Source organism: Glycine max, chromosome 2, assembly GCF_000004515.6.
Source record: "Glycine max cultivar Williams 82 chromosome 2, Glycine_max_v4.0, whole genome shotgun sequence".
NCBI lineage: Eukaryota > Viridiplantae > Streptophyta > Magnoliopsida > Fabales > Fabaceae > Glycine > Glycine max.
In genome coordinates, this window is record NC_016089.4 from 25,276,813 (window position 1) to 25,348,901 (window position 72,089).

General features: G+C 38.3%; 3 protein-coding genes and 2 non-coding genes across 6 annotated transcripts; 2 read left to right on the forward strand and 3 right to left on the reverse strand.

Moving 5' to 3' along the window:
* Window positions 1-14,264: 14,264 nt before the first annotated feature.
* Window positions 14,265-16,531, reverse strand: LOC100789645 (uncharacterized). Its single transcript, XM_003518948.4, has one exon. It carries the CDS (start codon window positions 16,216-16,218, stop codon window positions 14,449-14,451), a length of 1,770 nt encoding a protein of 589 aa, XP_003518996.1. The 5' UTR covers window positions 16,219-16,531; the 3' UTR covers window positions 14,265-14,448.
* A 9,392-nt stretch (window positions 16,532-25,923) lies between these two features.
* Window positions 25,924-26,030, forward strand: LOC113001071 (small nucleolar RNA R71). The gene has a single exon (XR_003266401.1). It is a non-coding gene; the product is annotated as a small nucleolar RNA R71 (small nucleolar RNA).
* A 6,710-nt stretch (window positions 26,031-32,740) lies between these two features.
* On the reverse strand, window positions 32,741-34,707 carry LOC102667191 (uncharacterized). The gene is made up of 4 exons (XM_014773104.2): window positions 34,544-34,707; window positions 34,367-34,471; window positions 34,240-34,288; window positions 32,741-32,851 (listed from the first exon to the last, which is right to left on the reverse strand). The coding sequence occupies exons 1-4, from the start codon at window positions 34,705-34,707 to the stop codon at window positions 32,741-32,743; spliced, it is 429 nt and encodes a 142-aa protein (XP_014628590.2).
* Window positions 34,708-44,184: 9,477 nt separating this feature from the next.
* LOC100801118 (methyltransferase-like protein 23) lies at window positions 44,185-45,619 on the forward strand. 2 transcript variants are annotated; one of them, XM_026127532.1, is made up of 6 exons: window positions 44,185-44,292; window positions 44,367-44,471; window positions 44,555-44,722; window positions 45,137-45,230; window positions 45,315-45,399; window positions 45,517-45,619. In XM_026127532.1, the coding sequence occupies exons 1-6, from the start codon at window positions 44,185-44,187 to the stop codon at window positions 45,617-45,619; spliced, it is 663 nt and encodes a 220-aa protein (XP_025983317.1). The 2 variants fall into 2 exon arrangements, with proteins under 2 accessions (XP_025983317.1, XP_014628592.1); XM_014773106.1 differs by lacking the exon at window positions 45,315-45,399 and having other exon boundaries at window positions 45,513-45,619.
* A 5,326-nt stretch (window positions 45,620-50,945) lies between these two features.
* On the reverse strand, window positions 50,946-51,052 carry LOC113001023 (small nucleolar RNA R71). The gene has a single exon (XR_003266353.1). It is a non-coding gene; the product is annotated as a small nucleolar RNA R71 (small nucleolar RNA).
* Window positions 51,053-72,089: the final 21,037 nt, after the last annotated feature.

Sequence of the window (72,089 nt, forward strand, 5' to 3'; positions counted from 1 at the left end):
CGGGGGGCGTAAATACACGACCGCTGCAGGTCACACCGCTCAGCCCCGTGATATTGGTTACTTTGGCCAACAACGAACTGATGTCGCTGGTTTCTTCTTCCTCTTTGTTCGGATGTGTGTACCTCCGTGGGACTACGTGGCTATTTTGGTATGGGAAAGGGACAGGCTTAGGTGCCGAGGGGTGTCGGGGTTTTTGCGAAGCTGCGCCCTTGGTGAAATATATCACCAAAGGTTTAGGCCTTCCAAAACTTCTCTCATCCACGGACTGCATACATATATGTTGTTCTTCTCCTCCCTCATCACCGACTTCTAGTTGGCCTTGATCTATCATTCGCTGCAACAATTCCTCTACTGCCAAACATGTTTCCATGCTATGTAGCTCGCCGAGATGCAACAAACAAGAGTCCTCTTTATGCCCACCGTGGGGAATCACACCTCCCTTTTGTAGGGCCTCAAAGATAAACCTCCTAGGGGTTGCCACATCCTTTAAAGGTTTAGACCTGCGCGGCCTATCTGACCCAATGGCGTTAACCGCCCCCCCTCCATCATTGGCGAGCAGGTTGGTTTTCACGTTGGGCCGATCCTCTTGGAATGTCAGCCATCCAACATCTATCAAATGTTGGACCTTGTATTTAAGGGCCAAGAATTTTTCAATGGAATGCCCCGGGGTATTCCCATGGTACTTGCAAGTTGCGTTAGGATCATACCACTTTAGGAAAGGGGGTTGGAAGATCTTCCCGAGAGTTATTACGGTCAGTTGGTTGGCGATGAGGGATGGCAAGAGGTCTTCATACGTCATTGGGAGTGGGGTGAATTCTTGAATTGGCCTCGGGGGAAAGTTCCTCGTTGCGTTGGAATTGCCGGCCGGGCGAGTCGTGGTTGGAGTTGGAACCTGGGGGGCCTCCCTCTCAATGGGTGCCTTAGGCTGCATGGGTGCTGAATTAGAGGAGTCCCCAGCGTGAGCTGAGAAGCTCGGATGATGTTGAGGGTACTGATGCGTACCATGAGATGTCTGTGGGGGTTTAACCCATGCGGGCATCGAAGTGACGACGTGGGCATCTCCCTCCTTCCTTTTTGCCCCAGTTGTTCTGACCCTTTTAGCATTGGCACTTGTAGAGGAAACATAATCGAACTTCCCTCTCTTCAATTCTTTCCCCGGCGAACACTAGGTCCGCGAAGCTGGATGGCATGTAACCTACCAACTTCTCATAGTAAAACACTGGCAATGTGTCTACCATCATGGTGATCATCTCCCTTTCAACCATGGGAGGTTCCACTTGTGCTGCCAGGTCTCTCCACCGCTGCGCGTATTCTTTAAAGGTCTCACCTTCCTTCTTGAACATATTTTGTAGCTGAGTGCGATCGGGAGCCATATCGGAATTATACTAATATTGCCTTAGGAAAGCAGTAATCAGGTCCTTCCAAGTACGGATGTGGGAAGCTTCTAGATTAGTGTACCAAACAACCGCGACTCCGACCAAGCTATCTTGGAAAAAGTGTATTAATAGCTTCTCATCCCTAGAGTGCGCGGCCATCTTACGACAATACATCTTGAGATGGTTCTTGGGATAGGTCATCCCTTTATACTTGTCGAAGTCAGGCATTTTGAATTTTGGGGGGATAACAACATCTGATACCAAGCAAAGATCCGTCATGTCCGTGAACGGATAGTCACCAAAGCCTTCAATAGCCCTCAATCTCTCCTCGAGGAGATCGAGTTTCCTTCTTTCTTCGGTCGCCGGGGGTGGTCCTTCTGTGGACAAGATTATTGGTTGTGCAGTGAGGTTGGGCTGAGGCAAAGTGTTGGGTGCTGGTCCCTCGACGGGAATCAGGGGGTAGAACTTGACATCCCCTTGGGCATACTCTTGATGATCTTCGTGGACCTCGTCGGGCTGTCGAGGAGGATCCCCTTCAAAGATGGGAGAAGAGATATGACCCACATCATCTTGCATGACTGGCAGCGTGTAATTAGGCGGCAATCCATAAGGGTAAGCCGCTCGGTTGTATCCCAAATGGGGGTTGTTGTTGTGCCCCAATGTGTTCCTTCCTCGTCCTAGCGTATTTGGGGGAGGATGGTGCGCGGTAGCTAGGAGAATCGGATCTGCTTCGGCAGCCGAACTGACAGCGGCAGTGGTGGCCACGTTCTTCTCCATGAGTTGCCTCATTCCTAGCATGGCCTCCATCATAGAAGTCATTTGTTCTTTCAAAGCCGACATGTCAGCTTTCATCTGTTCCTGTGCCTCCTCTTGGTCACCCATCGTCCTAGATTTGGATCTGGTGCGATAGGGATGCCTTGTGGCGCATTTAGTTATGGTGTTTTTCCTAGAAAAACCAAACGTGAGGAGTAGGCAAAAATTATGAATGCATGTTTAGAGATAAAATACAGGAGTGATTTGATTCGCACTGACTTTTTGGAGTAGAAACATGGGATAAACTCATTTTATTCAAAAAGGTTTATAACTAGTCAAGATCTGAGTGACAATACAAGTTCCCTAGCGGTTCCTAATTATATGGGCCATTAAATCTATCATATGCTGACAATAGTCGAGAAGTCCGTGGATCTCCTCGGGGGCGGAGTAGGTGTCCGCCATTGCTTTGGCCTTGGCTAGTAATCGGGGAAGTTCTTGACTCCCGTTCAAGGTAAGAGCAAATCGGTCCATCCACATGGTTGCCCCTTGGTGTAACGAGTTGATCACCCTTCCTCTAGCCTCCTTTTCTGCATACACTTGGGCATACTCGTCTGCCACCCTATGCTCGTGGGTTGTGGCTAGGCTTAGTTCTTCTTGATACTTGGTGATGATAGCTAACATGTTGGTCTCTATCTCGCACAAATGCTGAGTCAAGTTCCTTTTGGACCTTGAGCAAGCGGCTAACTCTTCTTTTAAGACAATGCTATGTGCTCGTGATCGGTCTCTCTCTTCCCTTCGAAGCTTGAGCTCACTGTTGCTGCCCCACAATGCTCCACGGAATTTGTCATGACCATGCTCTTCCTTGCGAGCCCTCTTGGTTTCTTGTTCAAGGGATTTTGCGGTAGCTGCATTTTCTTCTCGTAACTCGACACACTCTTTTCGGACGTCTGTAGCAACCAACTTGAATTTTTCTTTGGCGAGTCTCGCTTTTCCTAGTTCGGTTTTCAGAGCCCAGACTTCTTCATCTTCTTCCGGAGCTTCAAAATTCTCTTCGTTGATAATCTTTAACTTGGCGAGCCAATCTAAACCCCGTGTACGAACTTTCAGCCATTCATGATAACCACCAATGATGCCATTACGAATGCCCCTAAGTTCTTTATATTTCCTTAACGGGCTCTCCCACGCCTTATGGACTCTTTGTATAACCTTGAAATTTTGCACGCCAAAATCTCTCACAAGGAAAGGAGACAGGCTTTCTTCCGTCGTTGCTCCCCTCATGGGGTACCCTAACTGTCTTATAGCAAGTGAGGGATTGTAATTAATGCAACCCCTCGTTCCTATCAACAGGATGTTTGGGTAGCCCCCACATGAGAAGAGAACACCCTCATTTCCTTCTTTCCATCGTGGAAACCAATTGACTATTCTGCCTCCTACCCCAGCCAAGTGTTGGTCCCAATCTACTCTTCTTTTCTCGACACACGAGCGATGGCTTCGGAGTGGACATGGATGCCTTACGTCTTGTTGGAATAAATGTGAAACCAACCATACACAAAGAGCGGGTAAACAACAGATGATCCGTGCACTACGTTTTTCGCACCTTCGGTCAAATGTGTCAAATAAGTCTGTCAAGACAGCTACCACTGGGCTTTCTTTGCTATGATGATATGCAAGGAAAGCATCAATTGCAGCTAGGTCCACCAAACCATCCACGTTTGGAAAGAGGACAACCCCAAAGATTAATAATGCTAATACATCCATGAATGGGACCCACTCATCTAGATTCGCCATATCCCTCGCCTTGCCTTCTAAGTACTTCCGTGGTAGGCCCACTATGCCGTTTCGAGTTTGCTTCACACGGTCCAATCCTCTCGCTGAATCTCTGACCACAATTGCAATTTTGCTCAAGGAGGGAAGGAACCCGGAGAAAAGATACGGTTTCCTTCCCCCAAGAGGACATCCTAGAATCTCCTCAAATTCTTCAACGGTCGGTACTAATTGGAAGTCTCCAAACGTGAAGCATCTCAAAGGCTGGTCATAGTATTGGGCGAGTGATGCAATGGCTTCTACGGATATCTCTGCTATGGTCAAATCTAAGATCTTTCCGTACGCCTTGCGGAAGGCTTGCATTTCGAGAGGTCCCATCAACCGCCCCAATTCCTTAATGCTGGTGATACTAGGCCCTTAATCTTGACTTGATAAAACCTTTTGCTAGTTTGATTTGTCCCCATGTTTACTAAAGTGAAACAAAAATTCGGTGTGAATCAAAACTCCGACATCTATCATGGGTGGAATGGATGAATGCATGAAGAAATGCACATGAGACAGATGCAATTTATGAATACAAGAGCCCGGGGAAATTGTCTCCTTTTAAATATAGCGTCTTGGGGTAGCACAGTGCCCGACGTATGTATTTAAAAAAGTACAACACGGGAGTGTACAGTATGACAATATTTACAAAATATATAAGCGAAAAGGGTTATGCATGGCAGTGTGAAAAAAATGGCACGCAGCGTGTCCGCTTCGTGCCCCTATTCAAGGGACCTATATGGGAGGGAGCTAAAAGGGCTTTTTTAGTGATAATCCCCAAGGTGGTCATATCTCTCTTGATGGTTTCTAGAGGTATCATCCCCTTCGAAGAACATATTGCAGCAGTAGGGACTACTAGCAACAATATGTTTTCAAAGAGAAAAACTCTAGACGAGGGTTCAGTGTAATCAAGCAAGTCGGAGACCTAGCATGATCACAGATTCACCTCCACTCCTTATGTTCCCATGAACCCGGGTATAGGGCCCTTTTTCAACTCACCGTGTGTGCAAATAGTGTTGGTGTTTGTGTGCATCAAATGAATAAATATTTACCTCATGCAAACATTTTAGAACACACTAAAAGCAAGAAATAGTTATATACACAAGAACATAAGACAAATAAAGGGAAACCAACAAAGGAGAAAGTCATGATAAAACATCGCACAAGATTAAATGGCCTAACTCTCTAAAAAAATAGTCCCCAGTGGAGTCGCCAACTGTCGTAACCTACCCTTCGGCGGGAGGGCGACGCGTGACTCACGGGTGTGTGTTCCAAGAAAGGAATACGCGCAGAATCGCCACCAATATTTATTTGAGGAAAACGTCGGAAAAATCGGAAAATACATGATCTACGAACTTTAAGTGAAAGGTTCAAGAGTTGTATTTATGCACGAGGAAGGTATTAGCACCCCACGCATCTGTCACAAGAGATGGCAGCCTTTAATTAAATGTGCAAACATGACTTCAATTTTTAGGTTCCCTTTTAATCTTTATTCCTTTTTATACCTTTTATATTTTTTTATCTTTTTGCGGTTGACGAGGGTGTTTCCCTTATTCCTACGTATTCCTTAATTGCGATAAGGAACTCAGACCTACGTAGTTCTTTATAAACAAAGTGTTTGGTTGAGTTGTTTTTATCCTTTTTGCAAGATATGTTTTTGTTGAATGAAAGGTCATTTAAGGTGTTGGACCATTAAACAAACTGTTGATTCTTTTGAAAAAGAGAGAAAACATTAAGGTATTGGACCATTAATGATCTCTTTGTTTTTTGAAAGAGGTAATAACGTTACATGTTGATTTTAGGCCTTTTTGGAAACCTATACTTAACTAATAAAAGCGGAAAAGATCATTTCAAGGCGTTGGACCTTTAAAAATGGCTTTTTTAGGCGATGATAAAAGTTTGGTTTATGATTTGATTTTAGCCTTAGTTTCACTTTGGTTATTTAGTCGATTCGATTAAGAAAGAAAAATTCCAAAGAGAAACGTCTGATTGATTTTTTTGTTTTATTTTATTAAAAGATTTTTTATTATTATATTATTATTTTACCTCTTTTTGGTTTCTAACGTAGTTACGACATGACTGAACGGTCGGATTTCATTTTAAATGAAATTAACGGATATTACAATTCAAACGATCGGTGGAAATTTATTTTATTTTTGATTTAGGCGAGAAAATGACTTAAGCAAATGACTAAAGCACGTCAAAAGGGGGTACGGAAAGTAAATGAAATGAAGACAAATGAGGACCACTAAGGGTACATAGAATGAATTGAAGAGTTCGGTTTCGAGAACTTACTGTTTGATGACCGAAGAACGATGAAGAACGTCGAAGAACGGCTGAAAATCTTCGTGAAAATCCCCATGGAAACGTTACAGAAACGTTACAGAAGCACCTCGGCTCGGATTTTCTTCACGGAACCAATTTTTTTTCACTAATTTCAACTACTTCTTGAATTACCAGGAGGGCTGAACAATTTTCCTCTTCACCTCTCCCCCTATTTATAGGAAAATGGGGGAGATGCTTGCCACCCAGCTCACCCAAGCGAGCTCAGCTCGCCCAAGCAAGCTCAGCTCGCCCAAGCAAGCTCAGCTCGCCCAGGCGAGCTAGGTTGCTTCCTCCAGAAGCAACCGCCTTCTAGAGGAATTTTCTGGAAGGCCCAAGTGGGCCTGGTTGCTATTTGTACCCCCATTTTTACTAAGTACACCCCTCCCTTTTTTGGTGATTCTTTTTCCATAACGTTACGAAACTTTACGAATTTCGTAACGATGCTTGTTTTCTTTCTGTAATGTTACGAAACCTTACGAATTACGTAATCATCCCCTTTTTGCCTTCCAGAATGTTACGGAACTTTACGGATTACGCACTAGCACTTCCTTTTAACTTCCGGCATGTCACAGAATTTCACGGATTGTGCGACAATGCTTTCTCTTGACTTCCGGCATGTCATGGAACTTCACAAATCGCCTAACGATGGGTGCCAAGTACCTCGAAGTGGTCAAACGAGGGTCGCATCCCAACAACGGATGGTCCCCGGACGAAATTAGGGTATGACACCTATATGTTCAATATCTTTGTCATGCTCATTCTTGATAACACATTTTTCAGAATCAAAAGATACTTTATATCCTCTATCACATAATTGAATAACTCTTAATAGGCTATGCCTTAAACCTTCTACAAGTAACACATTCTCAATAGGAGTAGAGGAACTCGTACCTATTTTACCGACTCCAATGATTTTACCTTTGTTGTTGTCGCCATATGTAACATGTCCACTTTTCTTGGGGGAAATGGTTGTAAATTTTGATACATCTCCTGTCATATGCTTGGAACATCCATTGTTGATGTACCACTTCTTCCTTACAGATTCTTCTTTGTCGTTTTCATGAGATTTTGTCATGAGACAAAAGTTGACTTGGTCTTCATCATGATCTTGGAATAACCTATTCCTGAAAATACTTTTGAAAAACAAAGAATTTAAAGAGGCCATGAATCTTGAAGTTTCTAAACTTCTACAAGATACCTGCTCTGATACCACTTGTTGGATCAAGTGGCCTCATAATAATTAAGAAGGGGGGGGGGGTTGAATTAATTATTAATGAACCTTTACTAATTAAAAATTTATCCTTCTTAATGTTACTAAGATCAATTAGGCTTTTACTATAATGTTAAGAAAGTAAAGAACATAAAAAGAAACTTAACCAAAAGTAAAAGCGATAATTAAAGTGAACAGCATAAATTAAAGAGTGTAGGGAAGAAGACAAACACAAGAGTTTTATACTGGTTCGACAAAATCCCGTGCCTACATCCAGTCCCCAAGCGACCTGCGGTCCTTGAGATTTCTTTTCAACCTTGTAAAATCCTTTAAAAGCAAAGATCCACAAGGGATGTACCCTCCCTTGTTCTCTTTGAACAACCAAGTGGATGTACCCTCCACTTGAACTGATCCACAAGAGATGTATCCTCTCTTGTTCTCAGTCACAACAACCCAAGTAGATGTACCCTCTACTTGTACCACAAAGGATGTACCCTCCAATGTGTTAAGACAAAGTTCTCAGGCGGTTAGTCCTTTGAAATCTTTTGTATAAGGGAAAGGGAGGAATCAAAAGAATTCTCAGACTGTGTCGTTTTGAATTCTTTGACAAGGGAGAAGGGAGACACAAAAGAATTCAGGCGGTTAATCCTTCGTTCTTTTGGAAAAGGGAGAAGAGAGACACAAAAAGAATTCAGGCGGTTAGTCCTTGGCGAATTCTTTTTGGCAAAGGGAAAAGAGAATAAAACATATAACACACTTTTGTTTTCAAGGTTTGGAAAACCAGAAAACTTTAGAAAGTTTTTGCAAAGGAAGAAGAAGAAGAAGAAGTTCAAGAAGATGTTCAAAGAGATTCAAAGGTTGTAAAAGAATATGTGGAAAAGTTGTTTTTAAAGGTTGTAAGTGTTGTTCAAATGAAAATCAAGGTCTTGCTTTTATAGACTCTTCAAGTCTCGTCAAGAAAACCATTGGAAGAGTTATAACCTTTAGAAAAACCTGAAAACCATTGGAAGAGTTACATCTTTTGATTTTTGTTCAAAACTTGTCACTAGTAATCGATTACGAAATCCTTGTAATCGATTACACAAAGCTTTTTATGAAAGGATGTGACTCTTCACAATTGAATTTGAATTCCAACGTTCAGATGCACTGGTAATCGATTACCAATATCTTGTAATCGATTACACCATTTTGAAATCAATTGGAACGTTGCAAATTCAGTTGAAAACTTTTGAAATCAAACTTTGACATTGGTAATCGATTACAGGAAATTGGTAATCGATTACCAGAGAGTAAAAAACTCTGGTAACTTAGAAAATTTTGAGAAAAACTCTTTTGAAAAACAAAATTGTGCTATGTTGTTTTTGAAAAATCTTTTCAATACTTCCCTTGTGAAGTCTTCTTGATTTCTTCTCTTGAATCTTGAATTAATCTTCTCTTGAATCTTGAAATCAATCTTCTCTTGATTCATGAATCTTCTTGTTATGAAACTTGAAATTAAACTTGATCTTGAACTTTTGACTCATTCTTGAAATCATTCTTTGGGATTTTTGTCATCATCTTTGTCATTGTCAAAACTACTTCAATCAACTTGATTCATCATCATGAAGCTTGCTTCTACAAATTTGTATTCAAATTTCACTTGAAATTGAAATTGAATTTGTGGAGCCAAATTTTGGAGCCAAAATTTCACTAATTATGATTACTGAACTTTAGCTATGGTTCAGCCCACTAATTCAAGATCAATTCCAAGATTCTCCACTAACTATGCTTAGGTGGCATGAGGCATGTAAAGCATGAAGAACATGCACAAAGTGTGACTATATGATGTGGCAACGGGGTGTAGCAAACAAATGCTCACCTCCCCCTCTAAAATTTAATTGGATTGGGCTTCTCCCAATTCAATTAAATTTATTTTCCAACACACACATCAAATATTCACTTAATGCATGTGAAATTACAAAACTACCCCTAATACAAAAACTAGTCTAGGTGCCCTAAAATACAAGGGCTGAAAAATCCTACATTTCTAGGGTACCTTACCTACATTATGGAGCCCTAAATACAAGGCCCAAAAATAATGAAACCTTAATCTAATATGTACAAAGATAAGTGGGCTCATACTTAGTCCATGGGCCCGAAATCTACCCTAAGGTTCATGAAAACCTTAGGGCCTTCTCTTGCATCTCTGGCCCAATCTTCTTGGAGTCTTTTGTCCAATGCCCTTGGGGGGTAGGATTGCATCAACTTCCCCAGGCATCCATGACATACTCCCAAGCATTTTTTTGATCAATTAGGGATTTACATTTTGCCTTGACATTATTGTCGATGTGAAACCTACATAACAAGTTTGTACACTTAGGGAATACAGTTTTCACTGCATTCATCAATGCTAGGTCTCTGTCAGTCCCAATAATTCCAGGGAGGGCATCATGTCTTAGAAATAAACCTCGAAACCGTTCTAAAGCCCACACCACATTATTAACACGTTCACCCTCCAAGTATGCAAAACCAGCAGAGAATGTCATCCCCGTTGGTGTCCCACCAACAAAGTCAAGTAGTGGGAGTCTGTACCTATTTGTTTTGTAGGTACTATCTATCAAAAACACCAAATTACATGCATTTCAGAACTTCACTGCATCAGGGTGATACCAAAAGATATCACGTACCACATCTTCATCGTTTAATCTATGCCAACAAATATATTGATCCCGTTTAAGAAGCTTCATTAGATGTTGCATTTCAGTATCACTTCCTCTAATGGAAGAATGATATGCACTTCTTGCATTGTATATTTGTTTGATTGTTGTACAACTATTGACATTGTGCTCCTTCAACGTTAGCAGAATGTTTCTTGGTTTGACCATTGACTTTGTCAGATCAGCAATAATTATCTTTTCATCCTTAGTCAATCACTCAGCATATGGATGTCCAACTAATGACTTCGCAATTCATGATTATGACTCCCGCACATCAACTTCACCATCCAACCTTGCCCTTCAACCACTGGTTTCCCATGAAGCTTGAAGGGACACCCACATTTCCTACCTATACTGATCACTCCTTTCACAACCAATTAACGCAAATGAAGTCCTTCCTCTAATACCGGTGTTTGTGTTAGACCTCATAATCACCGCCACAAATTCGTTTTCCTGAGCAACTGATTGAGCCCACTGCAAAACATCATCTCGGGTAGCAAACACCTACAACGCAACTCAGACAATTTTAGTCTTCAAAGGGACATTCATTTTATCAATTTAATAACAATAATTAACATTATTACCTGAGAAGTATTGAACGCATTCGAACAATTAACATGTTGTTGTTAGTCGATGAATACGACTAACTTTTGTGTATAAAATATGTGTATTTTGTATCAAACATTCCCAATTTAAAGTTGTTTTGTAATATTATAAGTACTTTTTGTTAAATATAGGTAATAGATAATTTATACTTTTGTTTTGTGTGTTTAATAATCAATTGCTCTCAATTTCAGGTTAATTAGGCAAATTGGCAAAAGTGTTTTTTTCACCTTCTCGTTAAGCCAATATGCTGGCTTAGCGAGCATTCGCTAAGTGTGATACTAAGTGGCTAAGTGCGAGGAAGAATCCAGAAGAAGATGAGTTGTTAGGTTCGCTGTGCACACCACTCTAGGTCATGAAGCGCACCTCTTCAGCTTATCTGCTAAGCGAGAGAAGCGTGCTGAGCGAAAAATCACTAACATGTGCTAAGGGGTCCATACGTGTGCTAAGCGTATGAGCACGAACAAGGCCACCTATTTAAGCCTGAAATCAAATTTGCCATGGGAGTTTGAAGTTCTTTTGAAGAAGCCTCTGCATGCACGAGAGTCTAGCCCTGGCTTGAAGCTTTTGCATGTTTAGGAAGTTCTAGAGAGAGAAAGGTCCAAGTTCCAAAGAGTTCTGAGAGATTTTGCTGTGTGAAGATCTGTAGAGATGTGAGTTTGAAGCAGAAGCCGTTCTGAGAACTTGAGTTGAGTTTGTGAGTGATTGTGAGATCCTAGAGATGAAGGAGACATCCTCACCAGTTGTGTTTTTGCAGTCTTTCATCTTGTTCTTCTCGTTGTTGTAACAGAGGTTTTCGGACAATGGAAAGCTAAATCCTCTGTTGGATCTTCCCTGTAGGTACCTAATGTAAATGTATTTCTATCTATGTAATGATGTTTTGTGTGTTCTTTGTGTTATCTGCTTTCATTCCAGTGTGCTTTTACCTTTATCACATAGATGCATGCTTTGTTAGGGTCATTCAACAGTAGAAACTGGTCTGATTCTAAAGTCCTTGGTAGTATGTGTGTCTTAATACGGTCTAGGTTGAGTTTAGTCTTACAAGAGGGATCTACAGACGAGGCTTGATCAGGACTAGGCTAGGCTATCATGAGGAATCGGGGTCTAGCAGTCCAGGAGACAACATAGGAACGCATGAGCATTGTTAAATGGAGAACATCCTTTTTAGCATCAGGAACCTATGAGGAAGACCAATGCTTACTCTACTTGTTTTTACACAGTATTTCTCTTGCGTGATTTTCTTTCTTTTTGCCTAGATAGTTTAAATACCTGTCCATAACCATAGTTATATTTTCATACCAGACGCCTATTTATCGAAATAGCTTGCCAGATAACACAAGTTCCCCGATAGTTTAAATACCTGTCCATAACCATAGTTATATTTTCTTTCTTTTTCATACCGTTTTGCACTACTTGTGCGATCCGGTGCACTTGCCGACCGTGAACAGTTGTTCATTCACATCACATTCTTGTTCATTTTCATCATCCATATCAACTTCTTCAGACATTATATTGTCATACATCCATTGATCTTCATCCATCTTAACAACAAATCAAAAATTTGCACATGACAAACATACAACACCTAACCGCACTATACATATAATATCATACAAAACTCTACATAATCTTTTACTGCACACCATTTTATAAACACTACAATTCATAATCATATATATTAAAAACCAAAAACCATATATCAATCTACATATGAATTATTTCAAATACACATATAAACAAATAATTTCTTTTTACAAATTTACATACAAACATATTAATAATTTTAAAAAATTAAACTTTAAATAATTTTTACAAAATTCAAAATTTGTAAACCATATGGATCAACTTGATCCGTATGTTGAAATTACACATACGACATACGAATTAACTCACTCACCCAGCAACAGCGCGTACCTAGTGTACCTCCGACGATGAACCAACCACCGCAACAATCACCACCGACCCGTAACACTTTCACCTCCACCGAAGCGGCACCTCTCTCAACAATGAAAAACTAACACCAAAAGGAGAAAGCAAAGAAGAAAGCGAACCAAGCGAACTGTAAATAAAAAAAGAAGCTTAAACAACAACTTAAAAATGAAGAAGAAGACGTAGGGGCATTTATGAAATTCTAAAAAGTTGTTGGGTAAGCAATAACGCTGGTGCACCTAGCAACACCCTTTTGATACTCGTACAAGTTCCAATTAAGCGGGTACTCGGGATTTTTTTTTTTAAAAATATTATTTGGTACACGTGGATATTTTAAAAAATAAAAAATATTTTAAAATATTGAAAAACACTTCTAGTATCATTTTATTTGTTTTAATATTTTATTTTTAAAATAATTTTAATAGTTACAAATAAAATTATTCAAAAATTCTACACAATTAAAAATATTCATGTATGATTCTTTTATTTTTATAGAAATCCACAAACAATTCTTAAAAAATAAATGAATGAATAAATTAAATTTATCTTGTGAGCGCAAACAAAATTATGTAAAAATTACTCTCTAAAAGTATAACTCGAATAAAACTATACTATAATTTAAGTTTAAATAAAATTATACTCCAATATATATATATATATATATATATATATATATATATATATATATATAATATTCACTTATTTTAATATGAGCAAGTAAAAGATATCTCGAGGTAAGAGTATCCTGATACAAATATTCAAGTATTATATTAAAGACAGTTATTGAATGAGACGATCAACACACATGTTTCACTCTTTTTTTTCAAAGTTTAAATTTGTGATAATAAAAGAAGGATAATATTTTTTATTCATGCCTATTACTCCCTCCATCTCTGAATATAATATTATTTTTCTATTTTTTTTTTTCCTTTTTATAAGACTATTGTGAACTTGTATTTAGCATTAATTATTTTTAACCCAAATACCCTTAATTACTTTACAATAATGTTATGAACTAAAAGAGTCTTATATATAAGACTTGAGGGAGTATATAAATTGACCCCTCCAAATTATGAAATTAATAAAAAATTAATATAATTTTTTATATAATCCTAAGAATTTATTCCTTCAAATTTATCAATGCATCTTACAAGTACTATCTACTCCCTTCATTTCAAGTTATATGATATTTTTAGAGAAAAAATGTGCTCTGAAATATGTCATTTTATAAAATCAATGTTGTATTAAGTACTTTTTTCCAAGACTATCCTAATCAATACTTAGTGTGAGTAGTGTATATGAAGAATAAAAGAGTCATTAATTAGAAAGATAAAACATATATTACGAAGTTACCTAGTGTTTTAATAGAAATTCAACAAATTAATTGTATATAATACATGTGCCAAAATCTTAAAACGTCGTATAATCTAGAAGAAACTATTTTTCAATTGAATGATAAGTTACTATAACAATCTTAAATTAAATTGATTACTACAAAGAGATTCATAGGTCTTTTTTTCTTCAAATTTTCTTTGCTAAAATAAAGGTTGCTGATCACAATATTGATTTGTTACAAGCTGATATATTTTTTTACTTCATTGAAAAGAAAACATAACATCACTAGAACCTAACATGACATCAACTACAAACTAATGGAAATTTAATTGCATTTGTTATTGCTTAAGCTCCCTGGTTCTAATTTCATTTTGATATCTATGTCAATCATTTATCAATTCCATGCCAATGATATCTAGCCTTCATATGCAGCAGTTTGTCCATTCTTGTTCTGAGTTGGACAAAATTCAGCTTCAGCAGTTCTAGCTTCCTCTCTGAACTTCTTGTATATATCACCTTTATAGAACTCTCTAGTCCTTAACACCAGGATGAGAGACACAAGTGCCCCAAACAAGCTAACTGCAGTGATTATAATGAAAGCCATTTTGTAACACTCACTCCCATTGCAATTCAACTCCTCCCCAGGCCTCCTCTTTAGTCCTAATGCTGCCATTTGCCTAGTGGCTTCCTTGTCATACAAATACCCTGCAAGCCTTACACTGAAAAGGTATGACCCAATTGGACTTGCCACTGACCCAACATTGTACAAAGTTGAGTAAAATTTAAGACCAAAAAGTTCAGATATGATGGTAAATAGTAGTGGCCAGTTAGCCCCAAAGCAGAACCCAATTATAATTGAGGCCGCATAGAGACCATTTGGGACATCGAAAGCAATTAGAAGGTAACCAGCACAAGGTAATACAAGAATTAATGTGAATATCATAGGCCTAGGGACTTTGAATTTTGCTATGATAATTTCTGAGACCACTCCCTGTACAATCTTACCCATATAGATCCAAATGGCCATAAGGGACACAAATGTGGTTATACTATGTGCCGAATACCCTAAAGATGTGCCAATCTGGCTTAAGTTATTTGACACAGTGAGGGTACCACCAAGTCCACAAATTGTGGCTAAGAAAAGAATCACCATGTCAAGGCTGAAAAGGGCTTGAAGTATTGTGTAATCATCACCTCTACTTGGTGGCCTGAACATGCTTTTCCAACAGGAAGCTTGCTTTTGTGGAGCCTGTGTAGACTTCTCCAGATTTGGCATCTCTGTGGTTATATTCAAAGCCTTAAGAGGGTTTTCACTGTTGATATGTTCTTGTTTCCTCTTCCATATCTTTTTTTCTTCAACCATAACAACAGCAAGTGGCAGGATGAGCAAGAGAAGCATAAGACTAGTAGTGATATAATACTCACTCTTTGTAAAGGTGAAACTTTTTTGCAATATGATCACCACCATGAGGAACCCTGCAAGGACAAGAGTGGTGTAGAGGAAATTATAGAAAGCCTTGGAATCATTTGGCTGTTGAACTCCCCTGTGGTGCCTGATAACTGGTAAGAAAACGAAAGTTACAGCAGTTGGTAGCCATGCCATGAGCAAAATTAGAAACTTGGAATCATTTCCATAGAAGGCATAGTATATCTGAGTGATGATAGCTGCACTCAAGCCAAGATACCCACTCAAGAGGCCAATTACAATGCCCCTTGTGCCAGGGAAGTTCTTTACACTGGTGACAATGACTCCAGTGTTGGTGGAACAGTGAGAATTGGCTCCAATGAAGATGTACAAGCACATGTTCCAAACTTGGGGCTTAGCAATTTTTCTGGCCACTGCAAGCCAAATTATGAAATACCCAAAAAAATTGAGAACCCCACCAATTGTTAGGACCACCCAAGGGGGTGTTACCTCGTTGATTAGGCCTGAAATGATGCCTATGTTGGACCCCAAGTCTTTGAAGAAGCTTAAGAAATTGAGGGTGGATTGGTCATACCCCAAAACTGACTTGATATCCCTTGAGTAAAGACTAAACATGTAGCTTGCTCCTGACACTGACATGATCATGAATGAGGAGAACTCCATGAACCAACAACCGGTAAGGACTTGGAGGGTGAAGCCTTTGGTGTTTCTCAAACAACTTCCAACGTTTTCTACACCATGCGGTTTTGAAGATGCCATCTTTCTCACTCCTAGTTTTCAGCAAATAGCTAATGAGCTGAAAATTAAAATTGAGTGTTTCTCTGGTGGTTGGAGCAAAAGAAGAAAAGAGATGGCTGGATTTTGGATAATTGTGGGTGAGAATATATATACACGAGTTTGAAATTATAAGAATTTTCCAAATTTTTTTGCTTAAGAAAATTTTGAGGCTGAAAAGTTCATCATCTCCAAAAAAAAATTCTTACACTGGTACTAACATAACATAGTACTAATGTTGGGGGTTACCCCAAAAATTGTGGTAGCCACCAAAATGTGTGTTTCTTTCTTCCTTGCTCAAACAGTGGGGTCTAAGCTGAAAATTATGTGGTGTTGGAATGGCTTCTACAATATCAAGTTTTCACCACGGTAATAATATTAGTAAAATATTTATATATATTTTTTGGTATAAAGGAAAAAAAAATAAACAAAGAGCACACTTCATGCTTATCACCTGTGCAGTCCCAGTGTCTTATCTGTCAAAAAATGGTGCAACTTGGTCCATTCAGATGGTTTATTACATAATTGTCAGTCGAGGTCAAAATAATTTAAAAAAACTAAAAATTATTGCAATGATTATCAACATTTAAAATTTAATTAAATTTTATTGAAGGCCGGTATTAAAAATATAAAAAAAATTGTACCTAAATTTTAACTTCTTTACTGAAAAAAATTCTAACTTGTTCTCTAATCAAGCATTAATTGTGTTAGGATTGGTAATAGAGATAAAGCATCCAAAAACCACTAATTGGCTCTTTGATATGAATTTTCCAACCACTGCAAACGCTCTTTGAAAACGTTAATTGATGTTGAAAGGCATTTTGTTTTATACACAAACAAACATTTTTTCATTTCACTGGAAATCTAGCAAGACATTATGGAACTTGGTAAGAAATAAGGGGACTAAACATATATGAAGCCACCCTACCTAAACAGCATATCATCAACTCCATTAGTTTGTCTTGTAGCAAACTCACACTAAAACCATAATTTATTAGTCCCAAGCTTGTATACTACTAAAATAATAGGTTTTAACAACGCTCTCTTAACATTGGTTATGATGCAAATCAATGTTACAAAATACGCAGTGGCATTTTTGTAAATACAATGTCATTGTTAACATCGGTTTTAGAAAAATTGATGTTAACAGGGCAATGTTAACATTGGTTATTTAAAAATCGATGTTGTCAAAGCACTCACAACATTGGTTTTTAAAAAAATCGATGTTAACATGACGATTTTAAGATCGATTATTTAAAAACCGATATTGCCTAAGCACTCGCAACATCATTTTTTTTAAAAATCAATCTTTCTTTTGTTATTCATTGTTCACCAAAATCAGTTTTTAAGAACTGGTGATGTTTATTTCTATATTAAAATCACTATCACCCTCCCTCTCTCTCCACTTTTCTCCTCTATTCTTCTTCTCATCCTCCTGAAACACATTCCCCTTTTCTCTTCTTCTCGCCATGCACCAAAAATGTCATTCAACAGCAAACTGGCGGAACAACTTCTTAGATCCGAGGATGTTCTTGGAGTGTACAAGGACACAATGTATCAGTTGCACACCACGTGCATTCCTAAGTTTCCAGTGTTAGAAAAGGAAACAGGGCTTTGGCAGGGTCACATCGCACAGGATCTCAACTAGGCATCCAATGGCGTCATTGTGGTCCTCGACACCTTAGTGTAGCCAGAATTGTCGAGTTTCGACGATGTTCGAATGCCGAAGATTCCAACTCAGTCGCATAGTGAGTGCAAGACAGGTCCACATTTCTCCCCCAAAATGTGTAACAAGAAACTCATCGACACTCTCAAGAGCATGGGTGAATGACGAGGTTTTAGTGTTGACGTCGCCACTCTCAAGGTAGAGCTGGAGGTGGTTGTGGAGTCACCCTAGAGGCACGCTCTGAATGAGCCTTCCACGAGAGGTAGAAAGGTTGTGTACACAATCTTGTTTTGGTTTTTTTCATTATCTAACTTGAAGTGGGACCCATCTTTGGTTTCCACCAATAAAAATTGGTTTTCCAATGTGATCGAGGCCATACCCGAATCAAATAAACATGAAAATGCAGTAACTAGGAAGTGATCCTAGGTCGTTTCCCAACGAGCAGTGACAAGCCAAATGTTCATAATATACTTGCAGTAACAGTAACGATGGGGGGGGGGGGTTGGTTGTTTGGTAATTAAAGAGCAGAACAAATAAAATGGAATACGAAACTACTAATATTAAAAACGGGTTGTTTCCTCTGATTCAGAAGCCACTCTCTTATCCTGGGTTATGGAGAATTCGTCCCTAACAGTCAACCACTTAATCCAACCCTATTTCAATTTACTAAGCGAAAATCAACTTAGGGTTTTCAATACGTGATTAGGCACCACATACACCAGTTAGCCCTTCGTCCATTAAGCATGAACGCAAGTTAGGCTCAGAGGCAATTAATCGAACACGAAGCGTGCACTGATTAATATTCACGAAATTTGGGATAACTGGTGAAGGGAAAACTGCCAGGAAACCACATTACAAACGAAACCTCAAAGAGAGTTGGGCTTCGTCCTCAAAAGGAAACAACACCAGAAAATCTAGCCTTCCATGGATTTAAACAGAAAACGCAAATGAAACATGAAGCAGAAACGTAAATGAACAAGAACGTAAATGAACAGAAACGTAAATGAACAGAAACGTAAATGAAAGTAGATGAAGAAGCAAGAATGAACTCGTAATTAGAAACAGAAAACGGAAATTTGCATTAAGAACGAAAACTGTAACAAGGGAACAGAAAAACGTGAAAACCTAAAACCAAAGCTCTGAATAATGAAAATAGCATAGCAGAATAGAATGCCCTGCACGAATCCCAAGGCAGCTATTTAAAAAGAGTCACTCAAAGTCACTGGGCCCTATTACAATACTCTGGCCCAAAACGAAATAAACATTGAACAACATAAAATAAAATTGCGAAATTTCCTAATTAGAAATTAACTAAGGTAAGCGCTGCTTTATTTGCCCTCTTCAAGTCCACAACCAAAATCCGGATTAAGCCCAATGTTTCATTAATTCCTGAAATTAGATTAAAAACATCAAATTAGCTAAATGAGCCCAAATAATAAAACTGCCTAATTAATTGACAATTAAGACCAATCAATAATTAAAATGGTGCAAAAAGGGTTTAGAAAATAGAAGAAAATGATGGCACATCAAAACCCCCCATACTTAGCCTTTTGCACTCCTGGGCAAAATGAAACAAAGAACAAAATCCAAGGATATCAAAGGAAGACAAACAAAAACATTCACATATTTCTCAATGAACATCAAGGAATGAAAGGAATGGGTAACATCTAACATAAGGAGATCCAAAAAGTCAAGACATTCATGAAAATCATCCAAGCAACCCAATCATGGCAAAATAGTAAATCAGCTCAAGAATGAAAAGTGATAAAGCCTCACAAGATATACACTCTATCTCTCAAGTGTCTAGGCTACTATTTACCCTCAAAGCACCCATGAAAGCAAACACCACATAAACTTGGCAAGATTCTAAAATTGACAATCAACCCATAAACACAAGCACATGAGGATCAAAAGGTCTTTTAAGGTTGTAATGGGGCCAAGGACAAGGTATGGAGAAATATGGAATAAGTGGCTAAATCCCAAAGGAATAGAGGAGCAAAGGGGAATAAGTGCATATTAAGAAAAAAATAAGAAAATAAAAAGAAGTAAAGATAAAAATTAAACATGAAGAGTAGAACCAAGAGTTTCATCATTCTTGTGCCATTTAAGATCTTATTCACTCAACTTTATTGCTTTTCTTTTTCTTTTTTCGATTTTTTTTTTCGAATTTTTTTTTTTTTTTACTCTTTAGCCTTTGAGAAACAACATTTCATTCAGCATGTCCAACATTTAACCAATACACAATGTACATCAAGTATGGCCCAAAATACATCATGAAGCATAGCCAACAAAACAAGTTGTCCAATGAAACAAAAACCCCCCACACTTATTCCCAAAACAATTCCAAAGCTCCAAAATTCCTTAAGGATATGGTAATATCATGGTTTTTTCACTTAAGGCTTGTAGTGAGCTTCAAAACAAGGAAAGGGAAACAAGGCTCAAAAGGGCTATCAAAGGAATTAATTCAAGGTAAGTCCATTTGGCTAGAAGCTTATAAGAACAAAATTGCCTTAATCATTTCCAAATATGTATGTGAATTAGGACGCATCAACAAGAATCAAGCCAAGGCTATTGTGCAAGCAATCAATGGGGCAAAACACACCAAATGATTATAATGATGGATGGCTCAAATTCTCACAAAGGTAAAATCATCACTTTCAAATTGAGCTTTCAAAACTATCATGACATGTAGAGAAGAATCAAGGATTTCAAGTCACAAAATGTCAAGAACTTTTATTTTCAAAACAATTACCCATTTCTTGAACATATCCTATAATTCAAAGAAAAACATGCAAAGTCGTACGTGCACACGAAATTGACCCAAAATATTAAACTGAAAATCCGACGAAACTAACAACATTAACAAATTAACACAACTAACAAATTAACAAAACCAACAAAACTAGCAAAACCAAAGAACACTCCCCCACCATACTTAAACAACACATTGTCCTCAATGTAGCACAATTAAAAGATTAAAAACAATTAAATCATCAAAGAGAATCGGACAAGTGTAATAAAAGCAAAGAAGGAGATAGGAAAAGAAAAACTCCCTAAGTCATGGTGGAGGAAGAGTAGGGTGGAGTAAGGAAGTCTCTTCCACCACTACGTCCACTAAAGAAGGGTTCGTGAGGAATGGCTTAAGTCGATGTCCGTTGACTTTGAAGCTCTTGTTTGTGGAGTCGCTTTTGATCTCAACTGTACCATAAGGAAAAACATTAGTAACAACAAAAGGACCAATCCACTTAGACCTCAACTTACCACTCATGAGTCCAAGCCTAGAATTATACAATAACACTTTTTGCCCAACCACGAAGTCTTTTTTAACTATCATGCTATCATGGAACTTCTTGGTCTTTTCTTTGTAGAACTTGGCATTCTCGTAGGCTTCTAGGCGGATTTCATCTAACTCACTCAGTTGCAACTTCCTTTCCTCGTCAGCTTGATCCATAGAGAAGTTGCAAGTCTTCACTGCCCAGTATGCTTTGTGCTCAATTTCCACTAGAAGATGACATGCCTTTCCAAAGACAACCCAATAAGGAGACATTCCTATGGGTGCTTTGTAGGCAGTCCGATGTGCCCAGAGAGCATCATCAAGCCTGGTACTCCAATCTTTCCTGCTTGGCTGCACAATCTTCTCTAGAATTCTCTTGATTTCCCTGTTAGAAATTTCTGTCTGACCATTGGTCTGGGGGTGGTATGGTGTGGATACCCTGTGTACCACCCCGTACTTTTTAAGCAGGGAATGCATTGTCCTGTTGCAAAAATGGGTTCCTTGATCACTAACAATTGCTTTAGGTACTCCAAACCTGCAAAACAGATTAGACCTGACAAAGTCTGCGACAACTTTAGCATCATTAGTTCTAGTGGGCTTGGCTTCCACCCATTTTGAAACATAGTCAACTGCAAGGAGAATGTAAACATAACCAAAAAAGACAGGAAAAGGACCCATGAAATCTATACCCCAGACATCAAACACCTCACAGAATAGCATAGGTTGCTGAGGCATTTGTTGTCGCCATGTAAGTGTATTTCCTGCTCTCTGACACTGCTCACAAGTGCTGCAGATCTTCCACGCATCTTTAAAGATTGTGGGCCAATAAAAACCACAATCAAACACTTTGCGAGCTGTCCTTTGAACACCCAGATGACCTCCCGGTGCGGAAGAATGACAGAACTGCAGGACTGAGTCAGTCTCATGATCTGGAATGCACCGTCTAATGACCTGATCACTGCACAATTTCCACAAGTAGGGGTCATCCCAAATAAAATGCTTAGCATCACTTTTAATCTTATCTTTTTGGGCCTTAGATGCTAAGGGAGGAAAAACAGAGGCAACTAAATAATTGACAATGTTAGCAAACCAGGGAGTAGAAAGAGAGTCAGAAATACTATACAATATATACAAATGATCATCCGGGAAATCATCCCGAATAGGTGAATCTGCATCAGAGACACGTTCGATCCGACTCAAATGATCAGCAACTAGATTTTGTGCTCCGCTCCTATCACGGATCTCCAAGTCAAACTCTTGGAGCCAGAGCATCCATCGGATCAACCTAGGCTTAGAATCAGCCTTCTTCAACAAGTACTTTAGAGCTGCATGGTCAGTATAAACAATAATGCGAGTACCAAGCAAATAAGATTGAAATTTTTCAAGAGCAAAAACTATGGCTAGAAGCTCTTTCTCAGTAGTAGTATAATTTGCTTGGGCAGCATCTAAAGTCCTAGAAGCATAATATATCACCCTGGGAAATTTATCAATTTTCTGAGCAAGGACAGCCCCCAATGCATAATTTGATGCATCACACATAAGCTCAAAAGGGGCTATCCAATCGGGTGCCTGGATGATGGGGGTGGTAGTCAACGCTCTTTTGAGGCAATCAAAAGCCTCTTTGCATCTGTCATTAAAGTCAAACTCCACCTCCTTTTGCAACAAGTTGGACAGTGGAAGGGCTACTTTGCTAAAATCTCTTATAAAGTGTCTGTAGAATCCTGCATGACCAAGAAAAGATCGCACCTCTCGCACACAAGAGGGGTAAGGCAATTGTGAAATAACAGAAATTTTTGCAGGATCTACTTCAATACCCTTATTGGAAATAATGTGGCCTAAAACTATACCTTGCTCAACCATAAAATGACATTTTTCAAAATTTAGAACAAGGTTAGTTTCAATGCATCTATTCAAAACTTTTTCCAAACTATTCAAACAACCATCAAAAGAGGATCCATATACAGTGAAATCATCCATAAACACCTCTATGCAATTTTCTAAAAAATCACTGAAAATACTAATCATGCACCGCTGGAAGGTGCCTGGGGCATTGCACAGGCCGAAAGGCATCCTCCTATAAGCAAAAGTGTCGAAGGGGCAGGTGAATGTGGTCTTTTCCTGATCCTCAGGAGCAATAGTAATTTGCATATAACCAGAAAAACCATCAAGGTAACAGTAGTGGGATTTACCTGCCAGGCGTTCAAGCATCTGGTCAATGAATGGCAGGGGAAAATGGTCCTTTTTGGTAACCTGGTTCAGCCTCCTATAGTCAATGCAGACTCTCCAACTGTTCTGCACCCGAGTAGGAATCAGCTGCTCCTTCTCATTTCTGATCACTGTGAGGCCAGTCTTTTTCGGGACTACCTGGACGGGACTCACCCATTGGTTGTCAGAGATAGGATAAATGATTCCAGCTTGCAAAAGCTTGGTTATCTCCTTCTTCACTACATCAAGAATCACCGAGTTGAGTCTTCTCTGTGGCTGTCTTACTGGTTTAGCTCCATCCTCTAAATTTATTCGATGCATACATGTGGATGGGCTAATACTAGGAATGTCCGCCAGGGTCCAGCCTATAGCCTTCTTATGCTTCTTGAGAACTGACAACAACTTCTCCTCTTGCTCATCAGCAAGGGAGGCAGATATAATCACTGGAAAACTCTTGCTATCATCCAAGTAAGCATATTTTAAATTTGATGGCAGAGGCTTCAATTCTGGTGTGGTCGGCTGGACAGTGGTAGAAGGAGATGGTTTCTCAGCCTTTACCTCATAAAGAAAGTCAGAGGTATGTGTACTTCCTAAAGCATGGTTAGTCCTATCTGACTCTATAAAATCAATCTCAAGAGGTAAAACACCACCACCAGGCATGCAATCAATATCACTCTCAGATTCACTCTCAGCATCAAATTTAGACATATGATCAAGTACAATTTCAGACTCAATGCATGAAGAGTGAGAGGCATGCAGATTAGAATAAAGATCAGTCATGTATTCATCAACAACATGGTCAATTATTTCAGCACGAAATATAGAAAGATCTTCAGATGGGTATTTCATAGCATCCAGAATATTAAAATGAACAGTTATATCACCAAACTCCATGGACAGTGTGCCTGTATAAACATCTATCTTAGTTCTAGCAGTTTTCATAAAGGGTCTGCCTAGAATGATGAGAACTGATCCTTGAGAAAATCCATCTTCCATATTCAAGATATAAAAATCAACAGGGAAAATCAGTTCACCAACTCTAACTAAGACATCTTCTATGAAACCAACAGGGTAGGCAACACTTCTATTAGCTAAATGAATTACCACATCAGTTGACTGCAAGGGACCTAGAGATAGAGAATTAAAAATAGACAGAGGCATAACACTAACAGAAGCTCCTAAATCTAGCATGGCATTGTCAAACTTACTATTCCCTATAATACAAGGTATGCTGAATGTACCTGGATCTTTGCATTTTTCAGGAATTTGAGGAACAGATTTACCAATCAATGCGGAGACATTTCTGCCCATGCTAATCCGTTCACTTCCTTTAAGCTTCCGCTTATTTGTGCACAGCTCCTTCAAGAATTTGGCATATCTTGGAATTTGCTTTATTGCATCCAACAGAGGTATGTTTACCTCTACTTTTCTAAACGTTTCCAAGATCTCTTTCTCTGCCTCTTCCATTTTTTTGTTGGAAACTGTTCTTGGAGGGAATGGAAGAGGGGAAATGTGCTGCTTCTGCAAATCAGAATTACCTGTGGAAGAAGATTCACCTGCACATAAATTGTTAGGTAGATTTTTGTCATCACCTTTTTCTGGAATAGAGTGAAGTTTGGCAGGTTCATTTGTAGATGAGGAAGGTGCTACGGGTTGAGGTCCTTGACACTGCTTTCCCGACCTCAATGAAATGGCACTGACATTTTTGGGATTTTGGACAGCTTGAGAAGGCAGCTTGTCAGAATTCTAGGACTGTTGTTGATTCAATTGGGTAGCTAATTGTCCCATCTGATTGGTTAAGCTCTGAATGGAGGCTCTGATCTCTTGTTGAAACTGCATGTTCTGCATAGTCATTTGCCTCACAAGTTCTTCGAGGGAAGGTTGTGGAGGGGCCTCAACTGTTGGCTGTTTCTGGAGTTGTTGCTATTGTTGGATTGGTGGAGGAATGTATGGTCTGCTTGGGCCAGCAGCATTTTGGAAGGAAGGAGCAGGCTGCTGTTGTTGTTGCCGAGGGCTGGACCATCTGAGGTTAGGGTGATTCCTCCATCCAGGGTTGTATCTGTTGCTGGAAAGGTCATAATTGCTCTGCTGTGGTTGATTTTGCTGCTGAGGTTGAGGAGGTCTATTGTAAATATTTGCAGCATAAGCTTAAGGCTGCTCAATTGCTCCAGGTTGCTGCATGGAAGGGCAAAGGTCTGTATGGTGGTCAGCAGAGGAGCACAAACCACAAACCCTTGCGACAGGTACAGATTTCTGATTCAAGGCCATCTGGGTTACCAAGTTAACCAATGCATCCAGTTTGCCTTCAAGCTTCTTAGTTTCAGATGATGCAGATGGGTTTGTAGCTACCTCATGCACTCTTCTAATGACTATGGCATCATTTCTGGCGCTAAACTGCTGAGAGTTGGAAGCCATCTTCTCAATTAAATTTCTGGCTTCAGCAGGAGTCATGTCTCCAAGGGCTCCACCACTGGCAGCATCTATCATACTTCTCTCCATATTACTGAGTCCTTCATAAAAATATTGGAGAAGAAGTTGTTTTGAAATCTGATGGTGGGGGCAACTGGCACATAGTTTCTTAAATCTCTCCCAGTACTCATACAGGCTCTCTCCACTGAGTTGTCTAATACCTGAGATATCCTTCTTGATGGCTGTAGTCCTGGAAGCAGGGAAAATTTTTTCTAAGAATACTCTCTTAAGGTCATCCCAACTCGTGATGGACCTTGGAGCAAGGTAATACAGCCAGTCCTTTGCCACTCCCTCTAATGAATGAGGAAAAGCCTTCAGAAATATGTGATCTTCTTGGACATCTGGGGGTTTCATGGTGGAGCAGACAATGTGAAATTCTTTCAAATGTTTGTGCGGGTCTTCACCTGCAAGGCCATGAAACTTTGGAAGCAAATGAATCAGTCCAGTTTTAAGAACATATGGGACATCCTCATCAGGGTATTGGATGCACAAGCTTTCGTAGGTGAAATCAGGTGCAGCCATTTCCCTTAGAGTCCTCTCACGGGGTGGAGGTTGTGCCATGTTCTCAGAATGTGCAAAATCAGAATGCTCAGAATCAGAATGCTCAAAATTATAATGCTCAAGATCAGGATGTTCAAAATCACCAATAACAGAATGCACAGATTCACCAGTAATGGAATGCTCAGAATGATCAAAAGGTATAAAATGATGCCTAACTAATCTATGAAATGTCCTATCTATCTCAGGATCAAAGGGTTGTAAGTCAGATGGATTGCCTCTAGTCATACACTACATTCAGCATGCACACAACTAGTTGCCTTGTCATGTAAATAAAGGTGTAGGTTTGAACTACAGCTACCCTCAAATGATATCCAAATGACTTGAAATTTTGTGAGCAACCTTATAAAATGATGAGAAGATAGCACAAAAAATTTCAGGCAAAAATTCAAAGTCTAACTCTGAAAGCTAAAATTGGTAGGTTAAGAAAAATAAGTGAATAAAACTTGAAAAATTAAAAACTTTTGACAGAATCGCTTTTTTTGGACGATGGAGACCTCAGCCGGCCTATGGCTGGGCTGCCACGGCGTAGGAAATTTTTTTCTACCCCAAATGCATATATAATAATTGCGATTCTGATAACCGGAGCAAAAGTTATGGCCGTTTGAAGTTTTGACAAACACAAAATTTGCTAGTTTTTTGGAACTTTCAAATCTGACCAAACTAAAGGCTCTAGCTATTTTTCCCACAAAATATGGATTAAAAGAAGTTACCACAAAAAAATTCAGCCAAAAATAACAACCCTAGCTACTAAAACAAAAAATCCCAAATAATTCAGCATGGGTGGTCGCTAAAATCCGTCTCTAATTGATTTCTACTACTACTCTGTTTTTCCGCAAGCTGATTTCTACTACTACTCTGTTTTCAAGCACAATCTTCACAGCAAAACACTCAAGACTGAAACAAGGGAAACGCTTAATGGGAAAACTGAAACAGAACACACATTAAACAAAATATCAGGACACTAAACAACACTAACACACATACTAACACAATACTAACAATTAAACATAAAACACGAAAGGATTAAACACACAACACTAGCTAGCTATTATGAACCTTTGGACACTGCTCCCCGGCAACGGCACCAAATTTGATCGAGGCTGTACCCGAATCAAATAAACATGAAAATGCAGTAACTAGGAAGTGATCCTAGGTCGTTTCCCAACGAGCAGTGACAAGCCAAATGTTCATAATATACTTGCAGTAACAGTAACGATGGGGGGGGGGGGGTTGGTTGTTTGGTAATTAAAGAGCAGAACAAATAAAATGGAATACGAAACTACTAATATTAAAAACGGGTTGTTTCGTCTGATTTAGAAGCCACTCTCTTATCCTGGGTTATGGAGAATTCGTCTCTATTGTCGTTAGCAAAACAAAAGATAAAAAAGATAAGTGAAAACATAATTATAAGAAGATAGATGGACAATATGTACCAGGAATTGAGAGTTACTTCTTATCGGGTAATCTTAGATGGATGCTTGAAATGAAGGTGTGAGCATGGAGAGAAAGAAATTGGGATTTGGTATTTATATCTGTTAGCAAATCCAGGGAAGAGTTCTTGTGATGCAAAGGATTGGTAAAACTCTAAAAATTTCTCCTTTGATTTATATCCTGACGGGATTTCTTATCCCAGAAATCATAATCACGCAAGGAGCCAAAGTCACCTCTGACCATTTTTGAATCTTGGGAACTGATTTTGGTAAAATATGAATCATATCTCTGCCAACAACACACAAGGAAAAGAAAGTGAGAGTCTAGGAAATTAATAATTAAGCACTAATATTAAAGAAACTATCACTCATCCTAAGCTTGTAAGTTGTAATATTTGACGAATCTTTACTGCCTAAATGTCCTACTAAGTTTATTATATTCAGATTGAGTTGTGCTTGATTTTATTATGAGGTCAAAGAAGTTAAAAAAAATATATTCTAGACTCAATGATTTTATTATGGTGGTCCATAATTCTTTTTTGTTATCAACATACAAGTGAGTATGACCTCAATTCTAAAAAAAATTATGGAACTTAATAAACCAAGAGAGGGGTGAATTGGTTTTCAAATTAAAACACTCTTTTAAAACCAGAGTTACAATTTTTTTTGTATGAATCGTATCACAAAACTTTTCATGAACCGAACTCAATCAATACTTAATCAATCCACCCTTGTACAAGATCCTTCATTAACTTTATTTCTTTCACAAATATATTCCTTGAACCATTTTGAAAACTGATTAATACTTGAATGAAAGATAAAGATCAGATCAAGAGAAGAGATACACAACCTTTTTATAGTGGTTCACTCTCTATCACTAGAAAAGCTAATCCAATTATCTAATCCAAAACTACAATTAGATTTTCACTATGCATTAAGAATCCTTACCAGAAATCATAGCCAACCTACCATTCCCATCCTGGAAAAAGAGACTTAGCCACCCAACACCAGGGTTCTTTGTGAATAAGAGCCTAAGAGAACTTTACTCTTAGGCCAAACTAGAAACACCTATTCTATTCATGCACAAAAAAAAGATGTGTAAAACCATACACGAAAACCAAGAGTAAAGATAGATACAACCTGATCAATCTTTTCCGCAAAACCTTGCTTGACTGAAAAGGTGTTCTTCTTGAACTCAAGGAAGTAAGACAACTCACTTATCACAAAAGATCTTCACAATCAAAAGATTTGAAGTTGTGAGTTACTTCTTATAAGCACTTTTCATCTCTTCTTTCTTTTATACTAATAACAGCATGCGATCTTTGCTCATTCAGAGCCATATTATGTTATTTTCGAGACCTTCCAATTCTTTTTTAAGTGAACAAAAGCTAGTTATTTATAGAAAACACTGTTATAACCGCCTGCAATCGATTAAATCTACAAGGTAATCGATTAATTCAATGAAGTAATTGATTAAATTATCTTTTTAATCGATTTAAGTATTCTTCCCAAAATCTGGAAACAACTCAAGAACAATGTAATTGATTAAATACTGAAAGTAATCGATTAAAGTGTTTTTGTCCACATCTGAATTACTTAAAGAAAGAGAAATAATTGATTATATCACATGGTAATCGATTAAAGCAGAGACACCTGAATAAATTAGTCATTGCCTTGAAAACAATTGTGTAATCGATTACGATAAGGTTGTAATCGATTAAATAGATACGAGACATAACTCTGCAAGCTTCAGACAACTTGTGTAATCAATTACGATAGAATTGTAATCGATTAAAATAGAGAGTTTTTCCTCCTGAAGAAACTTTTCTAACTTAGAAACTCTTCTTTTCACTTACTCATGATGATGCATGATGCATAAAAGATATGATATGTACTAAAGATGCAACATCCAATATAACAACCATTACAAATGCCACTCAAGGGAGTTAGGAATGTAAAAGACAAAACATCTTCAAGCTTTTCTCCAAGCTTCAAGCTTTAGCTTTCTTGTTGTTCATGTTGCTCCCCTTATCTCTAAAAAATTCATTGTTACATACATCCATCATCCTTAGAGTATGTGACCGGTTAACGTATTCTATTATTCATGGATTAGATGCCCAGAAGTCCTATGTATTCCCTTGCACTCTATTACATGTTGAAAAATCCTTTGGAAGACAATCCCTTATTGCAGAGCTTTGTGGATGGAGATGATGCTTATAAGAACCTAGGATTTAAGTTGATACCATATATTTCTAAGGTTCATTTATACTAAAATGTGACATGTAATAAACACCAACAAAAAAAATGCAGGATCAGGATAATAAGCGTATCTAAGGGTTTTTGCTCCCACGTGACTTGTTTCTCTCAAGGATCATGGATAGTAAAGAAAAGTGTTTGAAAGAAAGCATGTTTAGTGGGACAAGCACTAGAAATGCTTTATATCCATGTGAAGAACTATCTATAGCTAACAAACATGGCCTAATTTCGTAATCCTTGAAAAGCACTAGTGATTTTGCTATATCCTTTTTGCTTGTGTAATTTACAAACTTATAGTTGACTTTTCACACAAAATTTTCCTTATTATCTTAAATTATGTTTACATTATTAGATTGATATCGATGTTAGATATTCAACCGTGGTAAGAGGGGTGGCTAGCCTAGTTTTTGGATACTTGAACAATTTGGTGGTAGAAATGACATTTCTGGTTGTCATACCCTAATTTCATTTGGGGATGATCATTTGCAAACATTTAGATTCTCGCCAGCCGAATTAAGCTGTTTAACACCTGTTTCCCTATAATCCGCAAGGTTTGGTGACGTTTCAGAATGAAATGAGCAAGAAACTCAAAGTAGGGGCAAAATGGTCCATTTTGGAACATTCTTCAGCCCCTAGGCCAACCTAGGCCCACTAGGTGACTTAGAGGAGAAGCAACCAGCTCACCTGGGTGAGCAAGTTGCTTATGGAGTAAGTCACCAGCTCAGCTGGGCGGCAAGCTCCTCCCCCTATTTATCTTTTTCATTCCCTTCTCCCTTTGCCAAAAAGAATTCGCCAAGGACTACCCGCCTGAATTCTTTTTGTGTCTTTCTTCTCCCTTTTCCAAAAGAACGAAGGACTAACCTCCTGAATTCTTTTGTGTCTCCCTTCTCCCTTGTTAAAGAATTCAAAACGACACAGTATGAGAATTCTTTTGATTCTTCCCTTTCCCATAAACAAAAGATTTCAAAGGACTAATCGCCTGAGAATTCTTTTGTTTCCCCATTCACAAAGTTTAATAGGACTAACCGCCTGAGAACTTTGTCTTAACACATTGGAGGGTACATCCTTTGTGGTACAATTAGAGGGTACATCTACTTGGGTTGTTGTGACTGAGAACAAGAGAGGGTACATCTCTTGTGGATCAGTTCTAGTGGAGGGTACATCCACTAGGTTGTTCAAAGAGAACAAGGGAGGGTACATCCCTTGTGGATCTTTGCTTATAAAGGACTTTACAAGGTTGAAAAGAAATTTCAAAGACCGCAGGTCACTTGGGGACTGGATGTAGGCACGGGTTGTTGCTGAACCAGTATAAAACTCTTGTGTTTGTCTTCTTCTTCCCTACACTCTTTAATTTCCGTTGTGCACTTTAATTATTGCTTTTACTTTTGGTAACATTGAAAAGGATAGATTTTTAATTAGTAAAGGTTCGTTAATAATTAATTCAACCCCCCCTTCTTAATTATTCCGAGGCCACTTGATCCAACACGAGACGCTTTCGTCACATTTCCGTGATCAATTTTGTAAACATTCTGTGTCGTTCTTCGTCCATTCTTCATTGTTCATCGTTCTTCGACCGGTTAGTTTTCGATTTTGAAGCTTTGAATTCATTCTATGAACCCTTAGGGGTCCATTCTTGCCTTGTATGTGTTCATCTTCATTCTTCTACTGTTGGCATTCTTTTTCTTTGTTTTTAGCGAGCTTTGACCAATCGTTTAAGCCGTAATCTCAATTAATCACTATTTAAATGAATTTCAACCGATCGTTTGCATTGTAATCTCACTTAATCACCATTTAAATATGTTTCGACCAATCGTTTGTGTCGTAAACTCTTTTCATTAATGTAAAATATGTTTTAACCGGTCATTAGTGCTTCAAGTTATCTCTAAAAATGATTGAAGATTAATGAACCAAAACCAAATAAAACCAACTCATAAACTTCTTCATTTCATCAAAAAATCAAGATATCATTCAAAGGTCTAACGCCTTAGCGATTCTTGCATTTCAAACTTGAGAAGATCATTTCAAGGTCCAATGCCTAAACGACTCTTTCTCCCCTTTTCAAAAATCAAGAAATCATTCAAAGGTCCAACACCTTAATGATTCTCGCCTTTCAAACTTGAGAAGAAAGTTTCAAGGTCCAACGCCTTAACGATTCTTTCCTTTCAAAAAATCAAGAGATCGTTTCAAGGTTCAATTCCTTAAACGACTTTTGTTCGGTTAAAATCAATCTTTCAAAAAAGATAAAAAAAAAACAATTTAACCAACGTTTAGTTCTTAAAGAACTATGTAGGTCTGATTTCCTTATTGCACCTGACGATATGTAGGAGCGAGGGAAGCACCCTTATCGACCCCAAAAAAGTAAAAAACATAAAACCCAAGAAAGTAAAAAACATAAAAAACCCAAAAAAGTAAAAAACATAAAAAGCCCAAAAAGGTAAAAGAACATAAAAAGGGAAAATACATAGTTTTGAAGTCATGATTTGCACACTCGATTAGAGGCTACCGTCCCTTGTGATGGGCGCGTGGGGTGCTAATACCTTCCCCGGGCATAAATAACTCCTGAACCCTCATTTTCAAAATCCGTAGACCATCGTCTTTTTTTTTGTTTTTTCTTACATTTCCCTCAAATAAACATTGGTGTCGAATTCACGCATTTTTCTTCAAAGGAAGATGAACCTTTGGCCCAACCGAGAGGCCTTTTTCGCGCCCTTGCCGGAGGGCAGGTTGCGACACTGGTGAATTCATAATTTTTACTACCTAAATGTATTAATAAATCATATAAGTGCATCCAAAGAATTTTTGGTGAATTAATAATTTTTTACCTGTTAAATTCATAGTGTCTTTGAGAAGTAGAAGTGGATAGTACTACACCATCAAAAGTTAAGGATGTTGTTGTATTCAAGTTGCTGCCCTGCATGCTTCATGATGGTGGTAGTAGTTTTCCTATGATTTTTTTGGTGTGGCCGGTCAATTTGCAAAAGCACTTGTTCCTCACTTTTCTCTCGAAACTAAACATATGTTGCACAAAACTAATTCCTTGGCCCACACAAATTAATATAATTATCAATTATCAATCATCATCTTTTGTTTGTCTGTTCTAATTAATTTCTAATAATGTTAGGTATACACTATTAGAAAATATGCTTTTTACATCGGTTATTTAGGACTTTCAACATCGGTTATTAACCGATGTTGAAAGTACAGACGTTAAAAGTATTATCGTTAACATCGGTTTTTGAAAATTGATGTTAACGTAAAAATGACAACATTGGTTATTTAAATAACTAATGTTATATAATAAGAATTACACCAAAAAAGGTATCAATGTTCATACCAGCGTTGGTAGTTAACATCGGTTTTCATAAAAAAACCGATGTTAACGTTGTCAATTAACATCGGTTTTTGAGAAAACTGATGTTGTTTGTGTAGGCTAACATCGCTTTTTAAAAAAAAACCGATGTTGTTATTAGGAATTTTTTAATGCACTGTCTATTTTTTCAATAAACCCAAAAATTAACCTGCAAATTTGAAATTAGACCACACAACATAACATATATCATTTGCATTCTGTTTTGAAACAATTTTTAGCAGAAAGCTAGCTAGTAAACTATCAATTGTAAAAAATCAATTGATAACTATCAATAAAGAATTTATTAATAACTATCAATAAAGAATATTCAATGTTAAAAGGAAACATCAATTGTAAAAAATGTAAAGCAAGCTAGTAAATTAATTAAGTAAACTAAAATTACAAAGGTCCCTAACATCCTAAGTTTGATTTCTAACTTTGAGATAATACTTTGCCCACTGGATGCGAAGCGCCTTCAATCTATATGCTTCCAATGATCTAACATCATTAAAATACTGCATGATAAAATAAAACATAAGTTAATAATATAATACCAATCATAAAAAAATCAAATTTGTTTGAAATAAACAATTACCGTTTCCCAATTGTTCTTGAAACTTCCTAAGATTATAGTTGACATACAGTGCATCACATAATAGCCACACTCAGTGCTTCCTTTTTTTCTTAATGAAATTTAGATATTCAACGTTAACTACAAATTAGTGTACCCAGACATAAAATATATATAAGTAAAAGCAGTATTTAAATCACTTACTTTAACAACAATCCACCTAGCACCAGCCTTGGATTTAGGTTCTGGAGTATCGTCAAGTCCTTTCAAAGCACTGTTGAATACAAGGAACATTAAAATATTGATGTTGCTGACTAATGCTAATGCAAATGTATTGAAAAACAACGCTGACCTATTAATTATTCCTTTCAGGTAGTTGTCTAGCCTATTATGCAAGGAACAAAACCAGACGACAAGATTTTCCTTAGGCAAAATGACGACCATTTGCCAATGTGCACTGCAGTGGAAAGCAATATAGGTTATTGTAGTATTATACATTATTTAAATTCACTTTTTCAGTTTAACTTACCCATTCAGGTAGGCTCCTAGGTAGACATCCCGTTTTAAATTCTGCATCCAGTTCTTCATGTAACTTTCTAATTCAAATTGCGATTGCCCATATCTCTGGATGGACTGTGGCTCAAGGAATCCATACACATCAGAATTCCCCTCTTGCATACTTGTCTCAGTCATATGCCTATTGTTGTTAAGACAAAGTAAATTATGTATGAATTTAAAATAATAACTTAGGTAATTAACAATAATCTAAATTGACTTACAGAATCCACAACTATATAACAAAGATGCTGAGACATTGACCACCGTGTGCTATTTCAGACAGATCTTCATGCTTTATGTACAAGGGGAAGTCTTCATTAAACACCCCGAACACTGTAGCATCCCACATAACCTGCAATAGCTTCAAAAAAAGCTATGGGATGGTCAATGTCATCAATTATAGGGGATCATCGACCTCATGATCCGGCCTATCTGTAGGTTTTATTGTTCCCACAGCTCCCTATTTATCCAACATAGCTAATTAACATAATTAAATTACAGTGAACAATTCAATTGAAAAAAGAACCATTTAATGACACTAAAATACCTATTCTGATAAACACTTGATGAGATGTGTCAGTCAAGCAAGGAAGGTGTTAAGTGTCTGCCCCACTAACTTAACCTCTTCAGTGGGTACATGAATAAGAGCATTTGTATCTCTAACCTCCTCAACACCGACCTTCACTTGATCATGCAACAAAGGGATGTTGTCAACGGTTGTCGATCCCTCGTAAACTTTTCATAGGGCAACTGGCGGTGAAGATTTTCTTTGATGTACAACTCGCATTTGTCTGAGTCACCCGTTTCTGGATCGTTCCCTGAGGGATCAACACAACTCTCCTTTATGCTGACATGAGCAACTGAAGGAACAACGTTAGGCTCCGGAGGCAGTGCAAGTCCCTGTGATTGCATTTGTGATTGAAACTGGGACTGCATCTAGCTAAAGGATAACATCAGTTGTCGATTCACTTTTTCTATGATCGACTCCTCCAACTGGTCCCTGAAGTGTGAGAGGCCCGTGGAGCTGGTCCAAAGTATTGCTTGATCGTCACACTGGCCCGGCTCCAGCAGCATGCACACGACAAAGGTGTTCTGGTCGCCTAATGGCAGCAGTCTGGACATCCTGACGTCCATGGGGGACAACGGAACCCCGTGACGCTTGCTCCTCCAATGAATCCTATACATAACACATTTATTTGTTTAGTGAATCACTCAATAAACATAAATAATTACAATGTTTAATTGAAAGTGACTTACAATCTTCTCAGCAATTTCCTTTGCTGCCTCAAACGTCATCTGTCCAGTTTTCTTGGTGCGGGCCATCTTCCACTTCACGTGTCGTATGATGGGAGATGGAGGATCAATCACGGCCTCAATGCTTCCGGATTGAGCAGCTTCCTCCAATTTTTTCTTTGTCTTCTCATCCATCAGCTTCTTTTCTAAATATTCATAACCCCCATGAGACAACACGTGGGGGGCAGTGTTTTGCTTCTGGATGGCGTGTGCCTTTTTTCGTACGTCTTGCAAAAATTGAACATTAATGAAACTCATGATTACAATGTATTATAATAAGTGAATTTAAACTTGAAAACAATGAAAATCACAAAGTACATACCTCCCACGAGGGGTCTCTGCGGCTCTAACAAAATTGGGTCCATTTCTCCATGCTAATGCCGTTTTTTTCGCAAATAGTGTCATCGACACTGTCCTTGTCGGCTGTAAGTGCCCATTTTGACGTCAAATCAGACTTAAACTATCTCCACCACTCCCCTATAGTTTGAAGTATTTTTTTGTCCTAACGTCAAATGATTCAGGGATATCAAATTCAGCCTGACAAACAATAAATTAGGTTTTATAGTTAGTAAATTAAAAATTTTGGCTAATAAACAATATGCAAGATGAAAACTAAAATACCTGAATATCCTCCCATATCAAATTCTTTTGAGCAGTAGAGACTTGCTTCCAATTCTCGTATGTCACGTTGACCTTATCACGAGCGGCAATCCCCAAATGTGTTCTTAATTTCTTCTTGTGGGGACAGTCGACCTTCCTGGTCACAGGATCAACGTGGACCACCGGTCTCTCTGCCCCTGCTGGTTTAGTCGCCAATGATCTTAGTCGTGTGGCTTTTCTTGTCCGCTTCAAGGTAGACGGCGACTGTGATGCTGCTTCAGTAGGAAGAGGATGAGGAGAGCTGGGTGGAGTAGTCATCTGCCTGTAAAGAAAAAAAACATTAGTTAATTAACATTATCAAAAAACTTAGTTAGTTATGTTAATGAATGGACTAAAATGAAATACATAATAAGAAAATTACATTAGACGATGTTAATTAATTATCCTTCATCATGATCATTACGATTAGCATGAGTCATCAACTTCTTCTTCTTCGACGATGTTAGGCGACATTTGTGTGGACAAAGGACTAACATAAGTATCAATGTATGAATCATCAATCTTCTACATTAACACTAATTGTTTTCCCATGTAGAACCACTGACAACTTTCATCACAAGGGTCTTGAACATAAAATACCTATTTAGCTCATTCTGCCATGATGAAAGGGTCATTCTGATAAGGTAGTTTCTTTAGATCTACCAACGTAAATCCTACATCATCAGTCCGCATGCCGATGTTGTTCTCAACCCATTTACATTTGAAAACACAAATAGTAAATTTGACATAGTTAAGCTCCCAAATTTCTTCAATGAACCCAAAGTAAAGGATGGAAGCTACACAAGGATTGTCATCATGTACACTGGCGAAGTGTTGAGATTCAGCCCTTAGGGTGACCCCACTGTTTTGCATTGTACTTTTCTCATCTTGTGCTTTTGTATAAAAGGAATTCTTGTTTATGTCATATCCTTGCCAAGTTATAACATTTCTTTTAGGTCTGTCTGCTAGCTTTCTTAACGTTTCAGAAGCATTTTCATCAGCAAAGGTTGTATCTTTAAACCAATCAAGGAAAGTCTTGTTATGCTTTTTCAAGACCCAGTTCTTTGACATTTTTGGATTACTTTCTTTCACTAAACCTTCATGTTGAAGTATGTATGGCAAAACTTCATTACTGTTATTCAACACATACAAGTGAGCTTGTAAAAAATCTTCTACACTTGGAGTGATAACATGCAGTCCTCTTGAACCCTTACCACCCACTCTGTCGTCATGCCAAGACTCGGGAAGCCCAAAGTTCGACGGCCGATAAGTGCACCGGATTATGCAAGTAGTATAAAATGGTAAGTGAATACCGAGTATCGAACTCTTGAGGAACTTGTTTTACTTGGTAAAGCTGTGGTTCAATAAATAAGTGTCTTGGAATGAAAGTTTGGTGTGTGGTATGGACAATTATGTAAACTAAGCTATTCAAAAGCAAATCACGTGATTAGTGTGTGTGAAGATAGATAGACAATGTGTTGGTCTTCCTACTGGGTGACTAATGTTATTAAGGATGTTCTCTACCTCACAACATTCATGTGTTCTATGTCGTCTCCTAGACTGCCAAACCCTGATGTCTCATGCATGTTTAGCCTAATCCTAATCAAGCGTCGCCCTTAGATCCCTCTTATTGGACTAAACTTAACCAGGACTACATTAAGACATAAGATAACAAAAACTAGGTTACCGTACCCCGATGTGTCATGAAAATACGACAAGCTAGCCCTGTCCTATCAGGTTCAAAGGATCAAACAATTTCCCAATGTTAACTGACCCTAACTAAGCATGCAGTTACGTGATCAAGGCAAAGGCACACTAGAATTAAGTACTGATAACACAATGAACACATGAAACATCATTAGATAGATATGAAAGTATTTACATCAAGTACCCCATAGGAAGAACCAACTGAGGATTTAGCTCTCCATAGCAGGGAAGCTTCCTTTACAACAATGAAAAGAGAAGATGAAAGATATAAGTAATACAAGTAGGGGGGATGTCTCCTCCACCTCTAGAAACCTCACAAACTCTCAAAATCTCATTCAAAGCTCTGCATTATGGCTTCCTCTTCAAGCTCAGTTCTCTCTTAGTCTATCCACAACCAAAAACTCTAAAAAAACTCCACTCTCACTCAGAAATCATGATTTCATCTTAAATAGGCAATCCTTTCGGTGGGCGCGCGCATAGTGCAAGATGAGCTCGCTTCGCGCGCATTAGTGACTTCTGGCTTAGCGCCAGTCACACACGCTCAGGCTGGAGGTGAAGACGGTGCGCTTAGCGAGTTACGCTCGCTCAGCGCCTCTATATAGCTCATTCTTCTTCTATAATTTTCCCCGTGCTTAGCCATCAGATGGTGCACTTAGCAAATGACGCACTTAGCCAGATGATGAGTGGCTTAACGAGTTCATGAAATCTGCACTTCACCAATCTTGCCTATTTCACCTGAAATTGAAGTGGAATGATCATTAAATACTCAAAAATAGGATACAAAGTACCTATTACCTAAATTATCAAAAAGTAATTACAATACTACCAAAAATAACTATACATGGGAGGAGTTGTATACAATTTACAACTGCTTTTTACATAAAAGTTAGTCGTATTGACCAACTAACACCGAACGGGTTTTACCTTTTCAATATACTTTGAACAAAATTCAATGGCTTCTTCTGCAATGTACCTTTCAACAAAGATGCTTCCGGACGATGTAGATTCTTCATATACCCTTTTAAGATATTCATGTATCGCTCAACCGAGTGTATCCACTGCAAAAAAAATAGGACCACAACATTTGATTTCTCTGACCAGATGAACAATTAAGTGAACAATGATGTCATTTGATTTCTCAAAGAAAGCAGGAGGAAAATACATCTCCAACTGGCACAGTATAATAACAGCCTCGTTTTCTAGCTCATCTAACTTCACAGGATCAGACTTTGCTACATATGGCATTGAAGAAAAAGCACAGGCGAGTTATGGCTAACCTGACTTTGTTAGGCAAAATGTCTCATATGGCCACGACTAACAATTGTTGCATCAAGACATGACAATCGTGAGACTTTAACCCTACCAACTTAAGATCCTTTAACTGCACAAGGCTCTTAATATTTGAAGAGTATCCTTGTGGGACTTTGACCTGGCACAGACTCTGACAAAAATTGATCTTCTCCTTTCTGGACAAAGTATGACAAGCTGGAGGCAAGTATATTTTTTATCATCAGACCTTGGATGTAACTACAATCGTATACCCATCTCAGCTAGATCTTAATGAGTATTCAAACCATCTTTCATCTTGCCTTGAATGTTAAGGAGCGTCCCAATAACACTATCACATACATTTTTCTCCACATGTATAACATCAATACAATGTCTAATATCTAGATTAGACTAGTACGAAAGATCAAAGAAAATCGACCTCTTCTTCCATATACAAGTCTTACTGTTTTCCTTCTTTTGGGTCTTTCCAAATATAGTATTCAAGTGTTAAATTCGCTGGAAGAGCAGCTCACCAGTCAACGGTATCGGCGAAGTTTCGTGCTCTTGACTTCCATTAAATGCTTTTTTCAATCGCCTGTAAGGGTGATGAGGTTTTAGAAAACGCCGATGCCTAGTGTTAACTATTTTTCTACCACGTTTCAGTTGTATGTAGCTTGTGTCTTCTTCACAGATGGGGCATGCATGATGACCCTTAACACTGTAACCGCTCAAATTCCCATATGCTGGAAATTCATTAATGGTACAAAAAAGCATTGCACGCATTTGAAAAGTCTCATTCTGAAACCCATCAAACACTAAAACCCCCTCGTCCCACAACTTTGTCAGATCTTCAATCAACAGACTTAGATAAACATCAATGTCATTTCCTGGCTATCTTGGGCCCGATATCCTCATAGACAACATCATGTATTTTCGCTTCATGCACAACCAAGGAGGAAAATTGTAAATTACCAGTAGAAATAGCCATGAACTGTGTTGAGTGCTTAAATTGCCATATGGATTCATTCTATCACTGGCTAGTCCAAGTCTAAGATTTCTTGCCTCTTTGTTGAAATCTGGAAACAAACGGTCTATCTTCTTCCACTAGGAGCAATCATCCGAATGACGAACCATTCCATTGCAGTTTCTCCCATTTGCATGCCATGTAAGGTCTTTAGCATCGTCTTCATTAGAAAAAAGACGCTTAAACCTTGAAATGATCAGCAGATACAACAACACCTTCTCTGGGGGGGCCTTCTTTGATTTTTCATCACTACTACGCTCCTCATCATCCTTGACTTTGTACTGTCATACCCCACACCTAGGGCATTTGGACATTTCTTCAAATTCATGTTTGTATAGTATGCAATCATTCGGGCAAGCATGAATCTTCTGATGCTCCATACCCATCAAACACAATATCTTCTTCGCCTGATAGTAACTTTTAGGAAACGTGTTTTCCTCTAGAAGCATATCGTGTACTACTTGAAGCAGTGAACTAAAGCTTTTGTCACTCCACCCATATCTAGCCTTGACATTAACCAGACTTAATACCCTCGACAACAGTGTCAAGGAATTCTTGCACCCCGGATACAAAGGCTTCTTTGAATCACTTTGCAATGTATCATACATAGGGGCATGTGCTTGCTAAAAAGACTCTTGTCCAAGGTCACGAATCATATCCTCCAAGCGATCTCCCATTTCTTCATCAAACGGTTCAGATTGGGACTCACTGTACATGTCTGTCAATTCACCATGCCATATCCACGTGGTGTAATTCTTCTTAATCCCATCACACAATAGATGCTCCCGTATGTTGTCCAGTATTTGTCATCTTCCGTTCAAACAATTGATGCAAGGACAATAATATTTTCCATCCTCATCCGGTTGACTTCTTTCAAAGGCAAATTGCAAGAACTCTTTGATTCCTTCCTCGTATGTAGGGCTCATGCGACTTTCATTCATCCAACTTCAATCCATCTAAATAATCACTCCATGATACTCACAAAGTTATTTGATGCATGAAAATCTCACTTTTTTATTATAGGTGCGGCCCTATCCCATTCAGGAGGACCTTTTTTTATGGTAGCTTCATACATCAAGGTTAATTCTATTTTGTTAAATTTGACAAAATTTCGGTAGCATTTCGCATCAGTCTCCAAGTACACGACATGAAACCGGTGAAATTAATTTATCGATAATCAAGTATGCACTCAGAGAACAACTAGAAATGTATTGTACCAAAATTTCATCAAATTAAACAAAATAATGTTAACCTTAACACATGAATCTACCATAAAAATATTAGTCTCCCCAAACTATCTAAACGGACAATTCAAGATTGAATACAATGATTAATGCAAACTGTCTGCAAGAATCATTGCATTCAATCTCAAACGGGAATCTAAGGTTCACTCATCATGAACACAATTTGTATAGCATATATCAATTGTCATTAATGCCAGTGAACAAGTAATAAAAACGTTAATTGGTAACAAACATTTGTACCTATGATGATGAGCAGCACGGTCGAAAATGAAAGCAACAATCAAATAAATAACTCAATGACCACCTACATCAATCATCATTCCGAAAAATAGATATCAATATGTGACAATGAATAGGCTTAAAGTATCACATGACTATTAATTAATTCAAGGAGGGATCTTGTAGTGCATGCTAGCTACACTATATTTTGAATTTATCAATTCACACCGTCAGTGTCTCAAAAATCATAACTCTAACTACCATACGCAGTAGTAAGGACAATCATACAATCTCAATAAGTCAAACAGTTTGAAATTTTACTTTTGTAAGTAGTTCTTCAAGATAATCTTCAATTCTTAGGACCCCTCCCTCTTTGTTGGTTTCTAGGTATTGGACCCCTAGGAATTATTATAATTAGGCTACTGATTATATGGCACTGCAAACCAAGATGTGTGTCTGATTTCTATTCAAATCCATACCCCGAGAGTGGGAATAGGAGATGATGCATCTTTTTTTCGGGTGGCTGAACCATTTCCTATAGGTGAGTGATGAGGAAAGTGCTGCTTTGGTCTTTTTTGAAATTTTGTATTCTATATGAAGTTGCAGGAACTTGCTGGTGTTTGGAAAAAAGAAAACCTCTTTGCCACAGTTGTTGTTACAAGCAAATTCTATGCATTTATGAGGAGCAACAACCCGCAAATTAATAATACTCATGATTCATAATTTTGGAAGCCACCACTGAATGGTATATTTAAAGCCATGTTTGATGCTTTTGTACAATTTGGTAAGGGTGCAGGATGAGAGTAATTATAAGAAATTGTCATAGATAGGTAATGGCTGCTACAACTTTCTATGAGGCTCAATGTTATCAACCAAAAATTGCAGAAGCTCTTCCATTCAGGTGGAGCATTCAAATAGAAAGACAACTAACTCTTCCTAGAGCAGAGCAATTTTGAGGCTATTTATAGCATGGAACAACAAGGGCAGGAAGCAATTCTCACATTTATCTAAAATTTGACATGGTTGAAGTGAATTTTTGAGAAATAGGCAAGATGTTCTGTTATGTCATACTAGAAGGACGGGCAATACTGTTGTGACTGTCTAGCTAGATTAGCCTTTTCCATTCATGATGTTTTATTAAAAAGAAAATAACAAACATGAACACTTTTTTTTATCTATTCCAAGAGAAAGAATGCAACTACATCAATCAAAGCAATATATTATACAGCTGATTGATATTTAACTTCAAGAAACATAATTACAGACTTAAAAACAGTCACGTTTAAAAACATGGTTCCCCTAGATAAGCAAAAATAGATCAATAGTTTGAACCATCAAAGAATCCTTTACCATTTAATTCACTATAGACAATACTTTTTGCCACACAATGAATTTCAAGCATAGTGCTAAAGTTCCAGACTTTGTATTAATGGCATGACTGCATGTTTTTCTTATTATGATCTATATATCTTAGACTAGTTGTTAAGGGTTTAGATTTGTAGCAATTAACCACTTACTTCATCCTCTCCTTTGTTGTATAGAATATTTAGACAAAGGGATTCTAGTTTGGCCTTTGATGAATCAAAGAGATTCTAGTTTGTCCAAACTATTTTCAAAACCAGTCCGGATTGTTGAGACATATCCTACTAGTGAAGGGGATGATTTTTGTCTAACAAGCTGCACACAACACTCTCCATGTCCATGTTGTTGGAATTACTAACTTTTAAAAAGGAAAACAAAACACGCATACTAGGGGAGAGGGTTGTTATACCCTAGGCATCTAAGCATAAGATTATGTAATATGAAGCCTCATTTAATTAACATGGTGGTGTTTGTTGAGTAGCTTTGAAATTTCAAAAATACTAAGTTAGCATTTGATGGACAACTTAAAATAGGGCAGAACATAATATTTGTTCTATTATATTTTGATACATTTTACAAAGAGAATTGAACTGGACACAAGGTAATAAAAGTGGTACATTTTGAGTAAATAGGTATTTTAGTCCCTGATTTTTGACCCCTTTTGCAAATTAGTCCCTATCTTTTTGAAATGTAAAAAATAGTCCCTATCTTTGCATAAGTTTTGCAAAATAGTCCTTGCCATTAAATTTAAAAGTAATGCCGTCAGTGAGGTGCATTGTTGGCAATTTTAGTGTCACATAGACTATCCAACGTGGCAATTTTGGAGGTTTCAGTTAACTCCTTTCGATGAGAGCCATGGAGGAGAAAGATTGGAATGATGACAGCCTCACCATGACCACCGTTTCTCATCACTGTTTCAGCGATGATTCTAAAGCACCAAGTTTCTCCATCTCCATCATCGAGGTTCTACACTTCCCAATCCCACTACACTCTCCATGAATTTCCCAACCAACTAACATTTACTCTTCTTCTCGCAGAACATGAAGGACGAATATGGCCTATTCCTATGGCCCTGCAACGTAGTTCTCGTCGAGTATGTTTGGCAGCACAATCATCGATTTTCAGGAGCCAACGTTGTTGAGGTACCCTCTTATTTCAAATTCTTGTCTAATGTTATGTGCTCATTTATTATTCTCCATTATTTTTTCTTATTGTATTCATGCATCTAGGTGCTGGAACTTCCTTGCTTGGCTTGGTTGCAGCAAAACTCGGTGTCTGTGTCACTCTTACCGATGACTTCACCAGATTAGGGGTATTACACTATTACCATCCAATTTGTAGTTTACATACTTTTATAAAGATTTCAAATAAACTATTGTTAACCACCAAGCATGTGGATCAATTTCTACATGATTGTTTTGATTTAATCAGTCATCTTTAGTTTGAGTCTTGCCTTGGGTTTACAGCTGCGTTGCGATGAATAATTGGGGAGAGCACTTACATGTGATTTTTACAGATAAAAAACTGGTTGTCAATCTAACTCATTGATTTCTATTAATAGTATTCTTATATGATTTTGATAAGCTTTTGTTTAAATTAATGGTTGGATCCTAAAAGTTAATATATCTAGCAACTGATTGCTTCTTGTTTGGTTTGGGCCTGTAGGGAAGTTTGCCATTGATAAGTGATTACATTGGGCATGTGGTGAATAAGCGGAAGTTTGCCAATGCTTGTTTCTGCATTTTCCTGATGTTGAAATTTTATCATATTGTTTTTGTTAATTTGAATGTTGGCCTTCTATTTGTAGGTGTTGGGATTGACATGGGGAGTTTGGGATTCATCCATATTCAGTTTACAATCAACAATTATTCTAGGGGCTGATGTGCTGTATGATTCAAATGGTGAGAAAAAAATTGGTTATGTTAGTTATCTGTCACCTTCCTCCGTCTATTGGACTAAAGTATTGTTTTTGATGTATTATTTAGCCTTTGATAACCTCTTTGCCACTGTGACTTTCCTGTTCCGAAATTCTCCTGGGTCAACTTATATAACCTCATATCATAACAGAAGGTACTTTGCATTTTACATGATGCTCAAAACTTGTGAGGAAATTTAATAACAGCTCTACAACTTGCATATAATATTTGTTTCCCTATATTTTTAATTTTCCTATCTAATTGTTTGCAGTGGGCATCACCTTATTGAGTTTTGGGTAGGAAAATGGGGCTTAGAGTGTCTGAAGCTTCTTGATGGATTTTCCTTCTTGCCATCTGACAAAGCATCACTGTAAGTGGTAACATTCAATTGGCAGAGATAGCTCTTATCTCAAAAGATAATGCCCGAGGTAGCTCAAAATTGTGATAAAGCTTAGTAGTTCTCTCTTTTCTTTATTTATTTATCCGGAAGCCATTGTTATTATTTATGTTCTTTTTTCTTTGAGAGAAATTCTATTTCATATATAGATGATCACCTTATTATGTTTTTTTTTATCTAATTCTAACCAAACCACAACTGAGAACCTAATTAAAGTAGCAATGTAGATGAGATACCTAATACCCAGTTGAAGATTAAGCATCAAATCATAATTCTTATGCCCTTTAGAAACCATATGACCCGGTTTCTTAACATCCCCATCAACAGAACCACAAGGGATCTTCTGCAACTATACATCACTTCCACACACTCCTCCTCCACCATAAATCATAGAAGCCTCCACAATATCACAAGTGATATCCCCAGCTTCACCATCAAGCTCCCAAATACAAATTCTGGGAAAACTCACACTCTTATTATTACTATTACTGTTGTTATTATTATTATTATTATTATTATTATTATTATTATTATTACACTCATCCACCGACACGCGTTTCTCGTTCACAAACTCTTTCCCCCAATTACCCGAGATGGCACCGTTCTTCCACTCTCCGACGTACTCGTTCCCATTGTGCCATGTGTACCTCCCTTCCCCTTCTTGCAGGTTGCACCTCCAGAACCCTTAAGACTCCACCATGTTGGAATTGAGAGGAGAAAATCTTTAGAAACCCTAATTTGAGGAAGAAGAAGCAAGTGAAGAAGAAAATATTTGACAACTTTTTAAACTTTGCATCAAAGTCTAGTCTACGTGTCACAATCTGGGACAATTTGCCACGTTGGATAGTCTATGTGGCACTAAAATTTCCAACAATGCACCTCACTAACGGTGTTACTTTTAAATTTAACGGCAAAGACTATTTTGCAAAAATTATGCAAAGATAGAGACTATTTTTTACATTTCAAAAAGATAGGGACTAATTTGCAGGTCAAAAGTCGAGGACCAAAATGCCTATTTACTCGGTACATTTTGGTTAAAGGGTGGAACCGAGGAGAATGAAGTTGGACACATTATTCCATTGTGTTCTATTTGCACACCAAATGCCTCAATTGTAACTGAAAAAGAGGTTCAGATACTATCTAGTACTAATGCATTTGAACTATTAGAAGCTGTGATTAAATCTGTGAATGAATGTGTAGCTGAAGTGCCTTGATTTGGATTTGAAGAACCAAAATTAGTTCTGGAACATTAGAGGTATACAACTTACAAAATATAGTTTACCCATTTGCAACCTATCCAGTGGTTGCCATCAGGCAAAGGAACAAAAAAACCAAGTGTTACTATCCTCTAATCTACTAAATATAGTGTTTCAGGTATACAACTTACAAACTTGATGCATGTTGGATTATTCCACTTTAAGCTTTACTTATCCTAACTAATAATTGATGGACACCCATCACCAACTATTAATCCTATCAATGGAACATAGACTAATGAATTTCTAGCCACTGCTTTTTATAATCATGCCACTCAAGGCCAGAATTGATTGAGAGGATAGTAAACACTTGTGAAAAATCAAATCATTCTAAAAAGTTGACATTTATCTTTGCTTAAAATGATGTCAGTGCAGATTTCAAGTGAGCACAAAACAGCACAACATACATAAACTACAGCCACTACTAGCTTGGAATTACGATTAAAAACAACGTAACAATGTGCTTTACATATATGCATGTATATATAAGTAGCAGTAACGATGTGCTTTACCTGGAGTTGCTATAATCAAACAGCTTCCACAACAAGGCCACTTAGCAGTAGTAAATGATAACCTAAAAATAAAAAGCATATGCCAATTAGCCATGGGCCATACTGCCACAACAACGATATGTATCACATTTTGCAGAAAATAACCTTTGAGAACTAATGAGTAATGACATTAGAAGAACTCAGAGCCAAACCTAGTTCAACTACAGCAAAGTAATTCAGCTTATGCTCAACCAAACTATGTAACATTACTAATGCTAATATGACCATACTGCATGGACTAAAAAACATGTAATAACTTAGCCTATAGAATTGTGGAGTTCATATAAACTTCTCATTATTTATTAAAGTACCCTAGTTAAATGAAAGACAAAACTCTACAAAAGTGATCATGTTCTCATTATGTCTTTACTATCAAGTTCTTAACTCAAATTATGATATGTGGATAGCAATAATTCAATATGTGGATTTTCTCTAGTTTTTCAGGGCTTTATTTGGATTTTCTCTAGCTTCAGGGACCCATACATGCTTTAATTTTTATTACACCAAAAGTCATTTTATTGCTAATCACACCAAATATGTCAAAAGGGAATGTGACTTCAACAATTGTCTCATGACTCATGAGTCATAAGCCCAAAGTTTAGAAGGTTTACACTAGAAGGGACAAAGGGATATTAGAGAGGAATGATGACCTGGCAGTGAGAGAGAAAGGGAAGGAAGGAGCTAGTTATTGAATAACAAAATGTGTTGTTATGATATTGGAGAGAAGGGGAGTGAGGAGGGTATCCTAGCATATCATTTTGTTAGTTATGGATAGAGAGCAGTATCTCTCGATAATAGCTGAGCAATATTTCTCTATAATAGCAGAGCAGCTCAGGGTAGTATAGACCTCATTCTGCTGAATTCTCCTCGATCTTAATAATACATTGATGTGCCATCATTTTCTTCTATTTTCTAAACCCTTTTTGCACCATTTTAATTACTGATTGGTCTTAATTGTCAATTAATCAGGCAGTTTTATTATTTGGCCTCATTTAGCTAATTTGATGTTTTTAATCTAATTTCAGGAATTAATGAAACATTGGGCTTAATCCGGATTTTGGTTATGGACTTGAAGAGGGCAAATAAAGCAGCGGTTACCTTAGTTAATTTCTAATTAGGAAATTTCGCAATTTTATTTTATGTTGTTCAGTGTTTATTTCGTTTTGGGCCAGAGTATTGTAATAGGGCCCAGTGACTTTGAGTGACTCTTTTTAAATAGCAGCCTTGGGATTCGTGCAAGGCTATTCTGTTATGCTATTCATTATTCAGAGCTTTTGTTTTAGGGTTTTACATTTTCTGCTTTGATGCTACTGTTCACGTAATGCAATTTTACGTTTTCTGCTTCTAATTACAATTTCGTTCTTGCTTCTTCTTCTACTGTCATTTATGTTTCTGTTTCATTTAAATTTCTGTTCATTTACGTTTCTGTTCACTTACGTTACTGCTTCATGTTTCATTTGCGTTTTCTGTTTGAATCCATGGAAGGCTAGATTTTCTGGTGTTGTTTCCTTTTGAGGACGAAGCCCAACTCTCTTTGAGGTTTCGCTTGTAATGTGGTTTTCTGGCAGTTTTCCCTTCACCAGTTATCCCAAATTCGTGAATATTAATCAGTGCACGCTTCGTGTTCGATTAATTGCCTCTGAGCCTAACTTGCGTTCATGCTTAATGGACGAAGGACTAACTAGTGTATGTGGTGCCTAATCACGTATTGAAAACCCTAAGTTAATTTTCGCTTAGTAAATTGAAATAGGGTTGGATTAAGTGGTTGACTGTTAGGGACAAATTCTCCATAACCCAGGATAAGAGAATGGCTTCTGAATTAGAGGAAACAACCCGTTTTTAATATTACTAGTTTCGTATTCCAGTTTACTTGTTCTGCTCTTTAATCACAAAACAAACAAACCCCCCCAATCGTTACTATTACTGCAAGTATATTATGAACATTTGGTTTGTCACTGCTCATTGGGAAACGACCTAGGATCACTTCCTAGTTACTGCATTTTCATGTTTATTTGATTCGGGTACGGCCTCGATCAAATTTGGCGCCATTGTCGGGGAGCAGTGTCCAAAGGTTCATAATAGCTAGCGTTGTGTGTTTAATTCTTTCGTGTTTTATGTTTAATTGTTAGTATTGTGTTAGTATGTGTGTTAGTGTCGTTTAGTATCTGGATATTTTGTTTAGGGTGTGTTCTGTTTCAGTTTTCCTATTGAGCGCTTCCCCTGTTTCAGTTTTGGGTGTTTTGCTGTGAATAGTGTTTTGCGACGGACTTAGCGACCATTTCTGCTTGCGGCAAACCAGAGTAGTAGTAGAAATCCCTTAGCGACGGATTTTAGCGACCACCCATGCTGAATTATTTGTGATTTTTTGTTTTAGTAGCTAGGGTTGTTATTTTTGGCTGATTTTTTTTAGTAACTTCTTTTAATTCATATTTTGTGGGAAAAATAGCTAGAGCCTTTAGTTTGGACAGATTTGAAAGTTCCAAAAAACTAGCAAATTTTGTGTTTGTCAAAACTTCAAACGGCCATAACTTTTGCTCCGGTTATCAGAATAGCAATTATTATATATGCATTTGGGGTAGAAAAAAATTTCCTATGCCATGGAAGCCCGCCATAGGCTGGCTGAGGTCTCCATCGTCCAAAAAAAGTGATTCTGTCAAAAGTTTTTTATTTTTCAAGTTTTATTCACTTATTTTTCTTAACCTACCAATTTTAGCTTTCATAGTTAGACTTTGAATTTTTGTCTGAAATTTTTTGTGCTATCTTCTCATCATTTTATAAGGTTGCTCACAAAATTTCAAGTCATTTGGATATCATTTGAGGGTAGCTGTAGTTCAAACCTACACCTTTATTTACATGACAAGGCAACTAGTTGTGTGCATGTTGAATGTAGTGTATGACTAGAGGCAATCCATCTGACTTACAACCCTTTGATCCTGTGATAGATAGGACATTTCACAGATTAGTTAGGCATCATTTTATACCTTTTGATCATTCTGAGCATTCCATTACTGGTGAATCTGTGCATTCTGTTATTGGTGATTTTGAACATCCTGATCTTGAGCATTATAATTTTGAGCATTCTGATTCTGAGCATTCTGATTTTGCACATTTTGAGAACATGGCACAACCTCCACCCCGTGAGAGGACTCTAAGGGAAATGGCTGCACCTGATTTCACCTACGAAAGCTTGTGCATCCAATACCCTGATGAGGATGTCCCATATGTTCTTAAAACTGGACTGATTCATTTGCTTCCAAAGTTTCATGGCCTTGCAGGTGAAGACCCGCACAAACATTTGAAAGAATTTCACATTGTCTGCTCCACCATGAAACCCCCAGATGTCCAAGAGGATCACATATTTCTGAAGGCTTTTCCTCATTCATTAGAGGGAGTGGCAAAGGACTGGCTGTATTACCTTGCTCCAAGGTCCATCACGAGCTGGGATGACCTTAAGAGAGTATTCTTAGAAAAAAATTTCCCTGCTTCCAGGACCACAACCATCAGGAAGGATATCTCAGGTATTAGACAACTCAGTGGAGAGAGCCTGTATGAGTACTGGGAGAGATTTAAAAAACTATGTGCCAGTTGCCCCCACCATCAGATTTCAGAACAGCTTCTTCTCCAATATTTTTATGAAGGACTCAATAATATGGAGAGAAGTATGATAGATGCTCAATAATATCAAGACATGACTCCTGCTGAAGACAGAAATTTAATTGAGAAGATGGCTTCCAACTCCCAGCAGTTTATCGCCAGAAATGATGCCATATTCATTAGAGGAATGCATGAGGTAGCTACAAACCCATCTGCATCATCTGAAACTAAGAAGCTTGAAGGCAAACCGGATGCATTGGTTAACTTGGTAACCCAGCATGCCTTGAATCAGAAATTTGTATCTGTCGCAAGGGTTTGTGGTTTGTGCTCCTCTGCTGACCACCATACAGACCTTTGCCCTTCCATGTAGCAACCTGGAGCAATTGAGCAGCCTAAAGCTTATGCTGCAAACATTTACAATAGACCTCCTCAACCTCAGCAACAGAATCAACCACAGCAGAACAATTATGACCTCTCCAGTAACAGATACAACCCTGGATGGAGGAATCACCCTAATCTCAGATGGTCTAGCCCTCAACAACAACAACAGCAGCCTGCTCCTTCCTTCCAAAATGTTGCTGGCCCAAGCAGACCATACATTCCTCCACCAATCCAACAACAGCAACAGCCCCAGAAACAGCCAACAGTTGAGGCTCCTCCACAACCTTCCCTCGAATAACTCGTGAGGCAAATGACGCTGCAGAACATGCAGTTTCAACAAGAGACCAGAGCCTCCATTCAGAGCTTGACTAATCAGATGGGACAATTAGCTACACAATTGAATCAACAAGAGTCCTAGAATTCTGACAAGCTACCTTCTCAAGCTGTCCAAAATCCCAAAATGTCAGTGCCATTTCATTGAGGTCGAGAAAGCAGTGTCAAGGACCTCAACCCGTAGCACCTTCCTCATCTGCAAATGAACCTGCCAAACTTCACTCTACTCCAGAAAAAAGGTGATGACAAAAATTTACCTAACAATTTCTGTGCAGGTGAATCTTCTTCCACAGGTAATTCTGATTTGCAGAAGCAGCACATTCCCCCTCTTCCATTCCCTCCAAGAGCAGTTTCCAACAAAAAAAATGGAAGAGGCAGAGAAAGAGATCTTGGAAACGTTTAGAAAAGTAGAGGTAAACATACTTGGATGATAGCAAGAGTTTTCCAGTGATTATATCTGCCTCCCTTGCTGATGAGCAAGAGGAGAAGTTGTTGTCAGTTCTCAAGAAGCATAAGAAGGCTATAGGCTGGACCCTGGCGGACATTCCTGGTATTAGCCCATCCACATGTATGCATCGAATAAATCTAGAGGATGGAGCTAAACCAGTAAGACAGCCACAGAGAAGACTCAACCCGGTGATTCTTGATGTAGTGAAGAAGGAGATAACCACGCTTTTGCAAGCTGAAATCATTTATCCTATCTCCGACAGTCAATGGGTGAGTCCCGTCCAGGTAGTCCCGAAGAAGACCGACCTCACAGTGATAAAAAATGAGAAGGATGAGTTGATTCCTACTCGGGTGCAGAACAGTTGGAGAGTCTGCATTGACTATAGGAGGCTGAACCAGGTTACCAAAAAGGACCATTTTCCCCTGCCATTCATTGAACAGATGCTTGAACGCCTGGCAGGTAAATCCCACTATTGTTTCCTTGATGGCTTTTCTGGTTATATGCAAATTACTATTGCTCCTGAGGATCAGGAAAATACCACATTCACCTGCCCCTTCGGCACTTTTGCTTATAGGAGGATGCCTTTCGGCCTGTCCAATGCCCCTGGTACCTTCCAGCGGTGCATGATTAGTATTTTCAGTGATTGTTTAGAAAATTGCATAGAGGTGTTTATGGATGATTTCACTGTATATGGATCCTCTTTTGATGGTTGTTTGAATAGTTTGGAAAAAGTTTTGAATAGATGCATTAAAACTAACCTTGTTCTAAATTTTGAAAAATGTCATTTTATGGTTGAGCAAGGTATAGTTTTAGGCCACATTATTTCCAATAAGGGTATTGAAGTAGATCCTGCAAAAATTTCTGTTATTTCACAATTTCCTTACCCCTCTTGTGTGCGAGAGGTGCGATCTTTTCTTGGTCATGCAGGATTCTACAGGCGCTTTATAAGGAATTTTAGCAAAGTAGCCCTTCCACTGTCCAACTTGTTGCAAAAGGAGGTGGAGTTTGACTTTAATGACAGATGCAAAGAGGCTTTTGATTGCCTCAAAAGAGCACTGACTACCACCCCCATCATCCAGGGACCCGATTGGACAGCACCTTTTGAGCTTATGTGTGATGCATCAAATTATGCATTGGGGGCTGTCCTTGCTCAGAAAATTGATAAATTGCCCAGGGTGATATATTATGCTTCTAGGACTTTAGATGTTGCCCAAGCGAATTATACTACTACTGAGAAAGAGCTTCTAGCCATTGTTTTTGCTTTTGAAAAATTTCGATCTTATTTGCTTGGTACCCGCATTATTGTTTATACTGACCATGCAGCTCTAAAGTACTTGTTGAGGAAGGCTGATTCTAAGCCTAGGTTGATCCGATGGATGCTCTGGCTCCAAGAGTTTGACTTGGAGATCCGTGATAGGAGCGGAGCACAAAATCTAGTTGCTGATCATTTGAGTCGGATCGAACGTGTATCTGATGCAGATTCACCTATTCGGGATGATTTCCCGGATGATCATTTGTATATATTGTATAGTATTTCTGACTCTCTTTCTACTCCCTGGTTTGCTAATATTGTCAATTATTTAGTTGCTTCTGTTTTTCCTCCCTTAGCATCTAAGGCCCAAAAAGATAAAATTAAAAGTGATGCTAAGCATTTTATTTGGGATGACCCCTACTTGTGGAAATTGTGCAGTGATCAGGTCATTAGACGGTGCATTCCAGATCATGAGACTGACTCAGTCCTACAGTTTTGTCATTCTTCCGCACCGGGAGGTCATCTGGGTGTTCAAAGGACAGCTCGCAAAGTGCTTGATTGTGGTTTTTATTGGCCCACCATCTTTAAAGATGGGTGGAAGATCTGCAGCACTTGTGAGCAGTGTCAGAGAGCAGGAAATACACTTACATGGTGACAACAAATGCCTCAGCAACCTATGCTATTCTGTGAGGTGTTTGATGTCTGGGGTATAGATTTCATGGGTCCTTTTCCTGTCTCTTTTGGTTATGTTTACATTCTCCTTGCAGTTGACTATGTTTCAAAATGGGTGGAAGCCAAGCCCACTAGAACTAATGATGCTAAAGTTGTTGCAGACTTTGTCAGGTCTAATCTGTTTTGCAGGTTTGGAGTACCTAAAGCAATTGTTAGTGATCAAGGAACCCATTTTTGCAACATGACAATGCATGCCCTGCTTAAAAAGTACGGGGTGGTACACAGGGTATCCACTCCATACCACCCCCAGACCAATGGACAGGCAGAAATTTCTAACCGGGAAATCAAGCGAATTTTACGGGGTGGTACACAGGGTATCCACACCATACCACCCCCAGACCAATGGACAGGCAGAAATTTCTAACCGGGAAATCAAGCGAATTTTAGAGAAGATTGTGCAGCCAAGCAGGAAAGATTGGAGTACCAGGCTTGATGATGCTCTCTGGGCACATCGGACTGCCTACAAAGCACCCATAGGAATGTCTCCTTATCGGGTTGTCTTTGGAAAGGCATGTCATCTTCCAGTGGAAATTGAGCACAAAGCTTACTGGGCAGTGAAGACTTGCAACTTCTCTATGGATCAAGCTGGTGAGGAAAGAAAGTTGCAACTGAGTGAGTTAGATGAAATCCGCCTAGAAGCCTACGAGAATGCCAAGTTCTACAAAGAAAAGACCAAGAAGTTCCATGATAGCATGATAGTTAAAAAGGACTTCATGGTTGGGCAAAAAGTGTTATTGTATAATTCTAGGCTTGGACTCATGAGTGGTAAGTTGAGGTCTAAGTGGATTGGTCCTTTTGTTGTTACTAATGTTTTTCCTTATGGTACAGTTGAGATCAAAAGCGACTCCACAAACAAGAGCTTCAAGGTCAACGGACATCGACTTAAGTCATTCCTCACGAACCCTTCTTTAGTGGACGTAGTGGTGGAAGAGACTTCCTTACTCCACCCTACTCTTCCTCCACCATGACTTAGGGAGTTTTTCTTTTCCTATCTCCTTCTTTGCTTTTATTACACTTGTCCGATTCTCTTTGATGATTTAATTGTTTTTAATCTTTTAATTGTTCTACATTGAGGACAATGTGTTGTTTAAGTATGGGGGGGGGGGAGTGTTCTTTGGTTTTGCTAGTTTTGTTGGTTTTGTTAATTTGTTAGTTGTGTTAATTTGTTAATGTTGTTAGTTTCGTCGGATTTTTAATTTAATATTTTGGGTCAATTTTGTGTGCATGTACGACTTTGCATGTTTTTCTTTGAATCATAGGATATGTTCAAGAAATGGGTAATTGTTTTGAAAATAAAAGTTCTTGACATTTTGTGACTTGAAATCCTTGATTCTCCTCTACATGTCATGATAGTTTTGAAAGCTCAATTTGAAAGTGATGTGTTTACCTTTGTGAGAATTTGAGCCATCCATCATCATAATCATTTGGTGTGTTTTGCCCCATTGATTCCTTGCACAATAGCCTTGGCTTGATTCTTGTTGATGCTTCCTAATTCACATGCATATTTGGAAATGATTGAGGCAATTTTGTTCTTATAAGCTTCTATCCAAAGGGACTTACCTTGAATTAATTCCTTTGATAGCCCTTTTGAGCCTTGTTTCCCTTTCCTTGTTTTGAAGCTCACTACAAGCCTTAAATGAAAAACCATGATATCACCATATCCTTAAGGAATTTTGGAGCTTTGGAATTGTTTTGGGAATAAGTGTGGGGGGTTTTTGTTTCATTGGATAACTTGTTTTGTTGGCTATGCTTCATGATGTATTTTGGGCCATACTTGATGTACATTGTATATTGGCTAAATGTTGGACATGCTGAATGAAATGTTGTTTCTCAAAGGCTATAGAAAAAAAATCGAAAAAAAAGAAAAAGAAAAGCAATAAAGTTGAGTGAATAAGATCTTAAATGGCACAAGAATGATGAAACTCTTGGTTCTACTCTTTATGTTTAATTTTTATCTTTACTTCTTTTTATTTTCTTATTTTTTTTATTAATATGCACTTATTCCCCATTGCTCCTCTATTCCTTTGGGATTTAGCCACTTATTCCATATTTCTCCATACCTTGTCCTTGGCCCCATTACAACATTAAAAGACCTTTTGATCCTCATGTGCTTGTGTTTGTGGGTTGATTGTCAATTTTAGAATCTTGCCAAGTTTATGTGGTGTTTGCTTTCATGGGTGCTTTCAGGGTACATAGTAGCCTAGACACTTGAGAGATAGAATGTATATCTTGTGAGGCTTTATCACTTTTCATTCTTGAGCTGATTAACTATTTTGCCATGATTGGGTTGCTTGGATGATTTTCATGAATGTCTTGACTTTTTTGGACCTCCTTATGTTAGATGATACCCATTCCTTTCATTCCTTGATGTTCATTGAGAAATATGTGAATGTTTTTGTTTGTCTCTCTTTGATATCCTTGGATTTTGTTCTTTGTTTCATTTTTCCCAGGAGTGCAAAAGGCTAAGTATGGGGGGTTTTGATGTGCCATCATTTTGTTCTATTTTCTAAACCCTTTTTGCACCATTTAATTACTGATTGGTCTTAATTGTCAATTAATCAGGCAGTTTTATTATTTGGGCTCATTTAGCTAATTTGATGTTTTTAATCTAATTTCAGGAATTAATGAAACATTGGGCTTCATCCGGATTTTGGTTATGGACTTGAAGAGGGCAAATAAAGCAGCGCTTACCTTAGTTAATTTCTAATTAGGAAATTTCGCAATTTTATTTTATGTTGTTTAGTGTTTATTTCGTTTTGGGCCAGAGTATTGTAATAGGGCCCAGTGACTTTGAGTGACTCTTTTTAAATAGCAGCCTTGGGATTCGTGCAAGGCTATTCTGTTATGCTATTCATTATTCAGAGCTTTTGTTTTAGGGTTTTACATTTTCTACTTTGATGCTACTGTTCACGTAATGCAATTTTACGTTTTCTGCTTCTAATTACAATTTCGTTCTTGCTTCTTCTTCTACTCTCATTTACGTTTCTGTTTCATTTACATTTCTGTTCATTTACGTTTCTATTCATTTACGTTACTGCTTCATGTTTCATTTGCGTTTTCTGTCTGAATCCATGGAGGGCTAGATTTTCTGGTGTTGCTTCCTTTTGAGGACGAAGCCTAACTCTCTTTGAAGTTTCGCTTGTAATGTGGTTTCCTGGCAGTTTTCCCTTCACCAGTTATCCCAAATTCGTGAATATTAATCAGTGCACGCTTCGTGTTCGATTAATTGGCTCTGAGCCTAACTTGCGTTCATGCTTAATGGACGAAGGGCTAACTGGTGTATGTGGTGCCTAATCACGTATTTAAAACCCTAAGTTGATTTTCGCTTAGTAAATTGAAATAGGGTTGGATTAAGTGGTTGACTGTTAGGGACAAATTCTCCATAACCCAGGATAAGAGAATGGCTTCTGAATCAGAGGAAACAACCCGTTTTTAATATTAGTAGTTTCGTATTCCAGTTTACTTGTTCTACTCTTTAATCACAAAACAAACAAACCCCCCCCCCCCCCAATCGTTACTGTTACTGCAAGTATATTATGAACATTTGGTTTGTCACTGCTCGTTGGGAAACGACCTAGGATCACTTCCTAGTTACTGCATTTTCATGTTTATTTGATTTGGGTACGACCTCGATCATACATATTACATACATCGTCTTTCCTCTTCATTCCTGCTATATTTCTTTCATCTCTGTTACTGTTGGATTCAGTTTTGTATCAAACTGGTCAAACCTGCCATATTTTAAGGGAGACCAGTGAACAAATGAGAGTTTCAGGTTGGGTTCTGCTACTCGAAATGGGCCATTTTAACTCAAGTGGCCCACACATTTTAAAAGTATTTAAATGTTATTACAGAATGGGACCAAAACTTCTCTAATATTTGCAATATGTGAAGCAACTAATATATGCGTACAGAATGGGACCAAAACACAAAATTGAGAGATAGACAAAATAGATGCTTTCAAAGAATTTTTGTGACCAGAATCACCTGGAATCAACTGCTAACTTTCTTCTAGGAAGATCAATTTGGATTCTAGGATTAGATAGCCAATATGTGTTACAAGAACAAACCCACAAAGACACATACAAAAAAAGAAGAAAGTTGATACAAGTTAACTATTTTTCCATAAAATGCAATTTGTAACAACAGTTATCATATGTTCTAGCCATTGTTTAATGAACCAAAAGTTGAAACACTCCCTCCATATTCCATAATATTTAAAGAGAGAGAGAATAGACAGAGACAAGGTCAACAAAACTGTGCATTTCATTGCTAAATGTGATCAATGAAAACTTCCCAGAATCAAATGTAGCAACCAAAAGATCTTTACCCCACAACTACAACAAAAAAGATCCACTCACAACAACAAATTTCATTCAAATCAAAAGAACAGAATCAGGATAAAAACCATTTAGAATTAGGATAGGACTTACTTTCTAGTGAGGCACTATCAACAACAACAGAATCAGGATAGGACTAACTCTCTAGTGAGGCACCATGAACAAAAACAAAATCAGGATAGGACTTACTCTCTACTGAGGCACCATGAACAACAACAGAATGAGGATAAAAACCATTTAGAATTGGAATTTGGAAGAAATGATGTAGTTATCAATTATGATCGGAGCATGAGCAACACAATTCCCTTTTGGAGCATCACAATAATCCTTCCTTTGATGAGCATGCTAGTGGTCATCATCACAGTGACATTGCTTGGTCAAAAAGGACAAAGTTGCTTGAAAGGCTAAGGAGATGGGTTGATGCAGGTAGTGAAAAGCCTAGAGTTAGGCATTCTATTTCCAAAGGGGCAGAGGAACATTGCACCTGAATGGCTAAGGAATGCACCAATTAATAACTATCAAAGTTGACAAATACATGGCACGAGTGTCAAACAACTTTGTTCCCTTCCTAGTATTGCCTCTTTCAATGGATACATGACATCAGTGCATAGGAGGGAAAAACATAAAAAATAGGACCAGAATTGTTCAATCCAAATGAACAACACTACACTACACTACACCATGCTACCTCAAACAAAATGAAGAACACTTCACTACACTACACTACACTATGCTACCCTAGTTTTACAACAGACATTAAGCATTCAAAGAATAATAAAGTTAGCACGACTTACCTCAATCAAAATGAGATGAAACGTACCTCGGGTCACCACGAGTTCCCCAATCCTTGCAGCAAAAACAAACAAAGGTCCTCGGGTTAACCACGAGTTCCCCAAATTGACCTAGGTATTCAATAGAACAACAGAGCTTAGACGAAACGTACCTAGGTAAGGTGGCAATGGAGAAGAAAAAGAGAGTTGTCACGGTCTTGAGCATGATGGTTAGATGGAGAAGAAGAGAGCGCGAGCAAAATAGGTCACATCTGATATAATTTAAAATGTAAGTCCAACATCGGTTTTCAATAAAAAAAACCGATGTTAACAAAATGATGCTAACGTTAACATCGGTTTTCTTCAAAACCAATGTTAACGAACTTCCGTTAACATCGGTTCTTCCAAAACCGATGTTAACTAATTAATGTTAACATCCGTTTTCCAAGAAACGATGTTAACTTCATTTTGTTAACATTGGATTTTCAGAAAACCAATGTTAAAGGATACACATTATTTACAATTATGCCACCGCATTTATCTTAGCATCGGTTTTATCAAAAATTGATGTTAAATCTGCTTTTTGTAGTAGTGATATTATGTTGCAACACTCAACTATTTATGACAAAGGTAATTTTAATTTTGTTCTAGTACTAGGCTTCTTTATTCCCATTAATTAATTCCATTTGTACATCACATTTTTGTCCATCAAATATTTAGATTGAATAAAGTAAGTAGGTTAATAGAACTTAAACCAAAGACAAATTGGATACGTGATAGAGTACATTAAGTTCATTGACATAGAGAGACTACGAGGCTATTCTTTTATAGTGGATAACTATATATATTTTGACCTTTCATTTAGTGAAATTTCTTATTTTCACATCCTTCTTGATGGAGTGAAATTTCCCCTAGGTTTTTACAAACTCAGATAAGGCACTTGCAAATAGAGTGCTTCATAGGCTTGGATTGGAGGATTACTTTGAAAGAGTTATAATCTTTGAGACCATGTATTCCTCCAATGAAGATGGCAGTGAATATAAACAAAGTTCCACAGATTTTTTATTAGGAGTTGCTTGGGGCACCTAGCAACTCAAGCGAAAGGGATAAAATGCCCTTCACCCTATCCTATAAAACCAAATAGTGACTCATCCGTACGAGTCACTATTCTCAACACCATTTATGCTTCTTCTTCCTCTTGTTCAGCTTCCTGCTTCCTTCTTCCTCTTCGGCTTCCTGCTTCTTCTTCGTTCTTCTTCTTGCTCCATAGGACTTCTTGGTTTAGGTGCTTCTTCTCGTTCCTGCGTTCGTGCTTCCGTCAAGTTCCTTTTGTTTGTGGTTCTTCTTCCTCTTCGTGCGTTGCTGCTTCTTCTTCTTCTACGTGGTTTCTCCTTCGAGGTAAGTAATTTCTTGACTTGTTGTTTGAATGATGGCACCTTTGTATAGTTGTTGTTGCTTCTTGTTCTTCTTCATTGTGTTCTTCTTCTTCTTCTTCTCCAAATGGTTTTTGTTTGAATGATGGCACGCTCGTGTTTCTTCTGCTGCATGTGGTTATGGTGTGTGAAAAAACCCATATAGATTGGCAATCCGTATGGTCCATACAGATTGTTGATTCGCATAATTCATACGGATTGGCAATCTGTATGATTCATATGGATCAACAATCCTATGACCCATACGAACTGCCAATCCGTACTGTTTTAAAAAAAATTGGAAAGCGTTTATACGAAAATTTGATTTTGTTGAAATGTAAATTTTTTCTGTGATGTATTTGTTGTTTGTTATGGTTTAGTAATTTTTTTAATTGTTAATTTATTATTTGCCTGCAGCATTTATAGTAGTGAACATAGTTATTTAGTTTGAAATGGATAGGATGAAAAGCCGTCTAGGTGGAAAATTTAGAAAAACTATATACAGTTGGTTAATTAGTTCAAATTAATTTTTAAATTGATTTAAATTTAAATTTATAAAATTTAGTTACATATTAAAAATTATTTGAAACAAAATTTGAATGATTGAAAGGGAGTTTTAATGATTGTTTAAATTGTTAGTTATTTTTAGACAATGAGTTTTTAGGAAAAGAGTGAAAACTAAATTGAAAATATTTTAAGATGTTAGTTAGTAAAAAAAATAATCGAAATAAAATTATAAAAATATTTACAGTTTGTATTTAATTTAAAAAAATGATTGAAAAAAATATAAAAAAACGTTAGTTAGTTTTTTAACAAAGATGAACACATATTTTAAAAAAATTTGGAAATTGTTAGTTAGTGAAAATAAATATTGAAAACCTATTTTAAAAAAATTTAGATATTGTTAGTTTTTTTTATAGAATGATTGAAAACAATAATTAAAATATTTAAAAATGTTAGTTAGTCAAAATAAAGATTGAAAACCAATTTTTTTAAAATTTTAAATTGTAGTTAGTAAAAAAATAATTTAAAGGCAATTGTAAAAAAATTACAATTTTAATTTATGATTGAAAATAAAATTTAAGATATGATATGTTAAAATGTTAGTTAGTTAAAAAAATTATGATGCAGATAATGGTTAAAACTAGAGGTCTTGGTCGGGCTTTAGGCTGAGCAATAGGAAAAGTGTTGGGGAGAAGAGACGCGAGTGACGATGATGCCTCGCAGCGGTAAAAGCCTACTACATTAACCCGTTGTTAGCAACAGCAAGAGCGTGATGTCGAGGACCCTCCTACGGCCACGGAGGAATTAAACGAAGAGTAGCCAAAAGAACTTGTTGAAGAACCTGTTACTGATGTTGAGTGTTTTCCAAGCGGACCCCATGACACATTAGTTCTCAGAGATTTTGAAAATCACATTTCTTTCAGAGTCTGGAATGGAGAGGTATGTAATTTTTAAAAAACATAAAGAACGTACTTTACTAGTTAATAATTTTGTTACATGATCGATATTATTGTTTGCAGGAACATCTTGAGCTGAAGCTATCTTCCCATGGAAGGAAGATGACTAAGTTCGGGAGGCCTACTCCAGAGATTGAAGGCCTTGTAGCGGCCAGTGGACTAAGTCCTTTGATCGCTTGTTCCCTTGATACAGGCGATTGGCGACTAATGTCTGCTTTGGTGGAATGTTGGCATAAGGAAACTAGCAGTTTCCATTTGCCTGTCGGAGAGGTGACTATCACCTTGGATGATGTCACATCGTTGCTACATCTACCTATTGTAGGGGTGTTCCACAGCTTCGAGCTACTTCATGTCGATGACGCTATCGAAATGTTGGTGGAATTACTCGAGGTCAGCGCTGCAGAGGTGAGAGTTGAGATGATTCAGTGTCATGGCTCTTATGTTCGACTATCGTGGCTAAGCAACATGTATGAGATGGAGATCAAGGCATGTCATTGGATCATAGCAGCACGAGCGTATTTGTTGCATCTTCTTGGAAGCACACTCTTTGCTAACAAGATGGCCACACACGTGCACGTGGTATTCTTGGATGCACTGTGTGACTTGACGCGGAGTGAGGGTTACGCTTGGGGCGCTGCTGCACTTGTGCACATGTATGATAACTTAAATGATGCGTTAAAGAGCACGGTGAGGCAGCTTGCAGGATATATCACTTTATTACAGGTTAGTTAAGATGTTACAATTTTTTTTCCTTGAAGTTGAATATTATATGTTATCGTGTATTTTAATGAATATGCTTGCAAAATATATTTAGTGTTGGATCTACAAGCATTTTTTGTCTGTTGGTTCTGTTGTTCCTGTCGAGGATTATGATGAGAGGAGACTGCGTGCATGTCGATGGACCTCTGGCAAGGCACTGCCCGTTTCCACGTACCGCAAGCGTCTGGATAGACTGACCCCTGACATGGTGTGCTAGATTACGTACGATGAACATCATTCATTTAAAGAATTTGAGGTCATCTCATTACTTTTCGGCCATCTCAGATGGGGCTCATTGATGGTCATTCACCGACCGGAGAGGGTCGACGACAATTTGGCTACATCCAGACTATTCCACTACATCCTGCTGCGTCTTCACTCTCTGTTGAAGAAATTAATGATAGATGGATGCAGTTCGGTGAGTACATTGCACCTGTAGGGCAATTATGTGCAGTGCCTGGCCACTGTTCAACAAATTACATGGATTGGTTTTACATGAGTCTGGCACAGCCAAGGGATCCTTCTAGAGTCCGTTGGTTCAGCAATATGAGGAATTTCTTGAAGCAGATATGTATCAGCAACCAATGGCGGTAGTGTTAGTCGGTGAATACGACTAACTTTTGTGTATAAAACTTGTGTAAATTGTATCAAACTCTTCTAATTTATGGTTATTTTGTAGTGTTATAAGTATTTTCTATTAAGTATAGGTAATAAATACTTAGTACTTCCTTTTATGTGTTTAATAATCATTTTCTCTCAATTTTAGGTTAATAAGGCAAGCTTTGAAAAGTGTTGTTTTTCACCTGCTCGCTAAGCCAATCTGCTGGCTTAGCGAGCATCCGCTAAGCATAACACTCATGGGCTAAGCGTGAGGAAGACTCTGGATGAAGATGATCTATACAGGTTCGCTAAGCGCACCGCTTCATCTCAATAAGCGCACCACTTCAGTTCATCCGCTAAGCGAGAAAGGCATGCCCTAAGCTAAAATTCACTAATGTGCGCTAAGCGGTCCGTATGTGCGCTAAGCGCACGAGAATGGACAAGACCACCTATTTAAGCTTGAAATCAGATTTTGTGAAAGGAATTTGGACTGGGATTCAGAGCTTTGCATGTTTAGGGTTTCTAGAGATAGAAAGGTCCAAGTTCTAGAGAATTTTGAGAGATTTTGCTGTGTGAAGATCTACAGAGACCAAAGCTTGAAGAAAGAGCCGGTTTGAAAGCTTGAGATGAGTTTGTGAGTGCTTGTGAGATCCTAGAGGTGATGGAGACATCCTCACCACTTGTTTTTTTTTGCAATCTTTCATCTTGTTCTTCTCTTTGTTGTAAAGAAGGCTTCTTGGTATGGAAAGCTAAATCCTCTGTTGGATCTTCCCTGTAGGTACCTGATGTAAATATACTTCTATCTATTTAATGATGTTTTGTGTGTTCTCTGTGCTATCTGATTTTCATTCCAGTATGCCTTTACCTTGATCACGTAGATGCATGCTTTGTTAGGGTCATTCAACAGTGGAAACTGGTCTGACTCTAAAGTCCTTGATAGTGCAGGGCTAAGTTATCGTACTATCACGAGGAATCGGGGTGCAATAAGTTAGTTATGTATGTGTGTCTTAATGCAGTCCTGGTTGAGTTTAGTCTTACAAGAGGAATCTACAGACGATGGTTGATTAGGATTAGGCTAAACTATCATGAGGAATTGGGGTTTAGTATCTCAGGAGACACCATAAGAACACGTGAGCATTGTTAGATAGAGAATATCTTTTAAGCATCAGACACCTATTAGGAAGACCAACGTGTTCTCAACTTGTTTTTACACATCATTTCTCTCGCATGATTTTCTTTCTTTTTGCACAGATAGTTTATACACCTGTTCATATTCACACTTATCTTTACACATGTTAGTCGGTGAAAACGACAAACTTTTGTGTATAAAACTTGTATAAATTGTATCAAATTCTCCCAATTTATAGTTATTTTGTAATGTTATAAGTATTTTCTGTTAAGTATAGGTAATAAATACTTAGTATTTTCATTTTGTGTGTTTAATAATCATTTTCTCTCAATTTCAGGTTAATTAGGCAAGCTTTGGAAAGTGTTGTTTTCACCTTCTCGCTAAGCTAATCTACTGGCTTAGCGAGCATCCACTAAGCGTAACACTCCTGGGCTAAGCATGAGGAAGAATCCAAAAGAAGATGAGTTTTACAAGTTTGCTAAGCGCACCACTTCATCTCACTAAGCGCACCACTTCAGTTCATCCGCTAAGCGTGAAAGGCGCGCTAAGCCAAAAATCACTAACGTGCGCTAAGCGGTCCATAAGTGCGCTAAGCGCATCAACACAAACAAGGCCACCTATTTAAGCCTGAAATCAGATTTTGTGAAGAGAGTTTGGACTAGGATTCAGAGCTTTGCATGTCTAGGGTTTCTAGAGAGAGAAAGGTCCAAGTTCCAGAGAGTTTTGAGATATTTTGCTGTGTGAAGATCTGCAGAGACCAGAGCTTCAAGCAGGAGCCGATTTGAGAGCTTGAGATGAGTTTGTGAGTGATTATGAGATCCTAGAGGTGAAGGAGACATCCTTACCATTTGTATTTTTGCAATCTTTCATATTGTTCTTCTCTTTGTTGTTAAGAAGGCTTCCTGGTATGGAAAGCTAAATCCTCTGTTGGATCTTCCCTGTAGGTACCTAATGTAAATATACTTGTATCTATTTAATGATGTTTTGTGTGTTCTCTGTGCTATCTGTTTTTCATTCCAGTATGCCTTTACCTTGATCACGTAGATGCATGCTTTTTTAGGGTCATTCCACAGTGGAAACTGGTCTGACTCTAAAGTCCTTGATAGTGAAGGGCTGAGTTGTTGTGCTTTCACGAGGAATCGGGGTGCGATAAGTTAGTTGAGTATGTGTGTCTTAATGCAGTCCTGGTTGAGTTTAGTCTTTCAAGAGGAATCTGCGGACGATGCTTGATCAAGATTAGGCTAAACTATCATGAGGAATCGGGGTTTAGTATCTCAGGAGACACCATAAGAACACATGAGCATTGTTACATAGAGAATCTCTTTTTAGCATCAGGAACCTATTAGGAAACCCAACGTGTTCTCTACTTGTTTTTACACATCATTTCTCTCACGTGATTTTCTTTCTTTTTGCACAAATAGTTTATACACCTATTCATATTCACACTTACGTTTACACACCAGACACCTATCTGTTGAAATAGCTTACCAAATAACATAAGTCCCCTGAATGTTCGATACTCGATTCTTACCGTTTTATACTACTTGTGCGATCCGGTGCACTTGCCGGAAGCCGAACAAGTTTTTTGGCGCCGTTGCCGAGGAACTTCTTTTTATTCGTGAAGTTAGCTCGTTTTTAGGTGTTTATTCTATATTTGTTATTCTTTGATTTTTTTTGTGAATATTTGTTCTTACTTCCTTTTTGTATTTTCTTGTTTAACTGGATAACCGCTATTCTGTTAGTATTGTTTATGCATAGATCTCCCACAGGCAATTTTGTTCCTCTGGACTTAGAAATTGAAGCTACATTGCGAAGGAACAGGACCGAGAGGAGAAGGAAACTTGTTCAAGACAGAACAGTTGCATCCATTCTTGAGGAGGAAACTCATTTCTCTGACTTATTATCACCTGATTCACCATCATCAAGGGAATCTGCCACTCAATTACCTAAAGCCATTACCATGGCAAAAGAGCATGACCAGAGGATTACCCTTGAGGATTATTCAAGTAGTTTAGTTCCACAATTTTTCACCAGCATTGCACATCCTGAAATGCAAGCTAACAACATCAACTATCCACATTCCTTAATTCATTTAATACAGGGGAACTTATTTCAAGGATTACCTAATGAAGACCCCTATGCACACTTGGCAACGTTCATCGAAATATGTAGCACTGTTAAGATTGTCGGTGTACCAGACGAAGCTATTAGGCTCAGCCTTTTCTCATTCTCATTGGCAGGAGAAGCCAAGAGGTGGCTCCACTCATTCAAGGGAAACAGTCTGAAAACCTGGGATGAAGTTGTTGAAAAGTTCCTAAAGAAATACTTCCTGGAGTCCAAGACTGTAGAAGGGAAAGCTGCAATCTCTTCATTTCATCAATTTCCTGATGAATCTTTGAGTGAAGCATTGGAGAGATTCAGAGGCTTGTTGAGAAGAACTCCCACTCATGGGTTTTCCAAGCCAATCGAATTGAATATGTTTATAGATGGGCTGAGACCACAAACCAAGCAATTGTTAGATGCTTCTGCAGGGGGAAAGATAAAACTGAAGACCCCTGAAGAAGCAACTGAGCTAATTGAGAACATGTAAGCCAGTGATCATGCCATTCTACAAGACAAAACCCACCAACCCACGAAGAAAAGTTGCTTTCTAAGCAACTTGAGATTTTTACAGAAACGCTAGGTAAGCTGCCAACTAAGTTGTCTATTGGTCAACCTACGCACTCTTCTGTTTTGCAGGTTATAGGTTGTACCATCTGTGGTGAGGCTCATGAAAGAGGCCAATGTATTCCCACTGAAAAAAATACTCAAGAAATTCATTATATGGGAAATCAACAGCGACAAGGGTATACTCAAGGAGGATTTTCAGGCTTTCAGCAGGGTCCCTATAATCAACAAGGACAGTGGAGGACACACCCTGGCAATCAGTTCAACAAAGACCAGAGTGGACCTTCAAACAGGACAATCCAACAAAGACCTAACATATTACAGAGAACTACTAAGCTGGAGGAGACCATGACTCAGTTTATGCAGGTAACAATGTCAAATCATAAAAGCACTGAGTCAGCACTAAAGAACCTTGAGGTCCAAGTGGGACAACTGGCCAAGCAGGTAGCTGACAAGTCATCCAATAGTTTTGTGGCAAATACATAACAGAATCCCAAGGAGGAATGCAAAACTGTGATGACAAGGAGTAAAAGGTTTGTGGAGGTTGAGGATGAGGATAGTGTTGTGCATAAGAAGAAAACTGCTGACAAAAAAAGTACTGGTGGCAAGAAAAATAAGGTGAGAGGTGAAGTAATCAAGAAAAAGAGGAACAAATAATGGTCAAGAATAATGAATTGAAGGACCAGGAAAAAGAAAAAGAAATAGAAAATGAAAAAAATAATAAGAATGCAAAGAAGAGTAGGAGTGAAAAGTTATGGATGAAGGTGTGGAAGTACCATATCCTGTGGTACCTTCCAAGAAAGAAAGAGATTGTCATCTGGTGACATTTTTAGATATTTTCAGGAAACTGGAAATAACCATGCCCTTCGGAGAAGCTTTGTAGCAGATGCCACTCTACTCTAAATTTTTGAAAGATATGTTAACAAGGAAGCATAACTATATTCATCAGGAAAACATCATAGTGAAAGGAAATTGTAGTGTTGTGATCCAGAAGATCCTTCCACCCAAGCATAAAGATCCTGGGAGTGTAACTATTCCTTGTTCAATTGGAGAAGTCAATGTGGGAAAAGCTCTTATTGACCTGGGAGCTAGTATCAATTTGATGCCACTCTCCATGTGCAGAAGATTAGGAGAGTTGGAAATAATGCCCACTCGAATGACTTTACAATTAGTTGATCACTCCATTACCAGGCCATATGGAGTAATTGAAGATGTGTTGGTCAGAGTAAAAAATTTTGGGTAATGGATATCTTTGAAGACACAGACATCCCTGTAATTTTGGGAAGGCCATTCATGTTGACCGCAAGCTGCATAGTTGATATGGGGAAGAGGAAGCTAGAGCTAGGTTTTGAAAATCAGAAAATTGATTTTGATTTTTTTGTTGAAGACAAGCCTGCTCCAAAACACAATGTTTGCTTACAGGTAATGGAAGGAGGTCAAGAGGTTCTGAAAGTATGAACCAAAACATAAGATCACCCAGTGAGGTAAAAGTGTCAAGCTAATGACGTTAAAGAAGTGCTTCCTGGGAGGCAACCCAGTTTTAATTTCCGGTATCTTTGATTTTCATGCATTTAATCATTTGGAACTTGCTATATAATCTGTACATAGGAGTATATCAGCCAATCTTTGAATGTTTAACATAAGGGTTTCAATTTCTTGGAAAAAGAACTAAAAAATAACTTAGAAAACTTTTTTCTGAAAAATAGTCCTTTCGCTAAGTGCAAGCCTCGCACTAAATGCATCTTTGTTCATACGCTAAGCCACGAGTCTCAAGCACTTAACACCCAACCCTTGCATCTGAGGCTGATTTGGTCCGCTAAGCTGGCCAAGGTTGAGCTAAGCCAACTTCAATTGTATCTAAATTCGGCTAAGCTTCAGCCTGATCACTAAGCGACAACTTGTCCTTGGCTAAGCATGACCTAGTGTCACCAAGCACAATTCCTTACGACCATAACTGGGGTTCATGAAGCTAAGCGCCATTCATGGTAGCTAAGCCGAATTCCTTACGGCAATGTGAGCGCTAAGCGAGTCCTTATCAGCTAAGCGCATGCTCCTCTGTACTTAAGATGCATCATTTTAGCTAAGCCAGCCATTGCCTTGCTTAGCGAGAGTTGCAACTTTTCGGATCTACAAACCTCGCTAGGCAGTCTTATCCTAGCGCTAAGCCAAGCATGTGTGTTAAAAAAAACTGATTTTGAATTTGAAATGTCGGCTAAGCGCGCGGGTCCGCTAAGCGAACCTTGTTGAGAAACCAAACGTCTCTCTGGCTCGCTTAGCGCAACGGTCCGCTAAGCAAAAGTGTCAAAAACTGCTTAAGTGAGTGTAACAGCAGTTACACTCACACTTGCCAGATTTCAGAAACTCCTTCTCTACACTCTGTCTCTCCAAAAATTTGCACATTTTGCCTTTGTACTTTCTCTTTGTGTTGTCTACTTCCAATCCCAAAGCATTAACAATCCGAGTAAGTTCCTTGATTCTTTTTTCTTTTTTTCTTGTCTAAACTTTAGGGTAGAAGACTTCAACTGTAGTTTTAGATTTTTAGGGTTTTTATGTTTTGTTAGAATTAGTTTAAGATTAGGACTATATAAACTTGTATACTGTATTGAGTATGGTGCACACATTGCATGTCTGATATGCCTTTTAGAGGCTTGAAAAGTACTAGAAAACGAACTACGCTTTCTGCGTTTTCTGGAAAAATGCGATGAACTTGCTAAGCGAGCATGCTGCGCTAAGCGAATTCATCAGTACTCATTGTGTATATAGGAATTCTCTGAAGAACTCGTTATGCGCACCTACCATGCTAAGCAAGTTCATTCTTTGAGGATGAACACTCATCCTCTTGCTGAGCTACCTGTGGCTAAGCGAGGCTGAATCGCTAAGCCCAGGTAACTTAGACAATTTTTTGATAATGACCACACGCTAAGCCGAGCTTGCCTGAGCCAAGCGTGATTTGTTGCGGCATCCGCTGAGCTAAGCAAGCTTCGCTCGCTAAGCTCCCAATACTTAGTGGAATTTTTGAAGAGTTGGTGTCGCTAAGTGCAGCCTTTAAGGAGCATAGTGCATATCCTTGCGGAAGATGTTCTGCTTAGCGGGCGCTGTCCAGCTAAGCCAATTCTGCAGAAGCTAAATTTCTGCAACTTTCGCTAAGCGGCTCCTCATGTCGCTAAGCGGTAGTGTTTTTTTTGCAAAGGCCAACTAAGCAGACCTTGTCTCGCTTAGCGGCCAGTGTCTTTTTTAGTTTTTGAAATTTGAATAACTTGTGTCCTAATTAATTGTTTAGTTCCTTTATATGCAGATGGCTTCTAGAAAACGTAAAAGTATTGGTTTAAGACCCACAACACAGTATGACACAAGGAGATTCTCTTCCTTAGATGCTTGGACTAGATACACAGATAATGTTCTAGGGAGAAACATTTCTCCTGAGAGGAAGGTAGAGCTCTATCGCACTGAGCTAGATGACTTTAAGGCTGAATTGGAGAGGTGTAATTTACATAAACGCCTCACCAATTTAGTCGATGGGAGTATAGACCTGGCTTTGGTGAAAGAGTTCTATGCAAATTTATACAGTTCTGAGGACCGTCCACCAAAGTAGTCCAGAGTCAGAGGTCATTTGGTGAAGATTGATGTTGACAGTCTCAACACATTCCTGGACACACATGTGGTATTAGCTGAGGGACAAACTCTGCCCGCATACTGCAGATACTACAGGTTGCCTATAAACTTCAGAGAGATAGAGGCTGCCTTATGCATACCTGGCCGAGGGTTCATCTTGAACTCTGAGGGCCATCCTGGGAAGATTCTCATGAAGGATTTGACTACACTAGCTCAGGTGTGGAGTGTCCTCTCATACTCCAAATTGGCCCCCACATCACATACCTCTGATCTGACAGTGGACAGAGCTAGGTTGATCTTTGGCCTCGTCTCTCACTTGGATATGAACATAGGAGCGCTGATTTCTGGCCTGATGACCTCTATAGCCCAGTCAAACACTTCTAGACTTGGGTTCCCTGCTCTGATCACCGCATTATGCTGGGCCAAAGGGGTTGTCTCTTACAGCCTTACCTTTGAGCGCCTAAGCCTGGTCATTAACTTGGCCTACATCAAGAAGAACTGTTGGAATCCCGACGATCTAACAGTTTCTATCCAAGGGGCTAGGAGGGTGAGGGCAAGGCCAACTAAGCTTCCTTCTACTTCTATAGCTCCTACTCCAGCATCCACTTTAGTAGACCCTTTTGTCCCAGCTTAGACAGATTCTCAACGCTTTGAAACCATGCTTTAGAGCATTCATCAGGGATAGATCATTTTACTACAAAGTTTATAGTTGGTGGCGCCTCTAGGATCTATTCCTTCTGTTTAGCAGTTCAGGGAGATGGTAGCCTGGCCCGGGACCTAACCTTCTCTTCATAGGGAAGATGAAGGTCCCATAGCCCAGGTACCTCAGCATATGGAGGATGAGTCATCTGAGGCCACCATCCCAGAGCCATTTGATATAGGAGAAGAGGCAGAGGAGACACAAGTGAGATCGGTAGCTGCTGCCACTCCTGAGCGATCCCTTGAGGCTACTTCAGAGCCTTTTGCACCAGTGGTAAGCCTACCCTCACCTCAGCCTGCAGCAGACCCCTCCACTCCTCTTCTAGAGATGCCAGAGGACCCGACTACACCAGTCCTAGCTATGGACACTTCTCCTCCAACTACTCCAATGCTTCAGCTGACAGATGAGGAGGATGGTCAGACACAGGACACCCAGGACCAGCCACAGGAAT

Coding starts and splice junctions, on each gene's coding strand:
- LOC100789645 (XM_003518948.4), bottom strand. CDS start 16,218: ATGGCATCTTCAAAACCGCATGGTGTAGAAAACGTTGGAAGTTGTTTG.
- LOC102667191 (XM_014773104.2), bottom strand. CDS start 34,707: ATGACTGAGACAAGTATGCAAGAGGGGAATTCTGATGTGTATGGATTC. Junction 34,289..34,366: donor CTGAAAGGAATAATTAATAG/GTCAGCGTTGTT, acceptor TGTATTCAACAG/TGCTTTGAAAGGACTTGACG. Junction 32,852..34,239: donor AACCTAAATCCAAGGCTGGT/GCTAGGTGGATT, acceptor TAATACATTTAG/GTAGTAAAAATTATGAATTC.
- LOC100801118 (XM_026127532.1), top strand. CDS start 44,185: ATGGAGGAGAAAGATTGGAATGATGACAGCCTCACCATGACCACCGTT. Junction 44,293..44,366: donor TCTCCATCTCCATCATCGAG/GTTCTACACTTC, acceptor TTCTTCTCGCAG/AACATGAAGGACGAATATGG. Junction 44,472..44,554: donor CAGGAGCCAACGTTGTTGAG/GTACCCTCTTAT, acceptor GTATTCATGCAT/CTAGGTGCTGGAACTTCCTT.